The sequence below is a fragment of the Globicephala melas genome, chromosome 2, assembly GCF_963455315.2.
Source record: "Globicephala melas chromosome 2, mGloMel1.2, whole genome shotgun sequence".
NCBI classification, from domain to species: domain Eukaryota; kingdom Metazoa; phylum Chordata; class Mammalia; order Artiodactyla; family Delphinidae; genus Globicephala; species Globicephala melas.
In genome coordinates, this window is record NC_083315.2 from 135,111,284 (window position 1) to 135,183,372 (window position 72,089).

General features: G+C 41.6%; 1 protein-coding gene and 1 long non-coding RNA gene across 2 annotated transcripts; both read left to right on the forward strand.

The window, feature by feature from the left end:
• The first annotated feature begins 12,750 nt into the window (after positions 1-12,750).
• Positions 12,751-23,042, forward strand: LOC115852347 (uncharacterized). Its single transcript, XR_004039105.2, has 4 exons — positions 12,751-12,891; positions 20,912-21,035; positions 22,173-22,384; positions 22,813-23,042. It is a non-coding gene; the product is annotated as an uncharacterized lncRNA (long non-coding RNA).
• A 7,483-nt stretch (positions 23,043-30,525) lies between these two features.
• On the forward strand, positions 30,526-44,478 carry DACT1 (dishevelled binding antagonist of beta catenin 1). The gene is made up of 4 exons (XM_030855119.3): positions 30,526-31,084; positions 33,277-33,409; positions 34,491-34,646; positions 37,754-44,478. The coding sequence occupies exons 1-4, from the start codon at positions 30,740-30,742 to the stop codon at positions 39,541-39,543; spliced, it is 2,424 nt and encodes an 807-aa protein (XP_030710979.2). The 5' UTR covers positions 30,526-30,739; the 3' UTR covers positions 39,544-44,478.
• The last annotated feature ends 27,611 nt before the right edge of the window (positions 44,479-72,089 follow it).

Here is a 72,089-nt window from a genome sequence, read left to right on the forward strand (position 1 = left end):
TTGCTTTAGGTCCTTTTTCTTACGGAAATTCAATATTACAAATGGAAAGAAAGCTCCTTTTGTAGCCTCCTCTTTCCAACGCCTCTCCCTTCCTCATGTCTGGTTTAAAAATGTCATTACAAGAGTGACAGCTTCGTGTGTTATTCCTCGGGGCTTTCTCATGTGAGAGGCACTGTGATTTAGGCCCATTTATATCTTCAAAATAAGAAAGCCCGTATTCGAAATGAGCATCCAGACACATATTCTGTGCTTTGTATGCGACAACTGCATCTACGCTTCGTAGAGTGACTCATCGTAGTGGGGACTGTGCTAGTCTCTTGTTGCCAGGGCACACGAGGGTCTTCAGGCACCTCATGTCTGTCAGAACCTCACATGGTTTCTTTCAGTTTTTAATTTCTCTTATATTCCATAGTTTCACCAGTTTTCTGTTTATGCTTCAAACTTCCCCCAACCCACGTTCCCAATTGAAAATCGTTACCCTTTTTATAAGGTCGATGAAGAATGGCACTTAAAGTTACAAAACCAAGAATGTCTGGGACCTCTGTGCTAAAGCAAACTCCAGAGGCACTTTGGTGAACAAGCAAGGGGGAAACAGCCAAAGGCTAAATCCCCTGATTCCCTTACGTGTGTGATCCTCCGCATACACGAATAGGTTGTAATGTGTCAGCCTCAGATCTGAGCTGCACAAGGCAGCCTGTGTACTCGCTTTCAAGAAGGTGACTTCCATTTAAGACGAATGAAGATTCTGGAGAAAAATTGCAGACAACCTGCCACAGGCAATAATCTATCTCCAAGTTGCCATCTCTCAAGTCTCTGATTCTAAAGCTACAATATATGAAAAGTGTGTGGGAAACAGTTGAGCTAATTCAAATGGCACATGTCTGAGCTATCAAATATTAGTAAAAGGGACTCTCTTTCTCTAGGAAAGAAAATTGTGCTGAGTTTAAGAGGCCTTTGTACCAGCGGACAACTTTCCCTTCACCACATAGCAGGTGGCCTTCAAGGGCAGGCCCTTCCAAGGTCCCATTCATTGTCATCTGGGTGATTGCGGCCCCTGCCAGCTCTTTTTTTTTTTTTTTTTTGGCTGTGCTGGGTCTTCGTTGCTGCATGGGGTTTCTCTAGGTGCAGTGAGCAGGGGCCACTCTTCGCTGCGGTGCGCGGGCTTCTCATCGCGGTGGCTTCTCTTGTTGCGGAGCATGGGCTCTAGGCGCGTGGGCTCAGTAGTTGTGGCTCACAGGCTCTAGAGCACAGGCTCAGTAGTTGTGGTGCATGGGCTTAGTTGCTTCACAGCATGTGGGATCTTCCCGGACCAGGGCTCAAACCCGTGTCCCCTGCATTGGCAGGAGGATTCTTAACCACTGTGCCACCAGGGAAACCCCCCTGCCAGCTCTTGTGTGGGACCTAGTGGGAAATCATAAAAATAATAGCAAACATGGGCTTAGCATTCGCCTGGCACTGCCCGAGATGGTTTATACCAGTTTATCCTCATAGCAACCCTGTTGGGCCCTGAGGTCACCCAGGAGTGAGTTGGAAGGGAGGCAGTGTGACCTGGAGCCTGGGACCCTGTGGTGGTATTGCCGCGTTCCTCTCCACCCAGCTCTCATTCAATTGCCACAAAACCACCTGGGCAGCCAGACACGTCTAATAGCTAAGTGTCTAGCAAAGGCTGCATTGTCTTTGGAGCCTTAAACACAGCCCTTTTAATTGGAATTGCTTCCTAATTCAGCTTCATATATCTCCTCTGCTCCCACACAAAAGAATCCATTGTGTTGGTCTCAGGGACAAACTGGATGCTCCTTTGATATGCTTTGCATGTAAATGTAAGGAACAAGACTCATTTGATTTCATTATATGCTTTATTGATGCGCCTGCAGCACTTTATTGTAGGCTTTTGTGACTAGAATTTCTAACAAAGGAGGGAGTGGGCTTCCAGGCTGGCAGCTCAGCCTAAAGAGGATTTACCACATCTGGCTCTAAAGAGATGCTCACTTGTGGCTGGTGTCATTCCTAAGCTTTTAAAAGGGCTGGAGGCTTCAGGAGCTGCTGCTATTCTATGACTATAAAAGTGTTATCAAGCATGAGACGAATGCTCCTTGCCACTATGCGGGGGGAGGTGGGGAGGATTTACTGAGCCCCCGAAAAGACGGGCAGGATAACTTGGTATCACTGGGGGAAGTAAATGTGCTCACATGCCAGGACTGACAGAGCTGGTACCTAATCCTTCCTACCTGCAATGACAGGCTCCTGGGACTATAGCATGGGGTTAATTATTCCCAACGTTCTTCATTATAATTCTAAATGAGATAATGATTAGAAATAGTACCTAGTCATTGAACTGTAAATGCTCAAGGCATTCTCTTGCTGGAGAAACTAGCATTTTTTCCTGTGGCGTGTTAATTCCTTTGGCACTATCTTTTGTTTTTCTTCCTCCCAGGTTTAGTTGGTCTTTTAAATAATTGGAGCCTCTACAACTCTCTCGTGCCAAATAGAAAGAGTCAACAACGACTAAAAGCTGACTAAGCACTGGGTACTTTATTGTGTTGTACTTAATCCTCACAGTAGCCCTGTGCAATTGGGATTTTATTATTTCCGTTGTATAGGTAAGGGATGGCACAGAGTGGCTAAGTGCTTCCACTGGTGACACAGCTAGTATGCTGAGGTTTCAGGACTTGAATCCACGGAGTCAGACTGCAAAATATAAGACATTGTCTCCTAAGACCTTGAGCTTTCTTCCCTTAACACCTGGCTTGGAGGTCTGGCCATGTCTCATCTAGAAGCCTTTGAGGTCTATAGCCTTCCTGATGGACATCACTTTTTTTTTTTTTTTTTTTTAGCGGTATGTGGGCCTCTCACTGTTGTGGCCTCTCCCGCTGTGGAGCACAGGCTCCGGACGCACAGGCTCAGCGGCCCTGGCTCACGGGCCCAGCCGCTCCACGGCATGTGGGATCCTCCCTGACCAGGGCACGAACCCGCGTCCCCTCCATCGGCAGGCAGACTCTCAACCACTGCGCCACCAGGGAAGCCCTCTACTATCTTTTAACAAGGCCCATCTGGGACCACACCACATCAGCCAAGGTTTTGTTAACTGAAAAATAAAAAACAAAACCGCCAAATGTGAGAGCTGTGAATTCAGTTTTATTTGGGGTCACTGAGGACTACAGCCCAGGAGACAACCCCTCAGATAGCTCTGAGGAACTGCTCCACAGAGGTAGGGGGTAAGGTCAGTATTACGTATGATTTTGGTGAAGGGGAAAGTGCAGTCAAGCACACGTCTCGGTAGAAGGCTGCTGCTAGTCACAAGGAGCAGATGTTTCCGTTAAGGGTTTTAGTGCTTTTCTAGGCATAAGAAGGTACAAGAAATTGGATTCATAAAATTTTCTCCTGAAAATACCTATCTGAAGGCCTATTCTGTCAGTTTTTCCCAAAGCACAGAGTGCCTCATTCCTGATCTCCTTTCAAGGTGTGTTTAAAGTCAGCGACTGGACTGCAGTGGCTGGTGACCTCATCCTTTTAGGACCAAATGGAGAGCAACATTCTTTAATTTGAAGTTTCAGTGGGCACTGCACCTCACGAAAACTAATTGAATCTAGTTTTGTAAAATCAGTTCTTCACTATGAAAAGTCTTGGTATACAAAAGTATGTATCAGTAGAACAGAATTCTTAGGTTGCCTAATTGTATACACCACTAAAAGCTTTACTCTGACTTACTGTAGAAACCCTTCAAATACTGAGCTCCCTGGAGCATTTAAAATGAGATTCAATTGATGACAAAATGGATTCATTTAAGAATGAAGGCATAAGGAAAGCAACACTCTTTAAGTAAATTCTTTCATATATATGCATATGCTTCCTTTAACCTAGAAGCTCCAGTGCTAAACATGACTAAAGGTTTTTCAAGGCTTTCACACATCAGTGGAGCCCAATTCTCTTCCCGTTCTCTTTCATTCCATTTCTAAATTGAGTATCAGAATGATAGAAAATCAGTCATCAGATAATACTTTTTAGTGATTCTAGAACTCACACACTGCTTTCTTTTATTACTCTTTGAAAAAATACCTTCAGGTTTTCTAGCTGATTGGAGAGCTGGATGAGAGCACAGTAGGGTCTAAATACTATTATCTTTCAAAGATACAGCAAAGAGCCAGAGTCGCTGACTAATTCACACAAGCACTTTGGAGGATATAATCAGTAACCTTGAGAGTATGTTTCTGGGTTTTTTGTTGTTGTTGTTTTTTGGGTTTTTTTGTTTTGTTTAAACCAGCTATGATTATGGATGTGCTTCAGATGGTAATCAAGTGAGTGGTGGCTTTTATTTCAGATCTAAAAAGCAATTTATTACTGCCTTTCTCACTTATGTTTCCCTGTCAAGTAGGCAGTCCCATGCTGGGCTCTTAGCAGCTGAGCATCTTCAGTTAGCTTTAATTATCATCTAGCTCATGACTTCCTTGGTAGGCTGGGTTCCCTATTTGGCCCTCACCCCTAATTTTCTACCCCTCTCTATTAAGTTTTCTATTGTTGTGTAGCAAATTACCAGAAACTCAGTGCCTTAAAACAGCATACATTTAGGATTTTACGGGCACTGCTTAGCTGGCTTCTGCGCTCAGAGTCACACAAAGCTGAAACTAAGGTGCCATCTGGGGTTAAGGTCTCATCTGAGGCTTGGGGTCCTCTTCCACCTTCACATAGTTGTTAGCAGTTCATTTTCTTGCAGCTGTAGAATTCTTGACAGCTTGCTTCTTCAAAGCCAGCATCTCTGAACTCTAGACTCTCTTTTAAAGGGCTCACCTGGTTTGGTCAGGCCCACCCAGGATAATTTCCTTTTAATTTGAAGTCAACTGATTATAGACCTTAATCACATCTGAAAAATCTCTTCATTTTTGCCATATAACATAACAATCATGGGAGTGATGTCCCATTGCCTTTGCCATATTCCACTGGTTAGAAACAAGTTACAGGTGCCACTGACACTCAAGGGTGTCACTGTTGGGGGGTCATCTTAAAATCTTCCTACCACATTCTCTTTCTGAATAAGAACAGAAATGAGGGCTTCCCTGGTGGCGCAGTGGTTGAGAGTCCGCCTGCCGATGCAGGGGATGCGGGTTCGTGCCCCAGTCCGGGAAGATCCCATGTGCCGCGGAGCGGCTGGGCCCATGAGCCATGGCTGCTGAGCCTGCGCGTCCAGAGCCTGTGCTCCGCAACGGGAGAGGCCACAACAGTGAGAGGCCCACGTACCGCATAAAAAAAAAAAAAGAACAGAAATGAGGCTAGTGAGCATCCAGTAGCCACTCTCTCATGCATTCAGTACACTTTAGTGTAGATTAATCCTGAAGAAAGTGTCTTATGTCACCTATTTACATCATTGACTCATATCCCAAAGTCAAAGGTCCCTGTTTCGAGAGTTTAAGGGTTTTCCTTTATTGGGCAACTTTGACTATAGATCCATTGGAGGTGAAAGGTGTGTGTGGTCATTTTGGATGTTTAATTGTTCTTTTCCAGAGGATATCAAGGAACAAAGAAAGCTGAATCTATTATAGAAATTTTCTTCCACCTCAAGTGGAAAAGCAAAGGTGTTTCAGGATAAGATCAGTAAGGGCCACAGGTCCAAGGGCAGTATCCAGCCTCTCCTGTGTTTGGAATAAAGTGAGTTCTTCCTGTTCCCTGGCGTCCTCAAAGGGAAAATGGCTCCAGTCATGACATTCGTAGTAAGGCTGGGCCATGGCTCTATTAGTGTTAAAAATGTTTCTCCATAAACACTTTCAAGTAGTATAATTTTCATTACCTGTACCCTTCTGCTTTCCCATTAACACCTTCTTTTCATTGTAGGTCTAGCCCTGGAAATCCTGGTAAAGCTACAAGCAGACTAAAAAGTATCATTCACAGCACAAGTGACGTGTGTAAGTAGATTCTGTAGAAATTAAGATTCCAAAATTTGTACATTTGGAGATGTACTATTTGGAAGAGAGAATTACAGGAACACCCACAACACATGTGTGCACATGTATGCATGTATAGTCACACCTCTCACACTTTCTCATTGCTACTCAGGTATGACCCTAAAATAACAACAATACTAATCATTTATTGAGAATAACCATGTTTCAGCCATGTTACATGTAATATTGCTTATCTATCTATCTATATATCTATCATCTATCTATCAATCATTGCTAATGTAATACAGATAATGTTGGGCTTGCCCTACCTTTGAAATTTACATAAAATTGGTTTGAATGTCCTAACTTTCTGTGGAAATCCAATTTTCTCACCAAGATTGGGATAGATTCTTGTGGTCACTGCTAGCTCTGATTTCATGTTCCTACTGCATTCTCACTCTCATGGATATCTGGCCTTTGGAGCTTTTCCCTTGTCTGTCCTGCAGACCCATGGACCCCATAAAAGAACACAGGTTGTGCTCCTCGAACAGGACTGGTTACATAATTTGTAGAGCCCAGTGCAAGAAGAAAATAAGGAGACCCTCTGTCAAAAATAATTAAAAATTTCAAAATGGGGCTTCCCTGGTGGCGCAGTGGTTGAGAATCTGCCTGCTAATGCAGGGTAACGGGTTCGAGCCCTGGTCTGGGAAGATCCCACATGCCGCGGAGCAACTAGGCCCGTGAGCCACAACTACTGAGCCTGTGCATCTGGAGCCTGTGCTACACAACGAGAGGCCACGATAGTGAGAGGCCCGCGCACCGCGATGAAGAGTGGCCCCCACTTGCCACAACTAGAGAATGCCCTCGCACAGAAACGAAGACCCAACACAGCAAAAAAATAATAAATTAATTAATAAACTCCTACCAACGTCTAAAAAAAAAAAAAAGAAAAAAAAATTTTCAAGATGGTGACAGGAGAACATTAAACCAAGAATGTGGCCTTTCTAAGCTTGGGGGTGCGACCGCACAGGTCACGTGCCCACAAAGGTAGCCCTGTCCTAGAATTTCCCCAAATACCACTCCTTACGAGGCAATCAGATGAACTACATATTTATTAAAGTGCTTAGGGTAATAGTAGAGGAGCACTGGGTCTAGGGATCACAGCAACTCACAGCAGAGAACTTCAGATTAAATGTTTCCCTCAAATTTCTGTCCATATCTACTGAAATTTAGTGTATCTATAACTTCCTCTTTTTTTTCCTAATATCTTTCTAAACCATGGCCCATGCCCAGGGTTTGAGTGTGGGTGCTCATCAAAGCGTTCTACTGGGCAAAAACTTGACCTACTCCTAAGAGAAACTGTCTCCTTCTCTAGGGATGGAAGTAGGAATAGTTGTATTTTAAATAGCAAATTATTCTTATTCTCACGGCTCAAATTATTCTCTTTTCTGCAAAGTATTATTATTATCATCCTCATTTTACAGGTAAGGGGTTCTGATGCTCAAGAGAACATAGCTGGTGAAATGATATCTAGCTTCAACTTTTGTATTCTTTCCACTAAGCTTGCTGCTCTCTAAATCTGGAAGGGTTTTTGAGAAATCACAAATTAGCCCCCGAAGATGCCAAGACTATCTCTATGGAGGTGCAGCCTGGTATAAATCTTTCAGTGGTTCCACTAGAACCCAACAGTTTGGACTATTGGTGTCAGATTATCGTGTGAAGCAAGGTTAGCCAGAGGGCTGTCATGGAGGAAGGTTAGACTATGTCCCTCTTCCTTTCCTAGGCAATATGGGATGTAAGGACTGTTTAAGATCCCTTTCTTCAACTCTTTATGGAATTGGGGACCATCATTATTACCTTTATGCTCTATGTACAGTGAAAAACACAGCTATCCTCTTGGGACTGTCAGAGCCACTCTTGTTACTGAATTTCCCTCTTTCTCCACAAGGGAGGAAGAATCCTCCAATACTTGGCAAACATCCTTGGAGATATTTTGTGCATTGTTGGTGTGGTCCATGTACTGTGGTCAGTCCATCATTCAGTCTTAGGATAACCTAATTCAAAACCACCCGAGCCATCAAACCATTTATGTATTTAAGTTGGGTATATGTGAACGTGCTGCAGTCCACTTTTTGGACCAAATTTCAGTATGAAAATGCCTCCTTATGAATAGAGTGATTATATAATTCATCATCCAAATCTGGACAGTTTTAAGAGTGAAAGGGTACTAAAAAATTATATAGTTTTAAAAAATGTACATTTACTAACCGACAAATTAGTTTTATTAGAATGGTAGACCTATGAAGTCTGTTCAAAGACTATTTTCAAAAAAGAAATTATTTTTCAAGAACAAAAATAATAGAACAGTGTACATGAAGAAAAAATTTTAAGTTATTTATATCTATTATCTGAACTTTGAAATGATATCATCTGAATAATTAGTCTCGATATATATTAATGTGCTTTAATCAGTTGCACAGTGTTCTGTCTGATAATCAAGCCGATTGTATTTTCCTGATTTTTTTTCAATATGTTGTTATTGAGTTAAATGTTCACATATAAATGCTCACAATCATCTTAAAGATTATATTTTAAGGTTTATAAATTTTCAAATTGTTAACACCTTAAATTGGCTCTTGTCTGAGAAAATACTCTCTATAGATGCTGAGATACTTGTTAAGGTCAGAGCAAGCAAATTCTGCTAAGTAAAATATATTTTCAATTAAAATTTTTAATTTGAATTTTTAAATTGAATATTTCAGCCAAATAATTTCACAAAGACTGTCTTTTTGTCTCTATTTATGATAACTATTTCAACAAATAATTTTATAAACAAAAGCTCATTAAATAAAGTTTTCACCATTTATAAATCTTTTGACTCTTTTACCAAATTTAAATGCTCCCAAAATGTAGACCTTCTCAAATTTCTTTCTGAAACAAAATATAAATTTATCCAGTTAAAAACAGGAATTTTATCAAAAGATACTTCCTACAAGATGAGATATTCCCAGGTACAATCACAGAATTTCAAATCATACTTGGGGATTATTTGAAGTCTCCTTTCTGGGTTGTTCACTTTCTATCTTGCTTGTATAGGGATACATTTCAATATCTTCTTATTTTTAAGCTTTGTTTTTAGTAATTATGATTTCATTAAACTTCAGAAGCTGAACAGTTTGGCATTCCATTCAATAAATACTTTAAGTATTTCCAGCTAATTTTGAATGAAATGGAGCCAAATTTAGAAAACTTGTTTGTAAAAATGTTCAATGCCATTGACGGGCACTTAAGTTGATATAGAATATAGTTCTTCAAGACTCAAGCATTTCTAAAATCTTATATCAGACAGGAAGGAGAGAAAGCATGTAATGCCATGCTGGTATAATTTAGAGTCTTTAATATCAGGTTTGTAATTCAGTAATGCTATGTGTAGGTAATTATATTTATCCATTTTCCTAATTGAATCTTCTGTGGGTATAACTACTGTATAAATTATATGAGCACTACACTAATTGTTATACACTTCTGTTCCATAACTGGAGAACACTGTCTTTACCATGACGGTCTGTTCTACCAAAACTTGAATTATTATCACAAAAAATTTTTATTTTAAGTGTCAGACTTCTAAATGGAATTTTCAGTAGCATTCACAATAATATCAGATGTGGAAGAATCACCGTCTAAAACCTCTACTTTGATTCCATGAACTGGATGAAAAACAATGAACCAATATTGCAATTAAAAGATTTTTCTATTTGAAGTAAATGATGACACTAACATAAAACTGGTGGCATTTAATTGTGATTCTAATATTACTGGAGATAACACATAACATCTCTTGTTTTACTTTTTCTATGTACACAAGAAAACTTGGAATTGCAAATATATTGGAATGTGTTTAGGAGAACAGTCATTTGATTTAAACATGATCTAAACACATGCTTCACACAGTGAGTGTAAATGCACCTTCCGAAGCTTTAGTGGTTAACATTTTTCCCAGCGCATTCTTCTTAAAATAACTATTAAGCATCGATATTGATGCTTCCTTAGTAGATCTAGTCTTCTGGCTCTCATGCGGTCAGTGATATCACTGTGACCCCCATACAGAGAATGATAAACGTCAACAAACGTTTTGTCCAAGAAACATGTTCATCATCAACTTTCTTGGATGTTTAGTACTTAATTTTCCACTAAATATACTCCTTCATTTTTATTGAATTCATTGTGGTCAAAAGGACTTATTTCAGTATAAACATGTTATCAACAAAATAAACAGTTGTAGATTTACAATAAATGGCTAAACCACCATGTAAGAACTTAATCTCTAGACTGTCTCACATATGTTACAGTAGCGTGTCTCTATGTCTCATGTTTCTCATTGATCCCAGCATCTCTCTGGCTCTGAAGGAGTTCTCTTAAATCTACTCCAGCTTATCTTAATGCAACAATTGCTAATTATACTTTGTTTAAAAATGAAAAATCGAGAAAAAATTCTAAACCACGTGAGATACTGGACAACAGGCATAAACCAGGACTGTCCCAAACAAAATGAGACATAGAGACATCCTGCTGATGAAGAATGTAAGCTCTGCTCTCCAATATTCTAGGATTTACCCATAAACCCTGCACACTTGTCAAAATATCCTCAATTAGTGTTATTATAATGTGAGACCTTATGAATTAATTTTCCATTGCCAGGCTGACCTTTATTATTATTTTTTAGGTTAAAAAAAGCTAAAGTAATATTTAATGAGGTAGAATCTGTTATAAACATCATCAAGTAAAACTTGCATATTAGAAGTGAAAATTGTTAGTTTATTTTTTATAAAGTAGTTAGGAAGTTAAGTTTCATTGTGTTTATCTCCATGCTTTCTGAGATACTGTTGCTATTAAAAATGCCTTGTACTTAGAACTGCTAAAATAAAAATAGTGACAATACCAAGTGCTGGTGAGGATGTGGAGAAACTGGATTTCTGACACAGGCATTCTGGAAAATAGCCATGGCCGCTGAGCCTGCGCGTCTGGAGCCTGTGCTCTGCAACGGGAGAGGCCACAACAGTGAGAGGCCCACGTACCGCCAAAAAAAAAAAAAAAGCATTTACCATAAAAGCAATTGTACTTGGGCATTTATCCCAGAGAAATAAAAACTTATGGTCAAACAAAGACATGTGCATGGATGTTTATAGAAGCTTTATTTGTAAAAGATAAAAATCAGAAACAACCCTAATGTCCTTCAATGGTTAAACAAGCTGTGGTACATCCTTACCATGGAATAGTACTCACAAGAGAAAGGAATGAAATATTGATCCATGTAACAACTTGGATGGATCTCAAGAGCATTATGTTGAGTTTAAAAAGCTAATCTCAATAGGTCACATACAGCATGATTCTATTTCCGTAATATTCTCAAAAGGACAGAATTATAGATATGTAGAACATATTAACGGTAGCCAAGGGTTAGAGACAGGGGTGAGTGCAACTAAATAGAAGTAGCATGAGGGAGTTCCTTGATGGTGATGAAACAGTTTGTATCTTGTGGTAGTGATTATATGAATCTACACAGGTGATAAAATTTCATAGAATTACACACACACACACACACACACATACACATACGAGTGCAACTTCCTGGTTTTGATATCACACTGTAGTTACCAATGTTCTGAACTCTTTGTCTGGTAAATTGTTTATGTCTGTTTCATTACACTATAGCTATATAAGATGATGACTGGGGGAAACCGGGTGAAAGGTACTATTTTTGCAACTTTCTGTGAGTTTATAATTATTTTCAAATAAAAAGTTAAATGAAGAAACAAAAATACATTTGCCCCTTTTATGTTGTATCTGATATTATGATATCTGCTTACCTGGAAAGGAAAAGTAATGATCAAATGATTTCAAGTTTCAATTATCTTTTTTTCTTTCTTCTTATCTGTATTTTTTATTTGTTTTGTGGTGAATACATATTATTAACATAATAAAAATAATGAGGAGATAAAGTAAAGGTTGGATTACTAATGTCAAGGTGGATTGAGGTGAGGGAAGAAGCAGCAGCAGAGATAGTGGCCACCAGAGAGAAACAGGGGCTGTATTTTTTTTTTTTTTTTTTCTGGTACACGGGCCTCTCACTGTTGTGGCCTCTCCCGTTGTGGAGCACAGGCTCCAGACGCGCAGGCTCAGCGGCCATGGCTCACAGGCCCAGCCGCTCCGCGGCATGTGGGATCCTCCTGGACCGGGGCACGAACCCATGTCCCCTGCATCAGCAGGCGGACTCTCAACCACTGCGCCACCAGGGAAGCCCCAGGGGCTGTATTTTTCAACGCAAGGCATAATGCATGCATAATGGACACCCCCCAATAGGTGGGCAATGATAGTTTACTGAATGAAAGAATGAATATTCAAAAGGTGTTAGACACAAGTCAGAGCAGATGGAAAGAGGTTCAGAGAGAGGCTGGAAAGCCATCAGGTAGCAAATAGAATGGCTTCCAGGGCACATAACTGGAATCTGTTTAAAAAAAAAAAGGACTGATAATCTCTAAATGTGGAAGAAATCTAGGTCAGAACTGTTTAGACCAGGCTTAAATGCTAAAAAAGTCTCATTGAGTTCAGAGAATAAACCACTTGGACCACTAATACTTCCTTGGAGCTGGTAAGCCAACATTGTGTCAGGTAGGAAGGTAGCTTTTTGTTCTAAAGAGCTAAGTGGGTCTATGATACGTTGAAGTCCTGCTAGGCATAGGTTCCATACCTTAGAGGAAAGACCAACATCCCATGTCTCTCAGAGCAGAACCGTGTGAGTTTCAAAAATGATCTGAGGGTTTCTTGGAGTAAGTCATTACCTTAATCCCACAGGTCAAGTTTAGCTCGTGACAAGAGAAGAATGGAGATTGGATTCTTTGCTGGGCCTAAGTAACCTGAGATTGTCTGACGGGGACTTCCATTAGCCCCGTGTTCACTAAAGCTTGCCACACCACCAGCAATGGTTTGCACCTTGCCTCAGCGTCTTTGTGGATGCCAGGTGAGAGGCTCAGCCTGTGCCCCGTGCGTGGTGTGGGCTCTTCATCAGTCACGTGTGTCAACCACACAGGCACATTTAAGTGCTGCCTTCCCTCTTGTAGTAATTGTTATTATGTAAACAATCTAATCTGAGTGCTAATACATGTAATTTCACTGAACTGACAGTAATGAATCTTGAGTGTGCTGTTCCACAGACTTGCTTCTTTCCCAGGTGAGGGGTGGCAGTGATGAGCATCCCTTCTGTGGCCACACAGAGTCCACGGGTTTTCAAGGTCTTCAGAGGAGTACTTCAGTTTTCAGGTCAACACCCCTTTTCTTCATCAACTTTGAGTGAAAATCGTAATAAAACACACAACGGGTTGTAATGGAGAAGCAGCATACTGTAATTTGAGAGAAGAATTACAGATTTTTAGAATAATATTTGATGGTGCTTTGGAATATTTTTATGGTTGAACACTTATGTCCTGGGAGCAGGACTCTGTGAGCCTACCTACTTTTACCAACTAAGCCACCCAGTTTCACTTCTAGTCTGTGGTCAGTTGTCTTCAAGGTCAGTCTCCTGGCTGAGACATATACGCAGAGCTTCTGGTTCCAACCCTTGCATTTTAGAGTTCAGAGAAGCGGAGGCCACAGGTATAGGAGGGACAGAGCTGGTCCCAGAACGTGCCTCATCCTTCTCATTGCAGTGCCACTTCTCCCAGGCCGTGCACCACCTTTACAGGCTGCAGGACACCAGAGGACCAGGGACCAGTTGTTAGGAGAGAGGCCAGGGGACAGTTAAAAGTGATATTACTTTGTGGCATTCACAGCTGCGAGGAGTGATGGCAGCCAGATGTATTCATTCGATCCATTCAGTGATTATTCATCCAGTACTTTCTCATCCAGTACTTTCTATGTGCTGGGGACTGGTTTAGGCACTTGGGAAACAGAAATGAACAAAATTGCAGAATTCCTCATCCTCATGGAGGCCACATTGTAGCAAAAGTAAAAGGAAACGCACAGTCCTGACTATGTCCCAGTCCTGTCCTCAACAATGTACATATGTTAACTCATTGAATCCTCACAATGGCCCTTTGAGGTAGGTAGGATTGTTTTTTTGTTTGTTTTTTTTTTTGGTAGGATTGTTAATCACATGTTGCAGGTAAGGAAACTAAGGAACAGGGAATAAAAATTAAGAAACTTGCTCAAGGTCTTGCAGCGAGTAAATAACCAGCCTAGGATCCAGCGCTAGCTATTTGGCTGTGAATTCCTGCTCTGAACCACTGCACTTGACTGCCTGATTCATGAGTGAGGTTAGAGCCGTGGTCTTCTTTCTTTTCTTTCTTTTTTTTTTTTTCCTATAAGCAGCGGAAGCCTCCCTCTTTTTAGAAATGAACTTCCATGTGGAGGACCAAAAAATAAAATAATAAAAGTGGCCCTGTTCTGGATGAAGAGAATGGAGAGGGTGGGGAATTCACATTGTTCTCGCTGGATGGCAGGAGCTGATCAGTAGATGCCTCCTTCCAGAGAGCCTCTGCTCCTCCTTGGTTCCCACCCTGTTAGACCTGGCACCCTGCACCAAGGCTTTAGAAAGAGCTGGAGTGGATGTACGGAAAATGGGACAACAGACACGTCTGGGTCAGCCCTGGGAGGTTAGAGGCGTTGTAGTAGTGGTGCCAGCAGAATAACTCAGGAATTTTCAGTCTATCCCCCGACAGTGTGTGTTTGGGGGACTCTCTCCCATCCTTTGAGAATAACTGATGCTGTGGTGCTCTTCTGTGACTGATGGCAGAGGGTCTTATAAGGGGAAGAGTGGGAGGTTGAAGGTACACTGAAAACCTGGGGATGCTTTTCTTCTTCTCATCATTCCTTCTTTTGCCTCCTGCCTTGACTATCTCTGGCCCTGCGTGATGGAGCCACAGACAGTGCCAGAAAGAGGCCTCACAGCTCTCGGGCTGATGGTGTGTATCCCTTTGAACATCCACTGAGGTCAAGTTTTACAGACTTCTAATGGCCACTGTGGCAGTATCGAGGCAATGGCCTTCTAGTGGCACCGTTATTTCACCATCTCTTAAAAGAGTAGAATAAATATTACCCCTACTCTTCCCAAGGAACCTGCCCAAAGTTGCCAGATTCAAAGATTCAAAGGGCAGTTCCTGGGGTATTTTGTTTCCGAAAGTCCTGGAATGGAGCAGTTTATAAAGTCATTTTGCTAAGCCTTTCTTTTGCAGCCACTCCCATTCCCAGCCCTCAGTAATCAGCTGGAGGTTTGGAGATCACTTGCCCTGGCCAGCCTGGAGGTAGCTTTTCCCCAGCTACTCCTCCAGGTTCCTTTTCACTGGCCTCTGCTTTGAATTGTTAATTTCCTCTCTGAAGGCACTGTCTGACTTTGTTAGCAGGTCTGACACTGTCTGGCTGCTTGCAAAGAGCAACTAGTGCCAATAAGGTGCCAGCACTCTTCTAGGCATGGGAGACATAAAGGGGAAAAAATCCTTTTTCTAACCTCAAGGTGCTCACAGTTTAGTGGGGAGACAGCCAGGTAAACACGAAATCACACCGTGGTGTGATATCGTATTGTAATTGTCAAAGGAAGGCTGTAGTGGGAACGGGACAGAAGGATGCCTCATGTGCTTGGGAGAAGCAGGGAAGGCTTTCCGAGTGAGGCAACCGAGAGCTGAGACTTGGAAGGAAAGGAAGAACTTCAGGGATATGTACATCAAGTTGGAAGAAAACCACTGCCAAGGGCTTTGTGGCATCACGCCACATGCCATATCTAAGGCACTGACTGGGCTGTGTTACCAAAAGAGAGAGGCACTGGGTTCCTATTCCTACTTCTCTATAATCAGGACAAATCAAAAGTCTTAGTTTAGAAGTTGATCATTGCTTCCTTTGAATTCTCGCCAGAACCTCCTTGAGAACCGGTGCTTTTTAAAATTTCACCTTCCCCTTTCCCATCCCATCTCACCCCCAGGAACAAATGTAATGACTTTGCCAATTAGCACTAAATAATGGGAGCTGAGCTGAACAACAAAAGAATAAAATGGGAAATAAAAGATGGAAATTAGCCAGCCAGATTGGGGAGAGCCTTCAATATCAGGCTAAGGCGTGTGGGCTTTACTTGGTAGCAGAAGCAAGAATCTGATGAGACAAGTAGTAGTAGTGGAGACAAGTTGGAGCTAGAGATAAGGTTTAGGCCATCTTCAGTAGGCTGCGAAACATCAGCTGAAAGCAGCCAGATGGTAAAAACTTCTCAGTGAAGAGAGAACCCGAAAAGAAAAGAAACGAGAGCTGCACATGTAATCTTGAAGACACAACAGTTAGAGAGCAGACCCAGAAAAACCTGTCTTAAAGCATTGGCTTCCACGTATGCGGATATTAATAGCACCACCCAGTCTGTCTGCTTCTAGGAGTCATTGAAATAATGCAAGAAAAGTGCTTAACACATTGCCTGGTGCAGAGCACTTAATAAATATTGCTCTTCATTATTATTATAGAAGAGTGATTTTTTTGTTTTTTGCATTGAGATAAGGTCAACTGATGTACAAATACTAATTGTTAATATATGCATTGATGATTTGTTGCCCGGTAACTATGATTTTTGAAGTGACAAACTCATTTCAGTGTTTGCCTTTTAATTAAAATGGGTACTTCGGCATTTTAAAATTCATTTTTGAAGGAACCCCCTACTGAGCTGCAGCATCTCAGGCACAGCAGGGGTATACTACCATTTTTAAAAAGCCAGCTAACAATTAATGTCATAATTTTATATTTATCCTGCTAATTACGGCAAAGACAAATCCCAGTTTGTCCACGACTGTGCAAACAAACAAAGAAGGCTTAGCACCATGAGGCAAGTTACTTGCAAATTTGCATATTAATTACTGTTTACCACCTCTGCTCCTGTGGCTGATTACTTCTAACAAAGAGCAGACGTATACAGTGGCTTGGATCGTCTGAGACAACCTGAAATGCAGCCCGCCACTCTCTGAGCAGGCTAGAAGGCTGCTGTGCTTACTAGTGGTGACATGACCAGAAGGGAACAGTCCACACTCCTGGCTCAAGGGATCTTTATGTGAAGAGCCATTAAGGTTTCTGAGATGCATTTTATAAAGCATAACAGACAACAAAAGTGATCCTACAGATTCTCACTCAAATAAGACCATCTTTGCTTTAATGTACTTTGGAGCAGTATTATTCTTGATGTGTGCTATACAGTGTGAAAGATAATATCTATTTTTCTGTGTGTGCTTTGAAAGGTTACTCGTCCATTATGATTAAGCTCTGGGTACAGCACCCTGGAGTAAAAGATTTCCTTAGACTCATGAATCTACTTTCTTTCCTCAGTTTTGGCGCCAGTTGCCAGGAGGACAGGGTGCTCTGGGTGGAGACACCCAAAATCCAGTCCTGTTTTCTCCTGATGGTGTTGAATGGATTGGGACAGTCTTATGCCTGTCTAACCCGGGAAGGGACGTTTAGTGTGTATTGGAGAATTTTAACTTGGCTGTAATTGGAGACAAAAACCACATAAGTTGATTTAAAGACACTAAGCCTGAAAGAAATTCTTTGTGCTCACAATTCGGAATAAGCAAAAGCAGCCTCCTCTTGAGACAAAGTCCTGTCCAACAAAACCCCTGATGGAGGCGAGAGAAAAATCAATGGAAAAATTTTAATGCTGACATAAGCATAATATATTATGCATGATAATCTTCAGACTATGAAATCCACTTACATGCAAACATTTGAAAAAGCAGGGGCTGCTTTACAAGGTGACTTCAGCTTCCTGTAGTTGTGTGAAAAATGTTCAAAGTGTAAGAACAGGACAACTCCTGTCTGTTTTTAGTCTCTGAAAGAAGAAAACAAATACTTGTATTGGTAATGGCTCAATAGCCACTCCTTAGGAAAGTCACAGTAATATTACAGTAATAATAACAGTAATAATAGCTAACAGCTATCAAGTGCTTACGCTGTTCCAGGCGCTTAATATGCATGATCTCACTTAATCCTCAAAATGAAGAGGGTTGAATTTTTCATCCCCCTGAAAATAGCTGGAGACTGAAGCTCAGAATGATTAAGAAACTTGCCCCAAATCACAAAAGTAGAAAGTGGAAGAGCTGGGATTTGAACCCAGGCAGACTGACTCTACAGGCCAACATGCTATGCTGCTTCTCATTTTATATATTAGGAAGCTGTAGTTTATTTTCCTAATGCCCCAGGTTTTGTTGTTAAGTTGGAATTCTATTCCAGTTTTCTGAGCTCCAAAACTCATTATCTTTACATTCCTCCATGCTACCTTCCCTAATTAAAACAAAGCATTAAATTTGAAATATCCTAATATATTAGAGCAGAGGTCAGTGAACTAACTGACCAAATCTGCCCACTGCCTGATTTTGTAAATAAAGTTTTATTGGAATGCAGCCATGCCCACTTGTCTAAGTGTTATCTGTGGCTGCTTTTGTGTTACAGTTGAGTCATTGTGATAGTCAGTGTAAGGTCCACAGCCTAAAATATTTCCTGTCTGGCTGTTCACAGAAAAAGTTTGTTGACTCATGACTTATACAAAACATTTCTTTTCTTTTTCCTAACTAACCTGTGGCCCAAGTCTTCAGCAGCAGCAGCTTTGAGCAAGAGAATAGGTGAAGTGATGACTAGCCTGGCTAACGGTGCTTATTTTAAATCTGAGAGTGTCTGGGGCCTCTGGGGACAAGTGAGCACAAGGACAGAGGCTGTGGGTGGCTTGTTATTAGTCTTTGCTGTTTTCTCTCTACCTGTTCCAGAATCCCAAGAAAAACTATTCCCTCCTGTATCCCCAGCACCTTCAACACTGCCAGAGATATAGTGGATACACAGTAGATAATTGTTGAATTAATAGTCAGAAATATCTTGCAATAGACCGTGAATTCTGTCTCCAGTCAGTCTCCAGGATGGAGTACAAGCGCCTTAGCCTGACAGTTGCGATCCTGTCCCCTCCCCCTACGTATCATAACTCATTTGCCTATGCAACACTTTCTATTTTTTCAAGACTTAACTCCTGACCATTTGACCACTCAGGAAGGTCAGGTTTGCTAGGTGGGCCAGATCACAGCTGGCTTTGGAAGAGGACTGATGTGTTCAAAACGATGCTTATGATATGCAAAAGAACCTGTAGGGGGGAGAGACTAGAGGCTAAGGGATCAATTAGGAATCTATTTGAGGTGATAATTGTGTAGACAAGGGCAATGAGAATAGAGAGGAAGGGACAAATCGGAGAGACATTTGAAAGGAAGCATCTTCAGGAATTTGATGACTTAGTGATCTGAGGGATGAAGAGGGAAGTGTAACAGAATAAGAATTTTAGTGTTAGGACTAGTAGATTTTGTTGTCATTGACAAAAATAGATACTCTCGGAAGAGAAGCAGGGTAAAGGGAGCGAGACAAAGTGTATCTGGAATTAAGATTGGGATTATCCTTCTGATGATACCTGGGTGGAATAGGATATGTGGCATTAGTGTCACTTTCGAGGTGAGGCCTAGAGATTTTGACCCAGTAAGAATTGACAAACACAACATTGTAAATCAACTATACTCCAATAAAAACTTCAAAAATAAAATAAAAAAAAGAATGGACAGGGCTTCCCTGGTGGCGCAGTGGTTGAGAGTCTGCCTGCCGATGCAGGGGATGCAGGTGCGTGCCCCGGTCCAGGAAGATCCCACATTGCAGCGGAGCGGCTGGGCCCGTGAGCTATGGCCACTGAGCCTGCGCGTCCGGAGCCTGTGCTCTGCAACGGGAGAGGCCACAACAGTGAGAGGTCTGCGTACTGCAAAAAAAAAAAAAAAAAAAAAAGAATGGACAAACTGACTCATTGAGTCATTCACTCAGCAAATATTTGAGCAGGCATAGTGTGCCAGGCACAGTTCTAGGCCCTTGGGATATATCAGTGAACAAAACAAAGATCCCTGCTTTTATGGAACATGCATTCTAGCAAGAGACAGGCAATAAATAATGAACATAATAAATAAGTATATAGTGTAATAACATGTTAAGTGCTATGGAAAAAAGACAAGGTAAGGCAGGGCAAGGTGGCTGGAGGCTCTGGGGGCAGGTGAAGGCCTTTGCAATTTCCCAGATAACATCTAGAGCTCTTTTTCTCTGATCAGTGGTTTGTTATTCATTTTCTGACCAAACTGTCAGAAGAAAAAATTGTAGGGCATTGGCTACTGTGTGATATTTTAATAAAGATACTTTGTATGCCACATCTGGTGGCAATTAAAAAAAGGGAAACTTTTCATGGTTCCCATTTCCTGAATGAGTAGCACTGCAATGAAATTTCGATGAGTTGAGGCTGATAATTTTCAGCAATTTAAATGTCGTTGCCTTTCCTAGAAGGAAGAGCTTTGTTTGTAAACACTTGGGTCAAAAGAAGACGTAACCTCATTATTCACATTCTTCTGATAGGCTCCCAGTCAGAACATGTGGGGCAGAAGGGATATACAGGGGCCTGAAACATAATCACCTAGCTTTGGGGTTTTGTTCTTTGTGATGATGGGGGAAAGGTAAAGAGCTAATTTCATTCTTTCTTAGAAGACAAGTTGGACGGGATGACAAACTTTTTGTAAAGACTGAGAATTCAAGCAATTACCTAGTGATGCATAGCAACATATCTGCATGCTTGCCTTCTTGGATTATTGAGGGTCAAAGTCCCCGCTTGGGTCACACGCTAAACAGCTCTCAGTTTTCCGTGTTTCTTCAACAGGATATGATATGCCAAAGATCCACTTTAATTTCTACTGCTTTCCATTGCCAAGATGCTTATTTGGGGTCCTCAGAGGAGAGGGGATATTTAAAAAGGAAGGAGGGAGGAAAGAGAGGGTGATGTGGTTTGGACAGTGTCAGGAGACACAGTTGGTCCAGATTAAGAGAGTGGTATGCGTTGTAATTCTAAAATGGCCTCAGCTCTATTGAAAATAGAGAAACTTAATTCTTTGATGTGGAAATGAGCTAAAAGGGGAAGGAAAAGGTATACTTGTAAGCTCTGGGCTTTTTTTTTCTGTGTTGCTTTTCCTAAGCCAGTGAAATCCTCCAGGTGCAAAGGGCAGCCTGATGCTTGAAGGGACACCGGTCATGCAGCAGCCCCAGATTTCCCTCCCTTTGTAGTTGACTGAAGCAGCTTCAGACACAGCAGTTGGCAAGGTAAGATCCTGGCTTCCTGGAAAAATCCTGAGAAGAACCCAGCGTCAGTCAGAGTATATTTGGGTCTTTTCCAGGTGCAGGTTAACTAGGAAGAAGGGCTTGAGGTTGGAACAGTTTTTAACGTAAAACTTTCTGTGCTCAGAGAAGTGGGCTCACATGCAGCCATCTTTGGAAACGAACCATTTAAAAAAAAATTTTATTGAAATATATTTGATTTACAATGTTGTGTTAGTTTCAGGTGTATGTCAAAGTGATTCAATTATATATATATATATTCTTTTTTTACATTCTCTTACATTAACACTTATTACAAGATATTGAGTAGAGTTCCCTGTTCTCTATAGTAGGTCTTTGTGGTTATCTATTTTATATATAGTAGTGTGTATATTTTAATCCCAAACTCCTAATTTATTACCCACCCCCCGCCCCGCTCCCCTTTGGTAACCGTAAGTTTGTTTTCTTTGTCTGGGAGTCTATTTCTGTTTTGTAAATAAGTTCATTTGTATCATTTTTTTAGATTCCACATATAAGCGATAGCATAGGAAAGGAAACATTTTCAGTTAGAAGAGCCCTCACCAAAGTATGTCTTCAGTGGAAATGCATTTGTTTAATATTACATTAGTGATTTCTACCCCTTGTACCTACCCAATTCAACAAGCATTTTATTAAACTCCTAGTACGTTCTTAGGACTCTGTGAGGTGCTACAAACTGTCATGAAGGAGTAAACCTGAATTAATGACAAAAGAAAATGAAACCATTTTTTAAGAATCTTCATAGGAATTCCATTATGGGAAGCAATAAGAAAGCATGGATCCCACATTAGTGATACCCCTGCCATTCCTTATCCTTATACGCAGCACACACACAAACACACACAGACGTGCTCAGGTAGAAATGCTCTTTGGGTAAAAATACCCATGGCTTTTTACGCAGTGCCAGTTGGCCTGGCTGGGCTACCCCATGGTGTTGTCTCATTGATGAAATGCTGATTAAGTTGCTTTATGCTCCATAATGGACCAGTGGGTCATTCTCTGTTTCTTGTCAACTTCAAACAGGCTGGGCAGTCTGAGTTTGTTTTAACTCTACTGACCCCAAATGCCTTTTGTCTTTATCAGACTTTATTCTTATCTTTTCAGAAATGGAATGGTTCCTCTTTTTCCTGTTTCCTCAATATTTTCCTAAAAGACACAAACTTACAGAAGTTGTTTCTGAAAGTGGAGCTGACTGGAAAAGTACCCAGTTTTGTTTCTAGATATCTATTTGTAGAATTTTCCAAAGTCAGTCCGTCAGAGACAGGGGATTCCATCTCAATCTACCTTGAAAGGCGATTGAATTAAACAAGCATTTGGTGAGTATCTGCTTTGTATCTGGCTTTGTTCTGAGGGAGTTAGAGAGGAAGTAGGATTTGTCCCTGCCCTTGAGGAAGGAAGTAGGATTTGTCCCTGCCCTTGAGGAGTTTAAAGTCAAATTGAATAAGAGGCAACACTAATTAAGCCAAGAATTTATGAGTTTTTGAATTCACATTCTTGGCTTCAGTGTTTCTATGTATAATGGCCAAAAGGTTCCAGTACTTTTAATCTATGTATCATAGTAGATTTAGTTGTTCATCGAAAAAGGCCTCTCTAACCCAAATGAAGGAAACTCAGTCTAGACGTTGGGGATGCTTTAACTAATTTTCAAGCTAATTTGGCTTAATTAGTTCTTTTCCTAATAGTACTTTGTTCCAGACTCTATGACTTTGAACATTAAGCACTCACCCAGCCACTTTCCCTGCAGAGGTAAAGCTGCATCAGGCATGAATCCAGTTCTCAAGGAGCTCACTGCCAAGCTCAGCAGGTGAGACAGAGCACGAGGGGAAAAGGCATTGGTGCACAAGAACAAGAACCACGGGACCAGTAAGTGGGGTCTTGTCCTGAGAGGCTGTGAGAATCACTCCACTGCTTTTTCTTCAGGGTAACTTCATCTCCCCACATCATGATTTACTGTAAGGATTGTGGGAAATGCTTTGCCCCCTTTGGATGAAAGGTGTATTATATAAGGTCTGTAAAAGGTTTTTGGATACGTTTAGGCAAAAATAAGTGATAACAATGATAGTAATATCTAGCATTTATTGAATGCTTATTATACGCCTGGCATTAAACTAAAGATGGGAATACGGCTTTAATCTGTAACTCTATTTTATATCCGTTGAGCCCCAAATTATCAAAATATTTATTTCTAAATGTGCCCTGTTCATAATCTGTTTTTAATTGTTAACCTGGGTGATGGTTTCATGGGAATTCATCATACCATTCTCTCTACTTTTGTGTTTTGAAATTTTCCATAATCAGAGGCCACGCAAAAAAAAGGAAGGGGCCAAATAAACTTCATTAACCTAAATAATACCTCAGATAAACGATGAAGGTGAAGAAAGAAGGAAGAACATCGTTCTTCAGCATTTATAATGTACCAGATCCTTCATATACTGTCTGTGACTTAACTGTGATCCCATTTTACGAATAAGGCAACTGAGGCTCAGAGAGATTAAAAGACTTCTTTAAGGAGTTGAACGCTGGCCAAAGCCTATGTATGCTCTTTCCAATACGCCATATTGCTCTATGGGTCCATATAGTTTCTAAGGGCAGGGTCCCTGTGTTTCATCTTGGCAGCCTCAAGTGCCAGTGGGTGAAATCACAGTTCAAAACCAGATAAAATGTTTTGAAAACAATATGACATGTATGCTTTAGGAAAAATTTCGAAGCAATATATGAAAACTGGCAAAGCAATGGTGAATGATAATTTATATCTGAGAGGAACGTCCTTAAATGTCCATTCTGTGTGTGGGAGGGCGCAAGCACGTATAACACTGGGGACTTTGGGGTAACCAACATTTATTTCCAGACATTTCACAACCTCCCTTTAAGGTTAGGTATAAGGCCCATCTTACAGATGAGTAAAACGAGGCTGAGAGAGGTGCAAGTTGGCAACACCAGTGTATGGTGGTGCAGCCATGGAGTGGGGCACAGCTGGAGTTCAAATCCAGCCTGGCCTGACCCTCAGTGTACATCCTCTCACCACAACAGTGAGTGCTATGTTAGAATCGGATTCTTTCTTCTGTGGAAACAGCATGTATTAAAGGTTAGAGAGGGTCAACCAAATTCCTCCATGGGGCCTGGGAGGGGGAAGAGTTGGGTGTGACAAGATGGCAGCGTTTCTTTATCACGAGGCAAAACTCCCCCCACTCTGTTTGGATTTAGTCTGCACCGACCAAACTGAACAGAAGCGAATTGTCCCATCTGTTGTCAAAACCATCCTCCCTGACTTCAAAGAGTCCCGGCCCCGGAGGGAGAGACCCCCGGGGCGCAGAGGGAGATGGAAGCAGAGCCCCTCGGCCTCCTGTCAGCCGCTTCAGTCTCTGGGGGCTGGAGCCGCTGCCTGTCATCCCAGCTGACTCTCTTTGAATCTGCGGCTCTTCACCACCCCCTGCCTTCCCCACCGCTCAAACAGACCCAAGGCCCGATTTCTGTTTGAAGTGGACGTGCTACTCTTCACACTGCGGGCGCTGCCGCGGAGGTGCAGCGGCATTAGAGGAAGCGGCTCCCTGTGGGGCGAGGCCACCTAAGCCTCAGGCGGCAGCCTGCGCTTTCAGGCGCTCTCGGGGCGATAATGGCATTCTAGACTTTTCCACAGGGGTCCTGAGGCCCCCGAGGGATCTTAATTAAAGTGGCTTTGTGGGTCTTGGAGGCAAACACCGGCCCAGAACTCAGGGTGGGAGCTCGTTATAAGTTCTGGTTCCGTTTTTCCCTGGCCTCAGAGAGTCTAGGTTCATAGGAGCAAAGGAAATGAAAGAACTGGACCTACTGTCTAAATCCTAAAGCAGAAACCTCTGCTTTCACCTGAATAACCAGAGCTCTCCAGCAAAGCATCACCTGGTCATTTCCCTTTGCTGGTGTAGAAATGATGATCGGGAAACCACACTGGAAATCGCTCAAAGTACCATGCACTGGAGCGAAGCTTTCTCCTTTCTGAGATTATTCTGAGGAAAAGGTAATAAACAGATCTGTAAGGAAATTAGTTATCTTAAAGTTTACTTACATATATTAGTTACTACCTTTTAATGAATGATATTTAGATGAAAATTTTGTTATAGATCAAGTATCTCCCTATAGACATTTCAAATGTAGCTCTAAGGAGAGTAACTATTTTTTAAAAAGATGAAAAGTTAAATATAAGATTCCCTTCTCTGTAAAACACTTTTATAAAGGTCAATAATTTTGAGGGGTGTGTGTGATTTCACTTGAGTATTACTTTTTGGATAGAATCATAGACTATATCTGCTTTGAAAATATTATTTTAAAAAAGAAAAATGAAGTGTGGGTGCCATTTTTTAATACAATATCAATAATTTACTTGTTAAGATGACACAATTAGACAGGATTAAAAGAAATATTAGTCTCCAAGGATAATTTATATTGATGCCTTTCTCTCTGTTCTTAAAATATGAAATTATTTACACATCCCACTATATTATTTTGCAAATTGTGGTAGTTTCACAATTTGGAAATATATATATATATATATATATATATCTCACAGATGTGTGTAATTAATTAGTGTCAGTTTACCTCCTAGACCTTAAGCTCCATGAAGGCAGGGACTATGTCTGATTTGTTTACCATTTTGTCCCCAGCGCCAGACATGTATTAGGTGCTCAAATATCTGTTGAATACACGAATAATCACTCAAAGAGGTGCAACGTAATGATGATGGTATATATTTGATTTTATCTTATAAGAATGCCTGCTTTAAATTTTTTTCTCTTAATTAAGAGACTCAGGTTATACACTTGGACTTTGTGATTTTAAGAAATCACTAACGCTTATCTACAAAAAAATATGACTGAAAATGTTCTTTGGATTGTCAAATCAGATGTGCAATGGTTTGCCAGTTCATGGGATTGAAACTTTCAAATAATTGGTGACTGGTCCCAATAAATCAGAGTAAGGGCAAAATCCACTGAATATAATTGTTTAAAGAGGCCACTTGTAATTGAAACACTTTTAAATTTTGCCTAGGGATGAAGTAGTCTTATTTCATGGTGGTGTTACCAGAGCAAGTCTAGGGTATTTGCACGGTTGCTATGCTGCGCTTTCCATCTGTAAAGATAACCAGCTGAAACGGCAGCGCTAAGGGACTGAAGTCCAAAGCTGGTGGAGACATCAGTGATTGAGAGTGTGGGCAGCGCCAGGCACTGCCAGACAGATGTGCTGGGAATCCATCCCCAAACTTCATGGAATCACCTTGCGTTCGCTCCTTCAGCAGAAATCTGGTGCCGGGGAACTTCTTTCACAGTGCTAAAAAAGAGCTAAAAGATAACCTTTTCTTCCAGGAATAAGGATGCCTCTGGTTGTGCACGAGTCAGTGAGGGTGGAAGAAGCTGTTTCATAGCCTTGCAGACAAGACCAGCATTGTCAAAAGTTTGCTGTTTCCGCTGCCATTCCCTGATTCCCCTCTGCCCTGAAAAGATTTGTAAAGTGGTCAGGGCCATGATGTTGCCCAGTTTCGCTACCAACCTTCTTTTCTCTTGATCTTTTGTTTCAATGTCTGCTTTCTTTCCCCTACGTGCTCACTGAAGCCTGATTGTGGGGTCAGGCTATAATTAGTTTATATATGAAGTTTAATTCACTGTGGCTCTTCTGGCATTAGACTCAGATGGGCTTTGATGTCTGGCTGGAGCTTTGATCCCAGTCCCTCGAATGGTGGTCATCACCCCAACTCAAAGGATTGCCCTTTATTTTTTTCCCCGCCTATTCGGAGACAGTTTTTCCCAATTACATCATTTGTGTTTGGCCATAAAAGCTGCAAGGCATCATTTTGTTGCTTTGCTCTATAGCAAAACGTGCAATTGATGCTCCTTACTTTGCTTGGCTGCAAAAGAATGTTCACTGCTGGATAAGGGCATTTGTACAGTGGTGCTCAGACTTTGTGAGGGTGCTGTTGGGAGTTGTTCTGCCCAAGGGCAAAGCTTCAGACTGTGTGATCTGAGGGACCCTTTCTGACTCTGCCCAGGAAATATCTTTAAGCATAAGCTACACGACTGTGATATATTCAGTCGAGACTCTTCTTCATGCTGGCAACTTTATCTTACTCTCCAGATCTTCTGGGCAGCAGATCCACCCCATCTTTAATGTCACACTTTCTGAGCGTCGATTAGCAGCTTGTCTGAGAAGACAGAGGCCTCCAGGGAAAGCAAAAGAAGTAAGGAGAGCTGAGCGATACTACAAAGAAGATGAAGTGGCGTTAGAGGAGGAAGAAGCACCAGCACTTGCTTTAAAAAGAAAGGGAAAGAAAAATCAAATCGGGGGGTGGGGGTGGGGGGACACTTCTCTGGTGGCGCAGTGGTTAAGAATCCGCCTGCCAATGCAGGGGACACGGGTTCAATCCCTGGTCCAGGAAGATCCCACATGCCGCGGAGCAACTAAGCCCCTGGGCCACAACTACTGAGCCTGAGCTCTAGAGCCCGCAAGCCACAACTACTGAACCTGCGTGCCACAACTACTGAAGCCTGCGCGCCTAGAGCCCATGCTCCGCAACAAGAGAAGCCACCGCAATGAGAAGCCCGCGCGCTGCAACGAAGAGTAGCCCCCATTCGCCACAACTAGAGAAAGCCTGCGTGCAGCAATGAAGACCCAATGCAGCCAAAAATAAATTAAAAAATAAAAATTAAAAAAAAAATAGGGGGAAGTGAGATCCTGTCTCTGACAGGAGGGAGCAGTGAACAGTGGGTGATTATCCTCAACTGCATCCCAAATACCTGCAACCAAAACAAAGAATCAAAGTGGAAAGAAAGCCAGAGGACTAAATTGGAGAGGAGAAAAATTGGCTGTTGGGTTAAGAAGAGAAGAGGGGCAACCCAACCAGGCACACTTAATCTGACGACATTGCGAGTTTTCCTGGAAAAACAATTACAGCATTGAGCTCCTTGCTTCTAACTTCACTTGACAGCCTGAGTTTGTTTTAATTGGCGCGTGAATGAGCAGCATTATTTATTAATGTGTAATGGACACTTTAGAAAGCATGACCTTTTTTCCTATTTGCGACCATTTTATTGGCAGAACCATTTGAATACATTACTTTTAATATTGAAACTTGCTGGGAACACTTTTTCATGGAGATGTACAAGCTGTTAGGGCAAATGGTTGGCTTTGGACTAATGAGCCAGCTCAAAGTGGCATTTGGTGGGTAGGGGGCTTGGGAGGTGGGGAGGTTTGGAGACACAGCGACTTGTCTGCTTTAACAAGATTTATTAGTAGTGTGTAAAAACATGTTTCAGCTTTTTTTCCCCCCTCAACTATATAAATATAGTTGTCGATGTGTGACATAACACAGGCCACAATAATAGATTCCACCCAGCCAGAAGGAATCTAATTCAGAACTAGAAAGCAAGAAGCTTGCCTAGAAATGAGTAGAATGAGACAATGACAGAGGACATGGGTGAGTGGCATTTGGTAGACAGGATTAGTCATTATTCTTTAGTGCCTTACTAAAATTAGGGAGGAAAATTTGGTGTCTGGCACACAGTAGGCATAAAGCATAGGTGAACTGAATGGAATTAATTTTGTTTGTTGATGAGCACCTAAGCATAATTCCATTTTTAGATCTAATATACAATCTGGTTGATTATGAGTCATAGTTGTAGTTATAGTTCCAGTTAGTCTGTGAGGGGCAGCAATGGGGAAGTCAATGGAGGGTGGCAAGAGAACTCGTTTTTGTTTTTTGGTACATGTCAACTTGACTCTATTTGTTGCAGAGATTAAATGGGTACTATTAAGTTAGTTGGAAAGTAGGTTAATGAAAAAACAATTTACAACCAACCTGCAGTTTCTTGAATGCTTGCAAAGGCATTGTCCTGAGTACAGTAATACTAAGAGGATATTAAAACAATCACTGCCTTCAGGGAACTTTAATAATGTAATCGGAGAGAAGGGATACACATAAACACCTACGTACATAGATGTAAGTGTACATACCCATATAAGTAACCATACAAATAGCATTTGGTAAGAATCAAATATTCATGCAGTTAACAGGAGTTCAGAGGAGAGAACTGAACTGATCTTGGAGGGAAGAAGGTTGGACTACGCAGAGGGGAGAAATGGAGAATTCTTAGCAGGGCTAAGCAGCTGGGTAAAGGCGTAAGAGTCTGAAATAATGATATAGGATGCACTCCTTCACACAACACTTTGCCTGAACTTCAGCAAATTGCAACTTGCTGGATTCGATTTCTGAGGCTCTTGGATGTACTGCTGTTTAAAAGAGATATGGTACTTTCCCCTAGACAAGCCAGCTAGTGGCATTTCCAGACCCCTATCCCACTGAAATTCCCTGTGACCAGTGTCCCAAGCAGAGATGGCCATACCACAAATGCTACCGCAGGGGAAAAGTTTATTAGTCCCTCTGGAGGAAAAAAAAAGATACAACTCATATAACCTTTACTATCTATGTGCCTGCCACGTTGTAAACACCCCTACTCCCATATATATTATATACTGTATATTATTATAATTCTTACAACAGGCTCCTTCTGTTAGTAGCTTCATTTTACCTTTGAGGAAACTGAGGCACAGAGAGGTGAAGTTACTTGCCTGCACAGCTAGTCTTGGCTGGAAAGGGGATTCAGATTCAGGCAGTCTGGTTTCAGAGTCAGAGTTCTTGTGATCGCAGACTAAATAACAACAATAAAAAACTCAAACAAAAATCAAAGCGCGCAGGCGCGCGGACTCACTAAACCCGGTGCTTGCAAAAGAACTGATGCAATCGCTTGCTATAGAGCGACATCCTCCTGCCTAATTTTATTGATAAATGCCTTCCGTGAAAAGATTAAAACAACAGCAACAAAACTTTTAGGACAACGTTGCACTGTGCCTTGTAGTGCCTGCCTTTACAACTTGGAGTCCAAAAAGCCAAACCCAAGAAATGGTCTTTGAATACATTCGCTGTACCTTGCTGGGTAAGGTGAAAGAAACCTAAATCAGCCTGAGTGGGTACGAACAGTGGACGGGTGGGGAAAGGGTTAACGTTGTGTGCTTCAACTCGGTCGAGTTTCAGAAAGTTCTCTGGGGAGCCCAACTGCCGCGTCCCTTCGCGGACCCTGCCTGCGAGGCCGACTGTAACAGGATGCTGGGGCTCGAGGTGCTCGCCCCTTGCTTTGTGCGAGGGAAAAGAACCAATAAGGAGCGAGGCAAAAACTGGGTGCTGTAAACCCGAAAAGGGGGCGAGGAGGCCCGCGGGAAGAGCGGGGGAGGAGAGAGGGAGGAGCGGGGAGGGCCCGGCGAGGAGGAGGCCGGCGCCGAGCGCGAGCAGCGCCCCTGACACTAGAGGGGGAAGCCGGGGGGGAGCGGGCCTCGCAACCGAGGGGCCGGCGCGGGGAGGCGGGCGCCGGGCGGGGGTTCGCCGGGCCGCCGCGCGTGACGTAGCGCCGGGCAGGGCGTTATCAGCTGCGGGGCCGCGGCGAGGGACGCGTGGCGGCAGCGGACGGCGCCGCCCGGTCCCGGACGGCCGCAGGCAGCGGCCGCGCGCGGGTTCCGAGCGCTCCGGGTCTCCGCCCCTGCCGCCGCGCCCCGGCCGCCGGGAGGCATGAGTCCGCGGCCGCAGCCCTAGCGCCCGCTCCTCCGCCCGGGCGGCCCGGCTGCGGGGACGGGTGCGCGCTGTAGGGTTGGGGGCCATGAAACCGAGTCCGGCCGGGACGGCGAGGGAGCTGGAGCCGCCGGCGCCGGTCCGGGGCGAGCAGCGCACGGCGGAGCCCGAGGGGCGCTGGCGGGAGAAGGGCGAGGCGGACACGGAGCGGCAGCGCACCCGCGAGCGGCAGGAGGCCACGCTGGCCGGGCTGGCGGAGCTGGAGTACCTGCGCCAGCGACAGGAGCTGCTGGTCCGGGGCGCCCTGCGCAGCTCTGGGGGCGCGGGGCCAGCTGCAGCCCGCGCCGGGGAGCTGCCGGGGGAGGCGGCGCAGCGCAGCCGCCTGGAGGAGAAGTTCTTGGAGGAGAACATCTTGCTGCTGCGGAAGCAATTGGTAGGTCGTGCCCGGAGGTGGGGCACGGCTGTCCCTGCAGACGGGCCGGGGTCGGGCAGGTGGCCTGCGGTGGGCGCTGGGGTGCCTCTGACTGGGGAAATCCTTTGGCTTCCCGGGACCCCCGCCCGGTGGCCCCCTGACCCGGGTTCCCGAGGGCGCCCGCGGCGCGTGGGCTGCCGACGCCCACGCGATCCCGGCGTGTGCCCGCTTTGTGTCAGGTAAAGGGCTGGCAACCCCGCGCGGAAGGCCGGGCGGGGGTGGCTGCTCACCCCTCCTGCTCTGCCTTTGGAATTCTTGGAGTCTCCTGGTTGTTACCTTCAAACTCTCCAGTTAGACGAAAGCGTGCCCTCTCCCCGAAGGTTTGCAAAGCCTCGTTTAAAATAGCATTTCTTTGGGGAGCTTCTTGGCTTCATGGTCTCCCGCCGAGAGGGGACAAAAGCCGAGGAGGGGGCTTGTGGCGCGGTTGACTGTCCAATGCCGAATTTTACGATTACACGGAAGCGGCCGCGGGGAACCTGCCCCTCCCAAGGCTTTCCCCAGCCTGCCAGCTTTTGCCGGGGCTGCTGCTTAATTTAAGATAGAAGCCCTTTTGTATAAGGCGGCTAAAACCGATGCAAATGATGGAAATTTGGCTGGAGAAAGTGCCCCCTCCCCTCATATTTTATATGTACCGCTCGCTGTGACTTGAGGTGGAGGTGGGCGAAGAGAAAAACCTGCTCTCAGGGAGCACTTATCATTGGATTTGTGTCAGTGTCTCAGACATTCTCTGCCGTCTTCATTAATGGGGAAGAAAAAGAACTTCGGCGCTTAATGTATTGATGAACAGCTTTTGACCCAGCCTCAGAGTAATGGCGGCAGCTTTGTTTCGGTGACCTCAAAAATGTAGTTTTGAAAACAGGAGAAAAAAAAAATCCTTATCTGACCATGTGATACTATCTGAAACTAGACGCATGCTAGATAATGTCCCTCCTACGATTACCAACAGTGATGCTGTGTGGTTATTTGTCAAGTGTTTTCTTGTATTATCTCTTTTCAGATAATTTGTCTCTTTTTTTGAGCATCAAAGTGCTTCGACTTGTTTGGTTCATTTTTTCTGAACTCATTCTAACAAACAAGCATGTTATGTCTCCAAGCTTTTTAAGTCAAAGAACAGACAGGAGGAGTAGATTCATATGCATCTGTTTTGTAAGGAGGTACAATATGTATATGGTGGTTTGTGCAATACCTCTGTTTTGGCATTTTGCTGTGTTTTTTGGTAGCAGACACTGATTTGAGCCAATTCTTGCTGGTTATGCCTGTCATTGACATTGTGTGCATTGTCTTATACAATAGCACCTTCTTGTCTTCATGAATCTCACAACTGTGAGTGGCGCATTCCTCTTGACCCCTGGAGGGGAGCAAGGCAGCATGTCAGGAGAATTCCTGTCCACTCAGTGTTTGTGGTACTGTTTTCATTTGTAGACTTGGCATTTGTGATTTGAACCAGATGCCTTCTGAGTTTTGTTTTTTTGCTTCCCCAGCAATAGGAAGCACTAGGTGGCGGTGTGAGTTAGCACTACGGTCTGTCACCTTTGGAAACCCGAGCTGAGTTCAAATCTTGATGGACCTTCCCTTGAGGGTTTTGGATTCTGCCTGCTCACATTATACTTGGCACTGGCTGTTGGTATTAGTTTCTCACTTTCAAAGGCCCTAAGACTGATTAAACCCCACAAAGCAACTAATAGAAAACAAAACTCTGCAGGACATTTGGCCAGAAAATCTCACCTAAGTAAGATTATAGTGTATTGTAGGAAATCTGTTATACTCTGACAAATTAAAGAGTCTACAGTGAAGTACTGTTCTGTAAAAAGTGGCTGTACACAGAGGTTTTTTGAAAAATCTCAGTGGGTTTTTCTCATACTACCTATAAAAAGTAAGTTTATATATATATATATATATATATATTAGTTGAAACTAAAAGCAAGTCTTGTTTTTATGAAGAAACTATATCACCACAAAATGTGAGAAAGTGGAATTCAACGTAGGACATATTCTTGAAGTTTTTCTTAATTTCAGGTCATCCAGTAAAAATTTTGGTTTTGGAAGACTTAGGGAACTCTTCAGATGGTAATTTGAATACATAGAGCCAGACTTTCTGGTTCTTTGTCACCAAAATGTGTTTGTTTTTCCTTTCTCCCTTTCTCCCTAATCAGAATTGTTTGAGGAGAAGAGATGCTGGTTTGTTGAACCAGTTGCAGGAACTCGACAAGCAGATAAGTGACCTGAGACTGGATGTGGAAAAGACATCTGAGGAACACCTGGAGACAGACAGCCGCCCCAGCTCAGGTGAGTGTGGCAGCACAAGGAGGAATTCTGCGGTCATGGGTTCTGCCTTGGCCCCCTGTGCTTAGCGTTCCCAGACCTGCAAATGGCAGTGGAGTTCGTTTCCAGTGCAGAGAGAATAAAACAAAACAAGAGAAGTCTACCATTCAGTTGCATAAGAGGGAAACAAAATCAGAAAACAGAATTTTTTTAAAATTTGTTTTGTTGAAGTATAGTTGATTTACAATGTTGTGTTAATTTCTACTGTACAGCAAAGTGATTCAGTTATATGTATATATACATTCTTTTTCATATTCTTTTCCATTATGGTTTATCACAGGATATTGAATATAGTTCCCTGTGCTATACAGTAGGACCTTATTGTTTATCCATTCTCTATATAATAGTTAGCATTTGCTAATCCCAAATTCCCAATCCATCCCTCCCCCACTCCCCTCCCCCTTGGCAACCACAAGTCTGTTCTCTATGTCTGTGAGGCTGTTTCTGTTTCGTAGATAAGTTCGTTAGACAACAAAATTTTTAATAATGAGATTGATCTGACTGAAGTCTCCTGAGTTTAAAAATAAAAGCTTCTATTCAGATTTCTGGAAGAGTGCTCCTCCTTTGAAACTTGAGAAAGTCAGAACTGGGCTAGAAAATTAGTCACACTTCAACTTCCTGAGACCACTTCAAAAGTGTGTTCTTTTTTTCTTTTAAACCATTTGGCTACTTAAATAGATTCGTTTTTCTCTTCAAGTTATTCTTTCTGAAATGTTCATGAAAAAGTTGAAGTTTGACAGATCTAAGTCTCTTTCCTTGCACATCTTTAAAGGTGGGGTCTCGGAGTAAGGTCAGTTTGAGAGTGAGGGTGCTCTCAGCTTTGAAACATACCCATAGTTATGGGCTTTTTGCCTTTTTCCAAAGATTGCTGGAAATGAAACCATAAAGTCAGGACACTAAATCTCGTGAACCAAAATTGGTGCCCCTCCCTCTCATATTCTCCCTTTCCTACCTTTTCTACATGATTATCCATTTTCCTTTTAGGCACAAATGTGTGTTATTGCTTGATATGATCTTAATCCCAAATGGTGTTTTTTATTTGTAGGGTTTTATGAACTGAGTGATGGGGCTTCGGGATCCCTTTCCAATTCCTCGAACTCCGTCTTTAGTGAGTGTTTATCCACTTGTCATTCCAGCACCTGTTTTTGCAGCCCCTTGGAGGCAACCTTGACTATCTCAGATGGTTGCCCCAAATCTGCAGGTAAGACTCTTTACAATTGATAGACATTTTTAATTGGAAGGGGTCAAAGGTCTTTAAAGGTTGTCTAGCTTCTACTGATGAAAAACAAAGGCTCAGAGAATTTCATCAGCTTTCTGCATTTAGTGCCATAGTTGCATCTAGAATCAAGATCACCACTATTCCAGTCCTCTTTGGGTATCACCTGGCTTTATATTCTGATGATAGCAAGATGACTTAGTTTTAGAAATCCTGTCCCAATATTACAGTTCTTGAGCTCTGTTTTTGAGCTTTTGCTGTTCAGTTGTTTGCATTTTCTTTTCAAAATTACTTTGGATCTGTTTTCTTGTTCTGTTAATCATTTAAAGCTAAAGCTTACATTAAATGTGTATATATATATATATATATATATATATAAAATAAGATAAATATATCTGTCAGCCTGGCTAAGAGCTGCTTGGCACTTCTGGTAGCAGTGGCCCCTCCGTGTTCTCCAGAATGCCTTGCATGATGGCAGCTCTCTTCTTTTAGCAGGTGGATAGGGTGAGATCCCCTAGACCATGTTGCCCATTTTGGGCTATTCTTGCAGTGACCTCTAGAGAGAATCATGCCATTGTTGATACAGGAAGAGTTTCTGCATTTCCACCATGTGTCACACACTGCTGTGTGCTCTGCATACGTTTATCTGCTTTGAATCCTCCCGACAGTTCTTCAGGGTGCAAGTGTTGTTAGCTCCATTTTATGTATCAGAAAAATGAGGCCTGCTGAGGTTAGCTTAGGTGAGTTGCTTAAGGTTATATAGAGAGTAAGTGACAGAGGCAGGGTTCAAGCTCAGGACTATCTGCCAGGTCCATGTTTTTCCATCACACCAAGGGAATCCAGAAATTGTTCTGTTCAACCTTCTTAACGAACAGAGGAGGAATTTGGTTTCATATGCCTTTGTCAGAGGCTTCTCATTTGCTGAATGGCAGAGTTGTTGCTGAAACTCGGGACACCTTCCTTAGTTCTGCTTTAGTACGATTCCTCAGAAGATCAGAGAAAATATGCAAGTTAGAGGAGCTGTGGGTCCTGGCACAAGTCACTGCACCCTTGGTTTGTATGTGTTGTCCACTTGGGTAAAAGGTTGGATTTCTGTGGTCCAGGCAATGCAAACATAACACTAAACAACTGAGGCTGCTAATTGGCTGATGTCTTTGTACAGTGTGTGTTGTTAGCAGCAAACGATTGGTGAAGCACAAATCTGTGTTATCTAGAGTATCTGGGCCTCAAGTTCATTGGTAATTGCTCCCTTTCACTCTGCAGATCTGGTTTCAGAGGGAAATTTTATAAACCTATTAAAGGTACTTCGGTATAGGTTTTCCTTAAAGACAGACTCCTGCTATCCCAAATGCCACATCTTCACATAATTGAGACAGTTGGGCTGGCCCTTGCCAGCTGGGATGCCTGTCTGTTTCCTTAACTTTATGGAGGAAAAAGAGATGAAAGATGTCGTTTAGGTTAATGTGGCTTAAAGTAAGACAAGGATAGGCCTTGGGGTAGTGAGGAGGGATGGGCAAGGATATTAGCTAGAGAGGTTTCCCCTTCTTACAACAAGTTATTTATTGGCAGTGGAGGTGGGATTGGGGACATGGCACTTTTATTTTACAATAATCTTTTGTTTACAAATGGATCATATCATTTCTGAGTCTAGACTGTATTCCCCCCTTCCCCGCCCCCCTCCCCCAACTGCTAATTATCATTGGAATTCGTGGAGCTTTCCTTTAAATTAACAACGTAGAACCTAGCATGTAGTGCGTTTTCAATATTTGAGTGAATAAATATAATTATAATGGACAACAAATTAAATAGTGACAAAAACTTTGATTTTCTCTAACTAAAGGTCATTCAGGGGATTTGATATTTATAATGTATGCCAAGACGAGAGCAAAATCATTTAATTAAGCAAGAAAGCTTGATGTCATTGTATTTTGGCAGCTACATTTTTGAGATGTGGGAAATTTATTCATTAATACTACTACTCAGTCTTTTAAAACATCATCAAGAATTCCCTCCTGAAATATTGTACTTTATTTTTTAGTGTCACTATTGAAAACATAGGGTGATTATTATTTAAATTTAATTAGTCTCTATTGAAATTTGGTTACCCTGACCTTTCAATTGACAGTTATACTAGAACACATGTCATTAAGAATTAGGTCTAAAAAAAAAAATTAAAAATGAGGAGGAAGCCCATAGAGAGTATAGTTTATCTGAAGTATTTTAAAGGGAAACCAGGAATAGAACACAGAAGGGAGAGTGGCCTAGAGAAAGAACAACTCAAAAAACATTTATTTTTCCAGTTATAATGCAGTACATATTTACTGAAAATTTAGAAAATAGAAAATAAAGAAGAAAGTAAACATTACTTGCTTTCCCACCACATTGAGATGCTAGTGCTCTATTGGCATCTTGGTGTGCTTCATTTCAGGCTTTTTTCTTTGAATATATCCAGTCTTAATAAAACTATAATCAATAGTCTGTTATTATGATTTTCACTCCACTTTAAGGTGTTTTCCCCATATTATTCAATAGTTTGAAAGAATTTTTTTTTTTTTTTGGCGGTACGCGGGCCTCTCACTGTTGTGGCCTCTCCCGTTGCGGAGCACAGGCTCTGGACGCGCAGGCTCAGCGGCCATGGCTCACGGACCCAGCCGCTCCACGGCACGTGGGATCTTCCCGGACGGGGGCACGAACCCGCGTCCCCTGCATCGGCAGGCGGACTCTCAACCACTGCGCCGCCAGGGAAGCCCTGAAAGCATTTTTAATGACTGTATTTTCCTTCAGAGTTATAGCTTGTTAAAAATTCCTTTGTTAATTATTTTTTCCGTCACCCAGTAGTGTGAACTGTATGTGAAATAGTAGAATAGCTTGTGGAGTATTTGTTGATTCTTCGGCATTCTCCCTCTACCCATGAATTTGTCTTCGTAGAAACTGGCCAGAGGCGAGATGGTGCTGACCAATTCATTTCTTCAGAGTGTACCTTTAAAATGTTTTTCAGATCTCATAGGATGGTTGGAATATAAAGAAGGCCACTGTGGCAGTTGGCCGTTCCCCCTCCACATCACAGTCTAATTCCCTTGGTGTCATTGCAGATGTGAATCCCAAGTACCAGTGTGATCTGGTGTCTAAAAACGGGAATGATGTGTATCGCTACCCCAGTCCGCTTCATGCTGTGGCCGTGCAGAGCCCAATGTTCCTCCTTTGCCTGACCGGCAATCCCCTGAGGGAAGACGAGAGGCTCGGTGGCCATGCCAACGACATTTGTGTCGGATCTGAGCTGGATGCCGTCAAGACGGACACTTCCTTACCCTCTCCAAGCAGTTTGTGGTCTGCTCCCCATCCTTCATCTAGTAAGAAAATGGATGGTTACATTCTGAGCCTGGTCCAGAAAAAAACGCACCCTGTAAGGACCAACAAGCCGAGAACCAGTGTGAACGCTGACCCCACCAAGGGGCTTCTGAGGAATGGGAGCGTTTGTGTCAGAGTGACTGCGGCCGTCTCACAGGGCAACGGTGGGAACCTTAAGAATTCTAAACAGCTGCCTTTGCCCTCTGGCGGGGTCCCCTCTTTGGACAATGGGACGTTGTCCCCACTGAAACAGTGGTCAAAAGAATCAAAGCCAGAACCACTGGAAAGCAAGAGGTTGCCCGCGCCTGAGGGCATCTCCCCAGGCACTGCCACTGAACTTCCAGGTAAGCATCTGCCCAAAAATGCCAAGCCAGCCTCCCAGGAACTTGCTAGGTGTCCCCCTGCTGGGGTAGGGGAGTCTCCTAAGGAAAGCGGGCAGATCCCAGCTGCCTCCCCAAAAGAGAGCCCTGGGAAGGTCCCCGCCTCGCTGCAAGAGAACAAGGTGGTCCAGCCACTGAAAAAGGTGCCACAGAAAAACAGCCCGCCGGCTCTCCCTACGGCGGCGCCCCCTCCCGCCGCTTCCGCTCTGGTGTCTCCCGCTTTCCCAGTGGAAGAGCGGCCTGCCCTGGATTTCAGAAGCGAGGGCTCTTCTTCTCAGAGCCTGGAGGAAGGGCCTCTGGGGAAGGCGCCGCCGGTCCTGGCGCAGCCGCCCAGCGTCAGGCCACCCCGGGGTACACGGCCCGTGGCCACCCCGAGGGGCTCTGCCCTGAAGCCCCGGGCCCCGGCCGTCCACGGGCCGGAGAGCGCGCTGCCCGCCGTGAGGGAGAAAGGCCGGGCGGCCGGCAAGAAGTGTCGGTTCCCCGATGATGCGGATACAAATAAGAAACTCCGGAGAGCCCCGGCCAAGGGGCGGCGGGGCGGGGGCGGCCAGTCCGACGTGGGACCACCCAGCCGGCCGCTGGGGGCGGGCCACCGGGCGGGGAGCCGCGGGCATGGCCACGGCCACGGCCGGGAGGCGGTGGTGGCCAAGCCCAAGCACAAGCGCACCGACTCGCGGCGGTGGAGGTCGGCCGCCGAGGTGTCCTACGAGGAGGCGCTGCGGCGCGCGCGGCGGGGCCGCCGGGAGCCCACGGGGCTGTTCGCGGCCAGGCCGCTGCCCTACGCCAGCCCCTACGCCTACGCGGCCAGCGACTCCGAGTACTCGGCCGAGTGCGAGTCCCTGTTCCACTCCACCGTGCTGGACACCAGCGAGGACGAGCGCAGCAACTACACCACGAACTGCTTCGGCGACAGCGAGTCCAGTGTGAGCGAGGGCGAGTTCGTGGGCGACAGCACCAGCACTAGCGATTCCGAGGAGAGCGGAGGCTTGATTTGGTCCCAGTTTGTCCAGACCCTCCCTCTGCAGCCGGTCCCGGCCCCGGACCTTCGCCACAACCCCACCAAAACCTTCGTCAAAATTAAGGCTTCACACAACCTCAAGAAGAAAATCCTGCGCTTTCGGTCTGGCTCTTTGAAACTGATGACGACCGTTTGAGTAACGTCCTTGGTGTAGAAAGTGGGGTTTTTCTAGTTCCCGAAAAAACGGCGGCGTCTTACTGTTTTGTGCGTAATAATCCCATGGAATGCTTTCCTTTGGTTTAGATAAGACCGAGGTGAATTATGTCTCATCTTCGTCAAGTATGGACACTAGTGCCTAGTGCCTTTAGTGGAAGGTAAAGAATGTCTTTGCTGGTTAGAAGTGAATATTGAGTTTCTAATGGTGGTGATAGTGACTTTTGTGGTATCAGATGGTTTTTATTTGACATTTTGTGAGCATCTGTGAAGGCACAGGTTTTGATGGTAAAGTGTTAATGGGATGAGACCTTTTGATCTGGAGGTCAGGTGGATGGAATTTAGGACATACATTTGCTGCTTTGGTTCTTTAGGGCAGCGTCTCCATGAGGGTTTTCCTGTTGGGGGTATCACATACAATTGTGTGAGGTAGATACAAGGGGCAGTCATGGTTTTCTGTAGTTTTTTATATACTCTTCTTTTCTCGGATGTATCCCCATTCTGTATTCTCCTCAGAACTCTTTGGTTTACTGGACCCAGAACTTGAAGACCAGACCCTACATCCAGAGAGGTGACCTGGATAGGGAGGCTGGTAATACCTTAAAAGGATTCACTAAAACCTTTGCCACACTTGGTGCCTAGGCCCTGGTTACAGTAACCCCTTCTAGGGCCATTTACCCGACATTGATGCCTTTCTCCTCCTCCCTAATTTGCAGCAGATCCAACCATTCCTCCCTTGGAGACTTGCCTTTGGGATAACATTTTGGTCATCGGGTACAAAGAAATTCACTCCTAGTGAAATAACCCTTGGGTACGACTCCAAGCTCAGAACTGCTCGCGGGGCACTGTGCCACCTAAGCATTAGCCCAAACGTATTAGTGCAATCCAGTCCAGATCGGACCCCTGACCCTGTTTGGAAGGGCTTTTAAAAAAAAAATTTTTTTTTGGTAAACAGTATTGTGTAAAATTCCTTTTTTTATACCAGTATATGCATGTTTTGTGCATGAGTAGTATTTGTTTTGATATTCCTGTTGATGTTAAATGACTGTATGATATAAACAGTATGTGTTTTTATATATCTTTGTGTAAATTTAATATAACGCATTATATGCTGTAATAAACGATTTGTTTTACTGCTGTTAAGTTTGTTATTTGGGTATAAAACCAGATGTTTACACCTATAAATCTTGTGCTGATTATTGTGGGATTTATATTAGGCCTATTCTAGCATTAGAATATTATTTGCAATAATAATTAAGGCAGATTTTAGGAGTATTGGAATGGATGGTGAATAAACAAATGAGGAAAAGCAAGCTACTTCTTTAGAATGGTTAAGGTGCTTCTTTAAATTTTAAGGTACATTTGATCTCTTCTAAGGAAAATATTTCTGAGAAGACTTCCCCTCTCTCCCTCAACTTCTGAGTATGAAAAATTTTCAACATGGAAAAGTTGAAAGGATAGTACAATAAACAACTGTACAGCCACCACCTAGATTCAACAATTGTTAACATTTTGCCATGCTTGCTTTAACACTCTTTATGTATTGATATATATTAGATAAAACCATATTGCTGGTTTTGTGGGTCAAAGATTTTGGCAATCCTCCCTCTCCCCACCACGCTACTACATTATTTTAAAGTAAATTTCAGGCATCATGATATTTCATCTCTAAAAATTTAAGTATGTATTTCCGAAGAACAAGGAGATTCTCCTATATAATCACAACACCATGATCACACCTAAGGAAAATTGACAATAATTCTTATTATCATCAAAAATTTAATCTCTATTCAAATTTCCCAATTTGTTTCAAGAATTTTTTAGTAGCAGCTTCCCTGCTCCTCCCAACCAGGATTCAGTCAATGTTATACGTTGCATTTGGTTCTAGATCCCTAGTCTTTTAAGTCTGGAATAGCCTCTCCATATTTTTTTCAAATGACATTGGGTTTTTCAAGTCAGAGCAGTTGTCTTGTAGAAGGGCCCACATTCTGAATTTGGTTGTTTCTTTATGTTGTCTTCTAACATCTTCTAGTCCCTCTATTTCCTGTAAACTGTGAAGGCTTGATTGGATTCAGGTTAAACATTCTTGGCAAGAAGATTTCACTAGTGATCTTGTGTATTTTATTGCTTCACGTCAAGAAACAGAATATCAGGTTGCCCTACTATTACTGAATTTAAGAGTGATCCCTTTAAGAGTCAAGTCGGTGAGCAGAATTTTCTCCACTATAAAGGTTTTGTTTTTCCTCTTTGCAGATGGTTTAGTGTTTGTGGGTGACTCTTTGGTAGTGTGTGTGGATATCCTGTTCTTCATAACCTTCCACTTAATGGCTTTAGTTTACTTTGCTGATCCTTGCCTGAATCAGTTATTGCCTTGGGGATGCAAAATGGTTTTCTAAGTATCTTTTCTTCTTTTACTAGCTGACATTCTACAAAAAAAGAACTTTCCTTGTTTTTTTTCCCTTTCTCTTTTTAAAATATGATGATGGATTCGTGGATTTTTATTCATTTGATTCTTTACAATCACTTACGGTTATTGTTCTTTTTGATGCTCAACATGTCCCAAATTTGGCCAGTGGGAGGATACATTTCATTAAAAGGAGACTCTGGAATCAGCTCAGTCTCATAATTCATATATTTATTATGAGATGTACTGCATTAAAATGATTTTTTCACATGCTAAACTGCAATGCAACAAAAAATCCCTTATCTATTCATTTTTTTATTCTGTCTTGGAAATGATCTCTTTTCCTATATTTTATATCCCTCTTATCTCTAAGAAGGCTTTTAACTTTGAAACTATAGCAAATTATTTCTTCTATAAAACTGTATCTTTATCTTATAAGACTTCTTTTTCAACAAGACATCTTTTTTTTAACAAGACATCTCAGACAATTTTTGAAAATGTAGAGTTGCTAGTCTTTGCATATTCATATGTTTTTATATGCAATCATTCTTCTTTGACTAGAATTTCTTTGGTTACCTGATTAAATCTAAGCCAAGCACAAACAAGGGGATGATCTCTCCATGTTTTCTAATGGTGTGATCCAATCTCTTTGGAGGCAAGTTATAAAGTTTATCGTGTAAGGCAACTGGGACCTGCAGTCAGTTCTTGAATCATGTCCAAGTTGTTCTCAATAAGCATTATTCTCAGAAGGGGACGCTTCCTGAAAAACAGCTTCTGAATAATTACATGTTAGGTGACAGAATGCCAAAGGAAGGGAAGCATGAAAAACAGGATTTTTCAAAGAACTTTGGGTTTGTCCACCTCTGTCTATTGCTTGACTTCCCTGTAGCTAGCAGTTGTACCGCACTTGGAAAATTGGGTTTTGTCCATTATTTTCAATGACAGAATACCTGCTATTGTTGTTTCAAACGAAATGGCTCTTTAAAATATTTTCCTTTATTTAAATAAGTTACAAATACTCATTGTCAGAAAAGAAAAAGATATCAGATATATACACAGGTGTTTACACTCTTCTCTGTCGATCCTCCTCAAATCCTACTCTTCAGTAACGTTGGTGTATATGTTTCCATACTCTGTTATATGCACAAATATATAACCTTTATATTTTTTCTTCAAAACCAAGTCTCAGTTTATACGTATCATTCTGTAACTTGCTTCCTTCATTTCGTGAATATAATTCTTTCTTTGTAATGGGGTTCCAAGTATGTCCTTGGAAAATAGGCACCAGAGGAAAAAGGCATCAGATTTTATGGGGCTACTTTTTTGCTCTGCTTAGAAAAATTCTAATATTTAGCAACAGAAGTGTTACCTGAGTGCTATACTTTTGCACACATATTGCCTTTCTAGTTTTCTCACGTATTTTGTTATTTTGTATTGTGAGGTCACTTCAGTGGGGTATCATCGCGGGAATCCTGTGAGGCTTGATTAAGGCTTTTGCCATACCGAGGAGCTTTGTCTTTTTTTCTGTCAGGTGCCTCAGGGACATTTCCAGGCTGGACCACTTTTAAGTTCATTTCTCTGCTTTGAGGTTACCTGACTACAGAGGTAGTATAAATTCAAATCCTAAATCCACATGGAAGTTACATGTTCTCAGAGGAGACCTTTCCCAAGGTGGAAGAGCTTCCTTATTTTCATCCTGGGCCAAGAAGTGAATTTCTTTTTTTTGGACCAGCCCTTCACTGAGGGTGTAGTGCTTCTGTGCCTGTAGGAATATGGGGAAGTCTCAGTCCCAAATCCCACCCTCGGAGAGCCAAGTCCTTGTCCTTGTGTGCCTTGCTTTAGGGACCAGAAACTTCTCCTTCTACTCTCCAAAAAGGTAGAACAAACTTGGGTTCATTTCTAGTGAAGTCAAATACACTTAACGAGGATGTTTGTTAATAGTTTACCCATCATTTCCAAGTGTTTTACAGTGAAACGATTAGGTTGTCTATCTATCAAAAGGCTGGAAACAGAAACCATAGCGCTACCCATTGCCTTTGCCAATAAGTTGGATTCTCCTTTCCCCCTCTTACTTTTGGTACAATATTATTGAGGTACAACTGAAGTATGATAAAATGCACATACTTGAACTTCACAGTTGGATCAGTTTTGATATATACCCGTGTAATCACCACAATCAATAATAACGAACATTTCCATCATTCTCAAAACTTTCCTTGAGATCTTTGTACTCCATCTCTGGCTCCACCCCTTTCCCCAGAAAATCACTGATCTGCTTTGTCACTATAGATTACTATGTATTTTATAGAATTCTATATAAATGGAATTAAACAGTGTGTACTCTTTTTTGCCTGAATTTTTCATTCTGCATAATGATTTTTAGGTTTGTCTATGTTGCTTCATGTCTCAATAGTTCATTCCTTTTTTATTGCTGAGTTGTATTCTTCTGTACAGATAAATAACGATTTGTTTATCCCATTTACTTGTTGATGGACATTTGGGTTATTTCCAGTTTGGGGCTATTACAAATAAAACAGTGAAGAACATTCATGCACAGGTCTTTGTGTGGACAGATGTCTTTGTTTCCCTTGGGTAAATGGAATGCGTTGGTCTTATGGTAGGCGTATGTTTAACTGCAAAGATATATTCCAAACGGGTTGTACTATTTTACATTTTTACAAGTAACATATGAGAGTTTTGGTTGCTCCATATCCTATCATTTGGCATGCTCCGTCTTTTTAGTTTTAGCCAATTTAATGGATGTATAATGGTATCCTGTTGTGGTTTTAATTTGAATTTCCTTGATGACTAATGATGTTGAACATCTTTTCATGTGCTTATTGGCCATCTGTCCATCTTCTTTGGTGAAGTATCCGTTCACATAGTTTGTGCATGGGTTGTTGGGCTTCTTCTTATTACGTTGTAAGAGTTTTTTGTTTTTTTTTTAATTTCACGTAAAAGTCCTCCGGTATATATTGTGAGTATTTTCTCCTAGTCTGTAGCTTGCCTTTTCACTTTCTTAATGGTGCCTTATGAAGAACAAGCATTTTTCATTTTGATCAAGTCCAGTTTTCTATTTTTTCATTTACGGTTTGTGATTTTGGTGTCCCATCTTAGAAACCTTTGCCTAATCCAAGGTTGCAGAGATCTTCTCCTATGCTTTCTTCTAGAAGTATTATGGCTTTAGGTTTACATGTAGGTCAATGACTTATTTTGAGGTAATTTTGGGGTATGATGAGAAGTAAGGACAGATGTTCAATTTTTCCAAACAGATATTCAGTTGGTCTAGCACTATTCACTGAAATGACTTTCACTTCTGAATTGGCACCTTTGTAAAAAAAAAAAAGAAAAAAATTGAAATATATATATATTTCTGGATTCTATTCCTCTTTTTTAATAAGTTTATTTATTTATTGGCTGTATTGGGTCTTCGTTACTGTGCACAGGCTTTCTCTAGTTGTGGCGAGTGGGAGCTACTCTTCGTTGCGGTGCGCGAGCTTCTCATTGCGGTGGCTTCTCTTGTTGCGGAGCATGGGCTCTAGGTGTATGGGCTTCAGTAGTTGTGGCTCGCGGGCTTCAGTAGTTGTGGCAGTCAGGCTCAGTAGTTGTGGCTCACAGGCTGTAGAGCGCAGGCTCAATAGTTGTGCACGGGCTTAGTTGCTCTGCAGCATGTGGGATCTTCCCGGACCAGGGCTTGAACCCATGTTCCCTGCATTGGCAGGCAGATTCTTAACCACTGCGCCACCAGGGAAGCCCCAGCACTGCACCACCAGGGAAGCCCCTCTGGATTCTATTCTTTTTCATTTATCTATATGCCTAGTTTTTCACCAATACCAACTGCCTTGATTTTTGTAGCTTTACAGTAATTATTGAAATCAGGCAGGGCAAGTCCTCCAACTTTGCTTTCTCATTCTCCTTCTTCTTAACTCCTTTGATTATTCTTGATCCTCTGCATTATTATGTAAATTTTAGAATCAGCTTATCAATTTCTACAAAACAACAAAACAAAACAAAACCCTGCTGAAGCTTTTATTTGTATCACATGGAGTATAGTTCACTATAGAGATACTGCCATCTTAAAAATAATGAGTCTTTCAATCCATGAGTATGCCATATCTTTCCATTTATTTAGGTATTCTTTAATTTTCTTCAGCAGTGTTTTATAGTTTTTAGTGTAAAGGTCTTGGTCATTTTTTGTTAGATTTATTCTATGTATTTTTTGATTTTTGGTGATACTCTAAGTAGAACTTTTGAAAATCTTACTTTCTAGTTGTCTGCTAGTGGTATATAAGAATACAGTTGATATTGTATATTAACATTAAACTCTGCTAAATTCATTTATTAGTTTTAGTAATTGTTTTGTAGAATTCCAATCCTAGAGTTTTTGATATTGTCCTAAAGATCTGGAAACCATTTTTCCAATATTTTCTCTCTTTTGTTCAGTTTAGATAATTTCTATTGCTCTATCTTCATTTTCCTTTGCTATCTATGTTCTACTATTGAGCCCATCTAGTGAGTTTTTAAAAATTTTTCAGATATTATATTTTTCAGTCTTAAAGTTTCCAGCTGGATTTTTTTTGTTTGCTTATTTTTGTTTTGGGGTGTGTGTGTGTGTGTGTATAGTTTCTGTTTCTCTACTGAGAATTTCTATCTGTTCATTCACTTCAGATGTGTTTTCCTCATGAAGCATAGTTACAGTAGCTGCTTTAAGTCTTTGTTTGATAGTTTCAACATGTAGGTCATCTTGAGGTTGGCATCTGTTGATTGTTTTTCCCTTGAGAACGGGTCACATTTTCCTGTTTCTTTGGCTGTCAGGTAATTTCAGATTGTATCCTGAACATATCAATGTAATACTGCATATGTTCTGAGTCCTTTCATAATCCTCAGGAGAATGTTGATGTTTTTGCTTTAGCAGGCTATCAACCCGGTTAGGCTCTGACCCTAAGTTCTTCTCACCTTTGTGGGCAGTGGTTTAACTCTGAGTTCAATCATATAAGCCTTTGTTGTACTGTTTTGGGTCTGTTCTGTACCTGCATAGTTCAGGGGTTAGTCTGACACTTAGGTAGATGGTTCACATCTCATTTAAACTCTCAACGCCTTTGCTGTGTTGGTTTGAGTCTGTACCTTGCATGCTTGGCTCAGATGTTAGATTGAACCAAGGATTCATACACAGAATTAGGGGACCCCTTTCTCTAGTTTTTTCCCCTCTGGGATTTCTCCCACTCACTCCACCCCACAGAGTGATCATTTCCTTGTTCCTCTGGCTAGAAAGACATGTTTTCTATTGGAATTTTAGCTGCCTATGGCATGCACTGCTTTGAAACTGGGATCTGTTCTTAGGATAAAGCTGCATGAGAAAAGAAAAAAATGGAAAACACACCCATCTCCCCCAATCCATCTGCTTTTGTTTACTTTCACAGTCCTCAGGTAGTCTTTTCTCCGCATATTTTTGTCAGAGTTTTTAGCTGTAATTAGTAGGAGGAATAGGCTGCCATGGCAGATCCAGAATCCACTGACCCATTTATTTTTAATATGGATAGAATTCAAAGATGCAGCAGAGTCCTGAAGGAAAGCCAATCATGTGCTTCCCCAGAATTCCCCACCCGACTCTGAAAATCACAAGGCTTTCTGTGTTCTGGTTTTTAAATCTCATAAAACAGTAAGAGTCATTAAAAGCAAGGAAATCCTTTATCAATGTGCAAGAAGGGGTATTTAGCATTGGTACAGTCAATTTTATTTTAATTTTTTCTGGGTGTAGACCTTTAATCTGGAGGATAGAGGGGAGCTATATAATTATTTATTTCTTTGATTCTTTCTTTTGGGGCTAAGAACAAAGGATAACATTCTCTCTACATAGGTACACTGCTTGAAAGGTAGTATAAAAGTGCCTTTTATTTCCTTGAGAGTCATTTTGTTTAGTTTCAGACCTGTCACTTTTAATTATTTACCTGATCATCATATCTCTGACTATAATATAAATACAGTATATAATTACACTTTTGAAAATGGTTATTTACTCGTTGGCCCACAGTGGTTTTTTGGAGCTGCTACAACCTATCTGTGAAATATAAGGAGTAGCAGCATGAAGCCCAGAGCTGATTCAGAGAATTATTTTAATTTGAGGACCGTTGCCCAGATAAATAACAGCTGCTTTGGAATCATTACAGCTGAAGTGGTCAATGAATAATTTACCTTTATTTTTAACTATAACAGATGAATATTTCAAGGTTATCAAAATATAAAAAAAAGTCTTAAATATCACTAGTTCATCTAGCTGTTATATTTTAAAGGGAATGCTATACACAGATACTAGGATGTAGAGGTGCAGCCTGGAGAATTTTGTTGGGAGAGTGTGACTAATGATGGGTAACATCAAAATGATCAGAGTATGAACCTGGTTTTGGTAAATAACCCTAAAATCTATTTATTTATCAAAAAATTATGCAAAATGTGTTACAGCTCTGAACTGGCAAACTTGGGCAGGTAATCTTGCAAAAGCAACTTTTTCCCATGAGATTTTCTTTTTAAATTTATGTTCTTTACTTAAGAGGATGCTTCCCACACTTCTGGCTTTCTATGGGTCTGACATTTTATTCTGAATATTGTACATAGCCAGAACCAGGAAAGGCAGAGGTCTATTTTTAAAACAGAAGTGAGCTTTTTTTAAAATTGAAAATATTCTTTTATTACTACAAACACAGTGTATGTGTATTATAGAAAATTTTTAAAATACAAATAAGGGAACTTCCCTGGCAGTCCAGTCCACCCTGTGCTCCCAATGCAGGGGGCGAGGGATGGATCCTTGGTCTGGGAACTAAGATTCCACATGCCGTGCAGCATGGCCTAAAAAATAAAAAATACAAATAAGCAAAAAATAAGAATATAAAACACTATTTTTATTATCCAGAGATGATTCCTGCCAACCCATCATTGTATATCCTTTTGGATCCCCTTCTAATTATGTTTATATATATTTTTGTCCCTATAATGAGATTGTACCTTACTTGCCATTTTGCCACTTGATTTTTAAAGTCAAGGATCTCCACCTTTCCATGTACAGTAAATGCATTTTCATCTTATCTATTACCTAGTTCACATTCATATTTCCCCAACTGTTTAGAGGAACTTAAAAAAAATGTTTTAATTAAATTCAAAATCAACCTTTGATTACTAAGGATGTTATTTTAAATATTTGCCTGAATTGATTGGATTCAGAGAATTCATGGGAGGTCTTTGGCAGGCCTGATAGTTGGTATTGATAATCATGTGGTCAATTGGCATATGTATTAATTGATTCTGATCATAGCTCTAGAATTTCCAAAACCAAAGATCAACTTGTGCTCTGGTGAAATGAGGAACTAAAATGACTCCCATTCCGTCAAGAAGTTCCTAATAAAAATGAGAAAATATATAATGGGAGAAGTATAATAGTACTTATATTTGTACCATTTCCCTTTCTTTTGTATTGCTTTATGTGATGCGTGTGTAAGGTTTACCTTGGGAGCAAGTGAGAACCTTTGGAAAGGACCCAGGTAATTGCTGACCATTACAGTGTATCCCATAAACAAGGTTTTTGAGTTTTGGCCCCTAAATGATATCCCATGTCAGGAAAGAGTTACAATTATTCCCAAAGAGCCAAAAGTAGTCCAAGGAAGGAACATTCTTTCTCTGGAATCTCATCAGTTGATATTTAGAGGAAAGGATTTAGGAGGCTGAAAATATGGCTCGCTGCCTAAGACACACATATTTTATTCTTAAGAAACAAATTTCTGGAAGAGTAGCACTATAACATTTAGATAAATGTGCCTAATTTTCTTTTTGTCCTCATATCCAAGTTTTTAAACATAAACGTTTAAAACCTGCACATTAAATAAAATTTAACAAATAGAGAAGAAAGGCAAATCATCATTACCTTCCTACTCAATTATTAGCATTTTGATATGGTTCCTCCAAATATTTTTCCTATGCATATGCCATAGCTGCTATCATATACGTGTATACACATGTATATACACATATACATATATACTTATATATAAGTACATACCATGAATATATATGTGTAAGTATATATATATATAGTTTCATATACATATAGTAAGTACTGATATATTTTTAATATATGCATATGAATACATACATATACATGATATATACTATACATACATAAACGTATATACTTAGCAATAGCTGAGCATTTTTCTCTGATTACTACAGTCTTTCTAATCAGCATTTGGTAATGGTTACATAATATCTTATTCTGGTATTCAATAATTTATTTAGCCCTTCCACTCATGATGGAAGTATATTTTGTTCCTATTCAGGACCCAGCGTTTCCTGGCCCACCCACCAACTGCGCCTGAGATGCTCTGTGGAGGGTTCTTCCTCCCGTTCCCCTCCCGATCTCAGGGCATCGCTCCAAGATCCACATTCTAGAATGTTCCCTCAAGGAGCCTGATCTCAGGGGTCAAGACTCATTTTGGCTTTCTCGCTCTGCTCTACCCTGATGGACTTGATATTCTGAACTCTTCTTTCTTGTAAGTCTGCCTTGCCAGGAAGTTGGACTCAAGCTCTGCGTTCTTCTCCGCTTCTTCCCAGCCCCGTCTGCATCTTCCCAGCTAGTCCTGGGTTTATAGCTCTCGGCCTGGGCCAGAGTGCTCGGCCTCAGCTCACCACTGGATGCGAGTCAGGGTGGCAGGGGAAGGTCACTGAATCTCTGGTTTGGGCCTATTATAAATGACTCTGGGAGAGCATTTTTTTCCATAAAATTTCCCCTCATACTTAGGATTATTTTCTTAGGATGGAATCCCAGAAATGGATTTACTGAATTTAAAATTATGGCTATTTTTAAAGCTGTTAATATTTATTGTCAACTGAATATAGCTAATATTTAATAACTGTTTCTGAGACATTATCTCACTTAATTCTCACACCAGTCTTATACATATCCCCATTATGGAGGCATAGAGGGGTATGTGTAACACCACAGTGCATTATTTTGAGCTATCTTTGTGGCATCATCATTGTTTACTATAATTTAAAAGGCAACCATAGACTTTGTTAATGTGTTTACCTAATTTGGGGGGGTAGGTATGGCAACAGAAAAGGTTCGTTAAGTAATTTTATTTCTTTTAAAAAGCAGCTGTGATTTTTTTCTTGAGCATTATTTGTGCACATATCCTCAGACATGAACACAAAATCTGTTTTAAACCAAAAGATAAACAGGAGGGCTCTTTGTTGACTTGTTCACCAAATATTTCAGCACCTACTAGATGCCTTGCTGTGTGGAGGCTGACCTAGAATGTAGGCTCCGTGAGGGGACGACAGGAGAGGGACTCTGCCTGCTTTGGTCACTGCTGTATTTCCAGAGCCAGGATGTTCAGTGCCTGACACACAGTAGGTGCTCAGGAAATGTTTACAGAATGAATGAAAATACAGTCACTGTTTTTATCAGTTAGGATTTGGTTCATCAGTGAGTGACAGAAACCCCCAAACAACAGTGGCTTAAACCAGATAGAAGTTTATTTCTTACATAAAATAAATCTAGAGAAAAGCAGTCCAGGCTGTTTAAGGAAGGTTCATAATATCAGGGCCCGGTTTACTTGGGTCTTATTGCTCTGTATTCCTTGGCATGTGAGCTTTACTTCAGGGTCCCAACTCACTGCTTGAGCGCCAGCCATCACATCAACATCTCCAAGAAAAAGGAGAAAAGAAGAGCACGTTCCCTCTCTTTAAAGGCCCTTCCTGTAAATTTCACACAGCCCTTTTACTTATATCACACTGGCCAGAACTTAGTCACATTGTCAATTCTAGGGCAAGGAGGCTAGGGAACGTGGCCTTTGTTTTGGGTGGCTATGTTCCCCAGGTAAAATCAGGGGCTCTATTACTCTGGAAGAGTGAAAAAATGTACTGGGGGTACAACTAGCAGGATCTCTGGTGAACTTAAATCTTCTTAAGAGGTAAAGCTATGCACACATTAAATTTTAATTTACCACATAAAGCTTTTATATTATTGAAACCAAACAAGTCGTACAAATGATAAGAAGCACAGAGAGACCAACTGAAAGAATATAGTTAAGAATGGCATCATAGCTGAGGGGGTGGGACTGGATACACAGAGGGTGGTAGGGAGAATTGGAAGCTAGTTCAAGGGCAGCAGATGTTTTATATTAGGTAGAGGTGGTAAAAATATAAAAATAAAATCGTGATGGTGATGAATAAAATTCTATCTACTTTTGATCATCAAGAAAAGGTCATAGTAATACAGTTTCAAAATCAATATTTTATTTAAGGGGTACTTTTACTTCCCTTAAGCAAATCTTTAAAGCCATGTTACTTGGACTTCCCCCTTCAAGCCTCCTGTGGTTCTTCTGGGTTTAATCAGTGGTTCTCCAAGGCCTCAATTTTCTTTATAAGGCTCTTCTGTTCCTTTATGGGGCACAGAACACTCAAGGAATCCTTGTGGCCAGTGGAGATTTCTCCCAGAGTCAGGCACCGTAATCCTTTGCCCCCAACCCCCCAACCAGGCCCAGTTCAACAACTGCTGTCTCCTAAGTCCCCAATATAAAAAATGGAACAAAAAATTCCCCCATGTATTTACAGGCTGAATTTCCTTCTCTTAACTTGTTATTTTTTCAAAAAAATCACACATATAGTGCACATTCACCAAAGAATTAGAAAACAGGGGTGAGCAAAAAGAAAAAAATAATCTGTAATTTCCAGTCTTCAGAGTTGGCCACAGTTCATTTTTTTTAAAAAATTGAAGATAGTTGATTTACAATATTGTGTTAGTTTCAGGTGTACAACAAATTGATTCAGTTATATATATATATATATATATTTCAGATTCTTTTCCATTGTAGGTTATTACAAGATACTGAATAGTTCCCTGTGCTATATAGTAGGTCCTTGTTTATCTATTTTATATATAGTAGTGTGTATCTGTTAATCCCATACTCCTAATTTATCCCTCCCCACCCCTTTCCTTTTTGGTAGTCATAAGTTTCTTTTCTTTGTCTGTGGGTCTGTTTCTCTTTTATAAATAAATTCATTTTTATTATTTTTTAGATTCCATTTATACATGATATCTTTTAATATTTGTCTTTCTCTGCACAGTTCATATTTTGATGTTAAGCCCTAACAGACATTTTAACCCCTTTAAAAAATATATTCACATAAACATTTATTTAAAAAAAACTTGTCAGATTAATGTTTTATAATCTTCATTATTAAACTGAAAATTTAATAATCTAGTGTGGACTCTTTTTGGTCACTAGATGTAACTGCATCATCATTTCCAATGGCTGCCTAATATTTTATTGGGAGGATGCGGAAGGACCAATTTTTGGTGATCTGAAAAGCCTGTGTGCTGTGCTTCTTTTCATCAGGAATTTAGGAGAACTGCTAACTCACAGGACCTGAGGGGGAGCAGAAGGCTTGAAAGAAGGTCACCAGGAAAGGTTAGTCGCACAGTTGCTGAGAGGCTGAACCTAATACCTGGACAACTGGTGTCTCCCGAAGGACGCTGTCTGGAGAGGTGGCTGTCGGCGGGGATCAGTATCACCCGTAGCCTGGGGCTCCCCCAGGAAGCGGCCTGGAGCCCAGGTGAAGGCCTCTTTGGAGGCAGATGGCTCTGGAGAAGTCACCTCAGGCCAGCTGGTGTTCAGAAAGCGCTCATCTGCCGGATGAGGACCTTGCCTTTTCTTCAACCGGTGTTAGAAAGCGCTCTGTGTAACTGGGTGTAGTTTTAGAACTTCTTTAGCTGCTACGTCATTCCTGTTACCTCACCCCTCATTCTGCAGTTGCTCAAATTCCGCTACCACTATCTGATGGCCCTGGAAAGCAATTACTTCATGAGCTAGGTATGTGCGCATAAGCCTTCCCGCTCAGGAGCCTTTTGAAATAAAACTCAGATTAGGTAACTGCTAGGGTAGGATAATCGTGTACATTTTTTAACAGTGACATAATGACTTTTCTCAGTTATTTCCTATTGTTTGAAGGGGATCATTATCTCTCTGTGAAGCCACATCTGATATGGAGGCTGAAGTGAATTTCTGAGATACCGGTCCTTACCTCTGAATGGTAAGAGCCCACCTGCCTCCGTCTAATTGGCTTTGCACCATCGGGACACTGAATGGATGCTAGGCACTTGCAGGCTGCCCTGATGTTGTGCATTAAAGGTACATTTCTTATAATGTGAGAACTACATCTGATATAGATTCTGCTCCGTAAGAATAAACTTGTTCTTTTTTGAGGATAAATGACCTTGGGGATCACTGGCTTTTAAGTGTTATAAATTTTTATGACATTATGAAAGGAATGGGGGCTACAGTAAGCCACTTAGTATTATATTACCGTTTTCTGGATAATGGATTATGTATAATGTCCCAGCAAATGTGAGTAGACTCCAGAGAGGAGACTAGAAATGGAATAGGACTCAATATATGTACAACAAAATTGCACAAGAAAGTCCAGTTAGCTCTCCTCTGATATGACCAATTATTAAAATACAAAATACAGGGTAAATGCTCAGGAGCAGTGTTAATGATTGATGGGAAATTAAATGAAAATAAAACCTAACTAAGTTCTTAGAGGACCTTAAATCTGGAATTTGGAAAGGGTAAAAGTAGCCAGAATAGCAGAGACTCAGGCTAGATAACAAGCAGGAAACTGGGGAAGAAAGTAGAGATTAAAACAGAAGAATTCAGAAGGGATGAATGCAGAGATGTGAACCTGAGGAAGAGAAAGAAAGAAAGAAAAAGGAAAGGGGAGAGAAAGGAGGGAAGGAGGATGGGAGAGGAAGGAAGGAAGGAAGGAAAGAAAAAAGCAAGAAAGGAAGGAAGGGAAATAATGGCAAATATAATCTCTATCTGGAAATAAAAATATTTCATAATGCTAATAAACAAGGGGTTTTCAGCTAGGAGAGCAGGAGTTTGAAAAGAATTCACATATTAATAAGTAGGATTCTGCATATTAAAAAGATCATTTTTACCCTTTTTGATAAGGGGAAATGGAAGGATAGTGAGAAAGATGCCTAATGTTGCTAGGGGATAATCTTTATGGTTTTTATTTTGCAGTATGCGGGCCTCTCACTGTTGTGGCCTCTCCCGTTGCGGAGCACAGGCTCCGGACGCGCAGGCTCAGCGGCCATGGCTCATGGGCCCAGCCGCTCCGCGGTATGTGGGATCTTCCCGGACCGGGGCACGAACCCGCGTCCCCTGCATCGGCAGGCGGACTCTCAACCACTGCGCCACCAGGGAAGCCCTAGGGGATAATCTTTTTGAGGTACGTTGCCCGGAAACTATTTTTCCTTGTAATAGTCATAGAGTTAAAATAAGTAGCTTTTTTTTTTTTTAAGGGAAACTGAGGTCAGAGACAAAAGGAACCTTGTGATTTGGTAGTCAAGGCCATTGGCATTGGGCTGTGTGTCCATGGGAGCTGGTGTGCAGAGAAACAAAATACCCTGAGAAACAGATGGGGAAACAGAGCCAGAGAACCATAAAACGCTTTGCTGGACATCACATTGCTGAAAGTTGACAGCAAATTCCCTCATCGTTTAGACAATGCTAAGGAGTTCAGTGCCTCTGGGGCAGTCACGGGTTGACTGGCAGGAGTCAGGTGAAAGGACGTTTCAGCGCTGTACATTTAGATACTGTCCCTTTATGTCTGTCTCGGCCTCTGTTTCCACATCTGTGAAATGATGGTGTTGGAGTAGATTGTTGTGACCCTAGTGATTGTTGGAAAGGGGGCTAGGGCTGTGCAGTTGGGAAGGTTGAGTTGAGGGTTGTTATTGAAGGTCATAGTGAATTGGTCTTCTAGGCAGGAGTCGTGAGGCTTAAGTGGTGGTGGGTCAAATGTGGAAGAGCGAGTTTCTAGGACACAGTCTCCAGACAGGGTCAAATGGCCAAGCTTTGGCATTTTGCTGTTAAGGGCTTCTTTCTGTCTTGCTCTGTACCTGAGCCTTGTCAATCTTAAAGCAGCTATATGTGGGAGCAACTGTCAAACACAGATGTTGTATTTGTAAGAAAAAGTTTGTAAGTAGCAGAAAACAGTGGAGCCAACTAAGGAACAACAGGGAAGTGATTATTAGGAGACAGGGGTGATTGGAACGTTAGTAACAGACTCAAAGCAAAGACTGGAAGGCTGTTGGGACTTTCCATCTCTAGTCTTTGTTCCTCTCTGTGTCTCTGCTTGGTCTGTTAGGCATAACCTTTTTCTCATCAGCACTGTCAGTGCACAGCTGGAATACGGTATCCTGGCCTGGACTTTACATCCTGAGGGGGGACATGAAGACTGTTCAAAGGAGAGACATAGGAATGATTAAAGAGCTAAAAAAATTTAGCCCTGAGGGGAGATGCTAAAGGACTAGGGATAATTCATCAAGAAAAAGTCTGCTATTGGGCATAATGCAGGCGTAAGGATATGACAGATGATTAGTGGAAGAAGGTGGTGACCGATATTCTTTGTCTTCACTAAGGATAAACCAAGAGGGGATAGACTCCAATCACAGCAAAGAGGATTCAGGCTGGATGAATGATAGGGGGTGATGGCAGTGGAGACTGGAGGTGTCTTGACGGCTTTCAGGGGAAAGCTGAGACCCCTCCTGTAGCTGCTTTGAGAAACAGGTGATTCTCGTCTCTCTGGAATGATGTTTGTTCTGGCTTCAGGCCGTGTGATGACCTGGACGGGTTGGCCAGCCGTTCTTAATCTGGGGGGCAGATATTTGGTTGGGTCAGAGAAGCACCGATTTTTTTCCGGCAAATCAGTATCTGAAGGGACTTCTCATGCACGTTGGTATTGTCTCAGGTTTACAATCATATTGTGCTATTAAATAATCTTCTCCCTTGTGTTCATTAGTCTCAAGTTGACAATGTGCATTTATGTTAGATTTGCAGGTTTGGGACATGTTTGTTGCTGGTTGTTTAGAAAAATGCATTTATGTTAGATTTGCAGGTTTGTCTAGCTGACAAAGTGCATTTATGTTAGATTTGCAGTTTGGGGACATATTTATCGCTGGTTATTTAGAAAATGATTAAATAATATGGTGTCTAAGCTGCCTTTTGCCTTCAAAGCATCCGGTGGCTATTTCACAGATATGAGCCTGAACTGCTTATTCATTTTGTTTTCAATCACATGATTTGATTTTTCAAATAAAAATAATATGTGCCCTTCAACTGCAAAAGAAAAATAATTACTGTTTTTTCCACTTAACTGCTTTAAACTCAACCGTTATCTCATTCAGGTACACGTGATCCAAGTAATTGAAAGCTGCTCGACTCACAGTGTGAGAGCAGAGGGCGGGTAACATTTTGTAATGAAATCCTTAAAACCAGCTGTAAACATTGGCTGTTTTACATGTTACAAAAACCTCCAGATGATGGCAAAAAGTCAGTTGCAACTTTCGTTTATCAGGAAAATGGCTTCAGACGTTTCCCAGCTAAATGCACAGAAAAATTATAACAAGAGGAAGAGTGTTGTTATGGGTTTTTTAGTGCCTAGAAAATCATTAGAATAAAACTCACCCTCACATTTTGATTCCTTTCCCGGGTACATTCAGCCCTCAACTGTAAGTCCCTCTCTAGGTTGGTGGTATCTCTGACCAGCTGGAAGTGGTTTTAGTGGTGAACAGGACTCTTTTCTAATAATACGAAGCTATCACAAAAAATAAGGCCTTGGAATAACAATAAACTATTTCTGTGTTTGATAATTCCACACAGAATTTGTATGCAGCACACATTTTGACAGTAATAGAGTGTTTTGCTTCCAGATGGATGTCAGTTTCAGTCACCCTATAATGCCTTCTCCCATATATTACCAACTTTCCCAAGATTATAGTCCCTAATGATAGAAATTTCATATCGATCTTAAGTTATTACGGCCCCAAATGTTATATTTACTATGGTTTTGTTTTATTTCTCTGTCAAGTTTGGGTGAAATTACAAAGAACTGGGTTGAGAGATGCGTTAGCCTTCCACAGCCCCCATCACTCAGGTGTGAGATATCTTTGAAGAGAGTGCGGCCTGAGCCATAGCTGCTAACAGGGTCAGATGACAGGGGGCAGGGGAGGCTTACGGGCAGGGTCTGCTGCAGAGGGCTTGTGGGTGCAGTGGGAACCTAGGGTGTTGAGAGGTGGCTTCTCTTTGGGGTGGGGCAGGCAGTGAGAGGCCAGAGAAAGAGTCAAGGGCCTGGTGAGGCCGCCAGAGTGGAATTCAGACATTTTTTTGATGAATGACTAATATGGGCGTTGGAGGCCTGGCTACTGCAGAAGCAATGTCCACCGGAAGGCCTTCACCCCAGTTTTCCCTGAAGTCCTTTTAGAAATGTTGCTGTTCTCATTAGACAGGGTGTTTCATCCTAATTCTCCCAGGCACTAGTCTTGAAACCATTAGGTTTCTCTTTTTTTTTTTTTCTTTTGTTTAATGATAACATTCTTTATCCCAGAGAGATGTTATTTCAGTAAATAGCCCAAGGCAAAGACTGAGTGCCCCTCCTCCATTGTCCAGCCCTGCAGCCCTTGGGTGCAAGGCCAGCCTAGATACTCTCCCTCCCCCTGATCGTGCTCAGGCTCTGCTTTCAGAGGGCGTCCCACATCTACGCGGAAGGGTCTTTTTAAAGAAACGCTGATTGGGTTATGAGTCCGCATCCAGTGAGGGAAAAGCATACAGTTTCACTTAGACAAAGCTGGCTCACCACATTACACTATTCCCCTAACTGGTTAAAAATAGAACTCCCTAAGACGATTAATCTACTTTGTAGACATTTTGCAACAAATAGAAATAGCACTTTTCCTCAGAGAGTAGGCAATGCCCAAGTCCCACCACTGAACTGTGCTGGGCTATTCCTGTCTCTTGTCAGCTCTGGGGGCTTTGAGCCCTTTGGGCACAGAGTGGGATAGGAATGGGGTGGGTGAGTGGAAGATGACTGGCAAAATCCTGAAGTAGATACGCTTAAGTTTAATCTCTTCCTGACGTCTGTTTTTAGATTTGCTAAAGATAGATGGCCGAGCTTTGAGCTTTGAGAGCAGGAACGGTGGTGGAGAGGGCGTCTTGTTAAAAGGTGTTAGGGGGATGGGGTCAGACGGCTTCAGGAAAGCTAAGGATTTGTTCCTAAAGGTAAGGGCAGTGGACTTGGGGCCACGTGTGGGCAAGTGAGGACTGAACCAGCCAGCCCAGGGCAAAGCAAAATGAATTACCGAGGGTTGTGGGGATTGACCCCTGCTGCCTGACCGATTCTTAGAACCGCAGGGCCTCTTGTTCTAAGTAGCTGACAGCATGTGCTCCTGATTTGGAGCTGGGGAGAAAGCGTTTGCCAGAAGAGGATGCAAGCAAAGTCTCTACCCCAGGCTCTGGAATAAGGAGAAGACAGCCTTGCTACCCTGTATAGTGACAGCGGAAAATCACAAGGGAGCCTTCTGTTTGGGTGTCATGACCTTTCCTGTCACATCTCCACATTCTGGCAGGCTGTTGGAGAGGAGATTTGTGTGACAGGCTCACCTTTCAGCACGCCTCAATCACACCATTTAGATTGCAGGAGGGAAAAGGCAGGAGAGAGAAGAGAGCTGGCCCCTGTTTCCTAAACACTCTCTTCTCTCCATCAGGACCAGGTCACAGAGGTCACCTGTCATGTGGAAACACCCTGACGATAAGTGGAGGCCTCTCCCTAATCCCCTGAGTGTGGCGTTTGCCTGGGTTATTAAAGAAGGGATGTTTATCTCACCTGGGCTGTCATCCACACACACACATCCCAGCCCCTCTTCTAACCCCCTCAGCTAAGACACCCGCCTCAGTTAGAATCCAACATTCACAGTGGGGAACTCTTGATTTTTAATTATGCAGGAAACCACTTTCTCTTCTCCCTCCCTTTAAAAATGATAAATGACTTAAGGAGAAGCAGACACAACTGTGTCTTTTCAGCATTGTGTAGGAGATTTGGAGGTAGAGATATGATGGACTGGATTTGAATTCGCTTAGCTCTGACTAAGATAAATTGTCACGAAAATCATAAGGTTGCATATTTTCACAGTCAAGCCCATTTCACTTTTGAAACTAGCTACTCTCTATAGGCTTTTTGTCAGCAACAGGGAAGAAATGCGATAATAATTATCAGATGAGAGGAATACCATTAAAAGTACTGACAAAGTCGATTTGCTTGGTTGAAATATTTGGTTAGGCTGCTGTTCTTGCTTTCCCTACAGCTGGAAGTGTGAGAAAACGGTTGGCCTCCGTGGCCACCGTTGCAATGACACTTACACGTACCTGTCATAGCAAACGCCGTGATGTTCCACAAGTACTTGAAAGTGACCTCTGTTCACATCACCAGACAAAATACATTTCTAAGTCATCTTCATAATACCCAGATAAAAACAATAGACTTGCTCTGGGCAAAATTTTCCCAAAGATGACATATTTGTAATTACTTATATGCATAGACCACCTCTGAAATAATACACAACAAACTGGTAACTTTGGTTGCCTCTGTGAAAGAGAACTGGATGACTGGCAGAGTGGGCTATTATTTAATCATTTAAACACTACCCATTAAAATATTACCTATTAAAATAAAAACAAAAAAAGTCCTTTTAAATATTTTCCTTTATTGAAATGTGGATACCGTGCAGTTACTACACGTGGTTGACCCATTCACCTGCCCTGGCTTGAGTTGAAGACACATACAAAGATGTAGGCACAGGCATAAGAGGAGGAACAGAAAGCAAAATCTATCAGAACAATTGTTCCACCACATCTTCCTGGAAGGTCTATGACTGTACTTGGCTAGAGACTGCTAACTGATGTTAATTTAAACATGAATTTAAGACCAACCAGCATTTACTATTTATGTTATATACATGCTGTCTTTAGTAGGACATTTAGAAATGTTGATAAAAGAAGTTGCCCATAATCTAACTGCTCTGACATCATTGTTGTTAACCTTTCAAAATATATCTGTATAGGCCCTTTTCTATGTTTATCTGTTTCCATATGTGACTGTGTCTGTGTGTCTGGGCATGTGTGGTGATGCCAACTCAATTCCCTCTAAGGGCCAGGCAGATAACATAAACATGTGAAATGAGAGAATGATGAGGCTATGCTGAACTGGAGAATTTACACCAAGCCTAAAGATACTCAGAGCTTTAAAACTGTGCTGCCAAATATAACAGTTTGCAGGTGGGATTTAGCTTGAGGGGCACTGGTTTGTTTCACAGGAGGCCACCACGGTTATTATTCTCTTCTGTGTCCTTTCAGAGATATTCTGCCTGGGTATGTATGTGTGCGTGTGTGCATTTTATAGGTTCACAAACACATAAATCCATTCCTTCCCCCCTTTTTTTGTTAAGCAAGTGACAGCAGGTCAGTTGCAATTTTAACTCGAGACTCAAGTCGAACCTTTTGGCTGCACTATCATCCAGTCTGTATTATCACCTGTTACTTCTCTTCTGATCACCTCCTAGGTTTTTCTTGATCCTCTTCCCAGAGTGTAGGGGTTCAACCCTACTGCAGTATATTTGCATTTCCTTTTTAGTGAAAAATCTCTTCACTTTAAACCTTAAACTGTATCAAGTTCCTTTTTATTTTCTTTCCCCTGCCTTATTAGTATTTCCATCACCCATCAGTTGTGACTGTCTTCAGATTCTATTAGCATGTAGTTATGCATGCTGCAAGAATCCTAAGAGATGTTAAATAGCGGTAAGCCTGAGCTTGACCCTTGGGTCACTGTATTAGACTCAACCACCTTCCCTAAATTGAATACTATGTCATCCATCATTGTATATTCTAAATGCTCTTGCCAACAGCTTTTAGCTGTAACGAGCTGCTTTCAATATCTACCATCTGCTACCAACCCTCATCTAACCATGTAACAAGTTTAATGAAGACTCTTCTTCCACTAATGAGATTATTAGGCATGATTCTGTTGACAGTGCTCGCATTGGCAGCTTTTCCTGGGAGCTTTTTAAAAAATTGCTTGGCTGAATATAGTTTGTGTAAAATAGCCCTTTCTTCCAAAGTGCTTCGAGGGAACAAAGTGAATAGAACTGAGTTCTAATCTTGATTTGATTGATGTACGATCTTGGTAGGCATTTAACTACTGAGCCTTGATTTCCTTGTTGATAAAACAGGGTTAATAATATCCATTCCAGTTATGTCATAGGATTATTGGAATAAAGTTACAAAACAAATGCAAAAGCGGCCTTATTAAATGCCGTATGCATTGATACTTTTGCACTCCGGGGCTGCTCCACAGTCAGTTGAGAAAATGAGATAGCAGTGGATTTACACTTAATGCTATTTTAAAATTGTCATTTCCCCCTGACCCGCCTTACTTTCCTTCAGTCTCCCCCCTAATACTCCTCATACAACAGGTGAATTTGACCTGAGGCTCTAGGCAGAGGCTTCCTCAGCGTCTCTCTTCTCTGACTCCGAAATCCTCACTTTCAGTCTTTCTTTCATGACGGCACTGAAGATGGTAGGCTCAGCCCTTGATGCTGGTGCACCCCCCAGCCTGTGACCTGCATTCTCTCCCCTCCCTGACTTTGCTCTACCCTTCTAACGCATAATTTTTCTCCTTCTCTATCGGCCCCTTCTCCTTTCCCTCAAGTGTGCTTGCATTTTGTTTTCTAAAATCCTTCCCTTGGTGCAGCTGTCCCCTCAAGGCTAACACTCATCCTCTCTTCTTCCTCATCTCACCACCACACGTCTGTGCCTCCCCGTTCCCTTCCCACTCCTTTTGGCCTTAGCATCTTGCAATCCACCCCTCCATACAGTCCTGAAGCATCTGATGCCTTGAAGACCACATTCTAATAAACAAACTCACTAGTTTTAACTCAGTTCTCATCTTTCTTGAATTTATTACATCATTTAACGCTATTGGTAATACTGTTTATTACATTCCCGATAAAGGCTGGTTTCTCTTCTTTCTGCTCCTTAAATTTAATTGTTCTTCAAGGTTCTGTTCCCAAACACTGGTGGTTTTATCAAATCACACATCTTCTGTGGCTAGTCCCCCAATACGAGGTCATATCCTCGTTGTAGTCCCAAATTCCAGACTCACATTTCCAACAATCTGCAAGGCATCTCCACGTGAAGTTCGTGATGAAGCCAATCCAACTCTGCATTTCAAAGTCAAACTCATCAACTCCTCAAAGCCAGTTTGTACACTTGATTTTCCTATTTCCATTCAGATAACTTTTCCTATAAATTGACAATTACTTCTAAAGCTGCAAAATGAACTGGACCTAGACTGCTAGGCTAGTGAGGAATTAGGTGGAAAGCAAATCAGAAAGAATATTAGAGTAGTAGTAGGCCAAGGGAAATCAGCGGGAACCTCAAGAGAAAACCAGGCAGGGGGACAGGAAATTAACATCGTGTATTTTGCTTAGAATAGAGTCAGAAGATCAGGACTTCTCAATATGCCAGTGTTTGTATTTCTAGTTTTCAATCAAGGCTCCTGACTGGCAGATACAAAGCCTGGGCCCACACCACAGTAACTCATTGTTTGAAAACTGCTCTGTGATAAAAATATCTCTTTAGACGAACTCCTTATACTCACATTTTAAATTTACACATCCTTCATTTTTCTCTTTCCTCTTACTATGAAATATTTTAAACATACAGAGAAGTATAGATAACAGATACTTCACTACCATGATCACTTTGTCATTTTGTCATATTTGCTGTAGCTATTTGTAAAACATTTTATCTTGAAATAATTTTAGACTTAAAAAATTGCAAAAATAATAGTCTGCATATACCCTTCATCTAGCGGCCTCAAATGTTAACCCTTTACAAAACCATAGCACAATGATTGAAACTGGGAAAATAACATTGATACAGTACTCTTAACTAACCTACCGACCTTATTCAGATGTCACCAACTTTCCCCACTAACGTCCTATGTTGCCACTAGGATAGTTCCTTGTATTCTTTTGTCTTTTAGGATTGGACATGTGAAAAATACTGGCCAGTTGTTTTGTGGAATGTGTCTCAATTTAATTTGTCTGGTGTTTTCTAATGTTTGAATTCATATTATGCATTTTTAGCAAGAACACCACAGAAGCGACTTTGTGCCCTTTTCAGTGCATCACATCAGGGTGTTCTCAATGTGGATATGTTCCATTACTGGTAATGTTCACTTTGATCATTTGGCTGAAGAGAATTTACTCTTTTCCCCTTTGCAATTAGTAAGTATTAATGAGTATCTTATGCAGAAATACACTGAGACTATGCAAATATCCTGTTTTTCATCATATCTTTAGCATCCATTGGGGGCTCTTGCCTGCCACAATGATTACTTTGGTGTTTGCCAAATGGTGATTTTTTTTTTCTATTTCCATCATGACTTCTCTCATTTATTTATTTAGTTAATATTTTATTATATCAAAGTGGACTCATGGAGTTTGCTTTATTTTATAAGCTATAATTCATTACTATCATTATTTTGTCATTCAAAATATCCTAGATTTAGCCACTGATAGCTCTTTCAAGATGACTCCTACATACTGTCTACACGCTCCATCCTTTCTGAGTTCCTCCTTCCTTCCTGGTACCACAAGGTGTTCCAGACTCATCTTGTCATTTTCCTACTCCATCCCTGGATCCTTCTTTTTTCTTCTTCTAAATAAGCAAAACATCATGGAAATCCCCTGTCCCCTGTGAACACTTTCTCAATCAAATTTCCTTGTTTCCCTCATCAGATGTTTTTACTTTCCTGATGCCAGACATATCAACCCTGTATATGTTCCCTTTATATTTTGACTACATGTATGTGTATTCATAAATAATGTAGCTTGGGGCATATTTTATAATACTAGATGAATGAAATAATATATATAACTAGTTATATATATATATAATATATATATAACTAGACATTTACAGGTTCCTATTGGTGCATTTGGCTCGACACCTCATTCATTTTAACTGCTGTATAATATCCTGTTGTAGGATTACACCAAATGTATTTTTTTTATTACTTTTATTACTTGATAGACATTTGACTGTACCCAATTTTTGCTGTTATAAACATGTTCTTGTAAGCTATCTGCTTGAACTATTATGTTAGAGTTTCACTGGATTATATACTTGGAAGAATACTAGGCCTCAGTGTATGCACGTCTTCAACTTCATTAGTTGTTTTCTCTAAAATGTTTATTTTTATTTATACTACTACCAGCCTGTGTGTCCCTATGTCTATACATCTTCACCAAACCTTGGTAATATCAGTCATTTAAATTTTTTGCCTAAGTGATAGGAGCGAAATGGTCTTTGTTGTTTTTATCTGCATTTCCCTGATTATTAGTGAGGTTGAGTGGCTTTTAATGTTTATTGGCCATTTCTCTCCTGTTTGTAATCTTTTGCCCATTATTCTGTTGGGTTGTTGTTCTCTTATTAATTTGCAGGTTTTTACAAGTTTCACCTCCTGGCACTTTGCTGATTATCTGTGATGCAAGTATCTTCTCTCAGTTCATGGCTTGTTTTCTAACCTTGCTCAAAGTATCTTTTCATCCTTCTCATTTCAATTCACTCTTCCAAGTGGGTTTCCTAATTGGACATATTAATGAAGTGGCTTTTTTTTTTCTTTTTTTTATGAAGGGGCTTTTGGCATGCTACTTGTAAATCAATTTCTTTTAACTAAATTTTTTTCACCAGGAGTTTGAAACAACTAGATGAGTTTAAAATGAATTTTTGGACTCAAGGATCAGAAATCCACTCAGAGATGTCAAAAAAAGAAAGAAAGAAAGAAAGAAAGAAAGAAAGAAAGAAAGAAATCAAAAAGCAACTTTGATCCTTTCACAAGTGAGGTGTAGCCTTCATCTGTTTCTTTGTAATAGAATCTGAGGCTGGGAAGGGGGTTCTTTGATATCTGTAATATCCAATTTAAAATTCACTGAATTTTAGATATAAAGGACTAGAAGGATTCACAGGGGCCATCTGGTTCAGCCCTCTCATTTTATAGGAAATAGAGGCTCAGAGAGATGAAATGAAATATTTAAGGTTGAGATCTAGTTTCTTTTAACCCAAAGATTCTGATTTTTTTTTTTTTTTTTTTTTTGCGGTACGTGGGCCTCTCACTATTGTGGCCTCTCTCGTTGTGGAGCACAGGCTCCGGACGCGCAGGCTCAGCAGCCATGGCTCACGGGCCCAGCCCCTCCGCGGCATGTGGGATCTTCCCGGACCGGGGCACGAACCCGTGTCCCCTGCCTCGGCAGGCGGACTCTCAACCACTGCGCCACCAGGGAAGCCCAAGATTCTGATTTTTGAAACGATGGGTCTAGCCCTACATTATCTCAAGGGAATGAGACTCTCACAACTTAACTTGGACACACATAATATCCTGTAAATTTCACTCTTCTTTTGAGGAATAACCATCTCCTACCCCGTGCCATTTACTATCACTCTTGGAATTGAATATAAGTCCTGGTGAAATGCTTTGGACACAAAGCAATTCATATTCTGCTGAACCTAATGGGTACTATAAATCAGTCTGCAGAATGGAGGGGGGACTTCCGTTTTCTCTGTTTTCTTCCTTCTTTCTCCTCCTCTCCCCCTCCTCCCCCTCTCCCTTCTCTTTCTTCTTCTTCTTTTTCCTTTATTAAGATCCATTTCCCTTCTCTAGGGAGAGAATACAATAATATTCTTTCTTGGATTTAGGAAACTTTGGTTAGAAATAAATCTCTCCAAATGGTTAGCTGAGAGTCCCTTAAGCAAGACTAAAAGGCCCCAATATTTTTTTCCCACTTATTTTTCTTATGCAGCGTCTGCATCTAAATGGCCCACAGTTTATTTTGGTAAAATCAGTTTTCTTTTCTAAATAAAGTGCTAAATGCGGGGTTATGTTTCTAGTTAGAGTCCTTTTTGGAGCTAAACATCTATGAATCTAGGATAAGATACATCAAAAGGGCTTTGAGAAAAAGCAGAGCAAGCAACTGAATGTAGAAATCCTTTGGGATCACCAGTAATTACTATCGATCTTAACTGCCCAGTGTTGTTAAATCACCACTGGCTTTCCCTTAAGCTACTTTCTGTAGTAATTGTCAGATTTCTCTGGGTCCTTTCTTTAAATTATAGCTCTCCGCAAACAACTTAGCGTGCTAGAAACCAGATGGTTAGCTCCTCCAGGACATGTCACCTTTGTTTATTAGTGTTGCCTAATGATAACAATGATGAAAATGGTGGTCCAAGAAAAATAAACTAGTTATGCTTACTATATGCCAGACAGTGCTCCGAGTATTTCATATGTATTAATAACTCATTTAACCATCATGAGCCTAGGAAGTAAGTTATTGTTATTTTCTACATTTTATAGATGGAGGCATGGAGAGGTTATGTAATTTATCCAGAGTCACAATGTTTATCAGTCAGGATCCAAACAGAGCATTGATGACACATAAAAATAGTTAACTTGGGAGGGTTTATTTACAAAGTGGGCTAATTATAAATGTGGGTTTTGGGGAGGAATTGATGGAACTAGGAGCAGGCAGGCTGTTACTACCCCAGGTCTGAATGGGTGAGCGTAGTGGACAGTCAGTAAAACTCTGGAGGAGAGAGGTACATGAAGCCAACAGCACCTTGCAGGGAGCAGTGATCTCTGGGGTAGGGGCAATGTTAGCCCATGGCAGCCTTGCAGAGAAGGAGCCATGGCAAGAAACACCCTAACCCCTTCTCCGTCCCTCTGGGCTCCTGCCAGGAGTCTTTAGTGGTAGACTCAGGCAGACTTCATCAGAAGTTCAAGTTTACTGAAGCCTGTTGATGTCATCCATACAGCCCAGCAACAGAGCAGAGATGCAGGGTCCATCTGGCACAGACCACACAGTAAGTAGCAGAGCTAGGACTTGAACCCAGGTAGTCTAACTCCAAAGTCCGTATTCCTAACCACTGTGTCATATAGTGCCTTGTAGATTGAGGAGGCACTCGAGCACACAGTGACCAGCATATAACTGGAATGTATAAGATAATGCATCTAAGAGGCAGTGATTGGTTCAGTAAATCACTGGACAGGTTCACATACCACTGATGTTTGTTAATGTTTGTTCTGATGGCAAAAGAACCAACAGTACCATGTTGATTTCATTATTTATTTATTTATAAGTGCCTAACAATTCAGAAAGGATTCCAAGCTGTTGGACTCATCTTCCCCTCCATCATTAATCATATATCGATCTTTGCTTTTTAGGTTGAGCAAAAATCTACTGATTTCCTTCCAATTATATAGGCTTTCTTGCAGTTGTATTCTCTGGTTGAATTATTCCACAATAATTGGATTACAATTGATCTGTAAGTTGAAAGTTGTTACAGGTTAAACTGCTCCCTTTTAATTTTCAATTTCGGGGGAGATCACATAAATTGAGCTGAATACAGAATCAAATTTTATAAGCAATTACCAATTACTTCAAGAGTCACTCATCACCAGGATAAAATATTTTGCTATTATTGTTTTCAACTTAGTTTCTATTTTACGTAGTAGAAAATTCCTGGGGCACCGTGTGATAGTTCTGGAGTAGAAAAACTGGCATAAGGAATCTTTGGTTCTGTATGAAAATAATTGAGGCCAGGGATGGTGGGTGAGTTCCATCCTGATAAAGTGGCCTAAGGGCAGATTTCATATCAGAGGATTCATTAAGGAGGTTGCCCAAAGGGAATGCAGAGTCTTAAGGCCAGAGGGAAAAAAATAGAGTTAGGAGGAGAACACAGAGTGATGTTTTAAAAAGATATGTATGTCTTTGATTTTCTTTTTTAAACTTTGGGGGTTGAAAAATTGCCAGTGGGAATAAGGATTCTGATTCAAATACGACTGTACAAGTTGCAATTTATTCTGAAGTTTCAAAAGCAAAGGGTAATGTAAGAGAGGCAGTTACAATGCTCTCCAACTTCTTTAAGTTGTGCCTACCATCAGCACTTGTCCAGCTGCTCTGGAGGGAAAAAGCCCTGTGACTCAGAGGACAGATATCTCTCTTTAAATAATGGAACTCACTCTGCAAGAGAAGAACAGCTAAGGTCCTGTAGTTGAAGATCTTTCCTCTCAATTACAGAAAAAATACAAAGCATAGAATGGAAGTGTGCTTCACTCTCCTTTTGTGAGATGTGAACTATGTTAAATTGCCAAAGAAGGTGGAGAACAGTTTTAGCGTTATGGACCGCAACACCACTGTGAAGATTGTTCAGGACTCAGTGAACTGTCACCAACAACGATGGCGCTGTCAAGAAATGGTATGTTCAGTGGGTGGCACCCTGTCAACAAGGTCTGGGAGGGGAGAGCTGCTCTGCTGAGTGTGGTGGGCTTGCTCTTCCAGAGGAGCTTGCAGCCAGAGATTATAGTTCTGTGTTCCCACCCTTCCTCTTGCTTCAGGAAGAGGAAGTTGCTAGGTGCTTCATATGCAGGCAAGGACAGAAACTAATTCTGAAACACAGTTTCCTTATACTCTAACAGAATCGCTTGTGTGGCCCCCCTGAGTCGCATGCATGAATGATTAGGTATTGTGATATGGAGAGAGATGCCGGAGCCCATCCTCACTCAGCCTTCCTGGGGTCGGCTGGCTTACTTGGAAGTGGCTATTTATGTGAACTAAAAGGACTGATCAATAACAGGGTAACACCCAGGGCTCAGGTCTTTGAGGAGGGGGTCTGATGAAGAGGAAGAAATCACCATGTCTTGAAGACTGGCTCAGTAGCTGTGGCTCACGGGCTCGAACCTCTGTCCCCTGCATTGGCGGGCAGATTCTTAATCACTGCATCACCAGGGAAGTCCAAGTTTCTCCAGTTTTAAAGTTGCTTATAAAATAATATAAAGTATGGTTAGACATTTTATTCCGTGCCAAGTGATTTGAATACCTGGGTGCAAAGGATTGGATGAGTAAAATTTTAATATATTTTTTAAAACCAAAAAACTATAGGATAGAGGTCAAGGAATAAAAATCCTTTATAATATTGCTGTCTTTGCAGACATTTATTTGAAATTTGATTCAAAGGCTGCCAGGTTTCTCTTGGAAAGGTTTCTGCTGGCCTTGAAATTCTTCAGCGAGCATTTGTGGGGAGCTGGTTGGCGTCGCCTGGCGTCGATTCCTGAGACAGCAAATGAGCATATTCCTACTTGGCAGGGTGATTTAAGTGCTCAGTGTTAAGTAGGTGTGATGGGGATACCCAGAATGAAATGGTGCCCTGCTTTATGATTTGGTGCTGAGCAGCAGAGCAGAATAAGAATAGGACTCAAGGAGAGGCTTGTACATTTTAAGCACTAATGCTCTTTTCCCTGAGATCATTAGCTCTAAGAGAAAGCTAAAGTATTAGGGTTTAGGGACAATGGAACTGGGCTGAATTATGCAATTGCGTACTGTGCTGGCGAAAAAGAAATCACCAGGTAAGCTCTGAACAACTGAGGGAAAAATCGCTTTTTTTGTCGCTTCGAAGAGAGTAGGCTTGAGCCCCAAAGCTCCTTCTTTTGTTTCCTTAAATTGAGAAGGAAAGTTGTGATCTCTTTTGAGGTGGTCTAGAGGCACTGTATCTGACTTTTATTTTATTTTATTTTACATCTTTATTGGAGTATAATTGCTTTACAATGGTGTGTTAGTTTCTGCTTTATAACAAAGTGAATCCGTTATACATATACATATGTTCCCATATCCCTTCCCTCTTGCGTCTCCCTCCCTCCCACCCTCCCTATCCCACCCCTCTAGGTGGTCACAAAGCACTGAGCTGATCTCCCTGACTTTTTATTTTTTTAACATCTTTGTTGGAGTATAATTGCTTTACAATGCTGTGTTTGTTTCTGCTTTATAACAAAGTGAATCAGCTATACATATACATACATCCCCATATCCCCTCTCTCTTGCATCTCACTCCCACCCTCCCTATCCCAGCCCTCTAGGTGGTCACAAAGCACCGAGCTGATCTCCCTGTGCTATGCGGCTGCTTCCCACTAGCTAGCTATTTTACATTTGGTAGTGTACATGTGTCCATGCCACCCTCTCACTTCGTCCCAGCTTACCCTTCTCCCTCCCCATGTCCTCTATTCCATTCTCTTTGTCTGCATCTTTATTCCTGTCCTGCCCCTAGGTTGTATCTGACTTTTAAGCAAGAGTTCTTCTAAAGCAGATCACTCCCTCAGACAAGTGTATGGGGTACTTCCTCTCCTGTAAAGTGGAGATTTCATGAGAGTTTTAAGAGGTAAAATGAGAGTGGGGCTGGTGAGACAGGCTGTTCATTGCCAGCACCTGTGGAGGGCTCCATACGTGGTAGAAAGCAGTGGGCATTTATAGGTCCTCTATGTGTCAGGCAAGGGGATGATTATATAATAATATACTGTCCTTGCCCTCAAGGCACTTAGAACTTTTCTCTCTCCCCTTACAACGTTTTTGGAGACCACAAGCCACTGACACTAAAATTCAGTGATATCAGGATTCAATTAAACTCAAAGTATTTATTGGATATCTCTGCCTTGTACCAAATGTCATGCTAGTACTCTTCAGGTACTTTATCAGAAATTATCCTAGCTTTCAACAGACTTGAACTTGAGACAAGAAAGGATCAGAAAGTAATATCTGAGCAAATACCATCGAAAGCTTTGGTAATCAGGCACCCAATGGCTGCTACTGCCTGAAGATTTTGTCTGCAAGGAAAGCAATATTGTACTTCATGGAGGAAATCAAATCTCTTCAAACTTCCCTTCCTCCCTTTGGTCCCCAGCTAGAGTTGCTTCAGTGGCTTTCTTTGTGGTAGTAATTGGCTCTGAATACTTTCCATCTATTTCTAATTCATTTATTCTTGTTTATGTTCTACAACTATCCGAGTGCCTCCCATGTGTGAAGTACTGTGCTAGGCATGGGAGAAGCAGCAGAGAGCAAGGCTACGCTTCCTGACCCATGGAGCTTACTTTCATGCTGGAGAGACAGATGTTAAACACGCAATCACATAGTGAGTTAGTTGGATGTGTTAAATGCGTAAAGGCAAAATGCATGTTATAAGAGCAGAGGACTTGCCCTGGTCTGAAGAATCACGGAAGGATTTTAGAGTGAAGGATGTTTGAGCTGAACTTTGAAAGATGAGTAGGAATTAAAATTAGACAAAGGAATAGGGGGAAACATTTAAGCCAGAAAGAGCAGCCTGTGGAAAGGCCTGCAGCAGGAGAGGTCGTGAAGG

Excerpts from the sequence above, each read along its gene's own strand:
- DACT1 (XM_030855119.3), top strand. The coding sequence starts at position 30,740 with ATGAAACCGAGTCCGGCCGGGACGGCGAGGGAGCTGGAGCCGCCGGCG. Across the intron at positions 31,085-33,276 it reads TGCTGCTGCGGAAGCAATTG|AATTGTTTGAGGAGAAGAGA; the intron begins GTAGGTCGTGCC and ends CTCCCTAATCAG. Across the intron at positions 33,410-34,490 it reads AGACAGCCGCCCCAGCTCAG|GGTTTTATGAACTGAGTGAT; the intron begins GTGAGTGTGGCA and ends TTTTATTTGTAG.